The 72089-nt window shown below is 37.4% G+C and overlaps 2 protein-coding genes, 1 long non-coding RNA gene and 4 pseudogenes across 9 annotated transcripts; 2 read left to right on the plus strand and 5 right to left on the minus strand.

Annotated features, from left to right (window-relative positions):
- Positions 1-8214: 8214 nt before the first annotated feature.
- LOC109132891 (transcription factor MYC3 pseudogene) lies at positions 8215-9486 on the minus strand (annotated as a pseudogene).
- A 139-nt stretch (positions 9487-9625) lies between these two features.
- LOC104787366 (uncharacterized) lies at positions 9626-13761 on the minus strand. 2 transcript variants are annotated; one of them, XM_087450762.1, is made up of 5 exons: positions 13044-13761; positions 12717-12834; positions 11753-12105; positions 11170-11268; positions 9626-11067 (listed from the first exon to the last, which is right to left on the minus strand). In XM_087450762.1, exons 1-5 carry the CDS (start codon positions 13703-13705, stop codon positions 9753-9755), a joined length of 2547 nt encoding a protein of 848 aa, XP_087306888.1. In that variant the 5' UTR covers positions 13706-13761; the 3' UTR covers positions 9626-9752. The 2 variants fall into 2 exon arrangements, with proteins under 2 accessions (XP_087306888.1, XP_087306889.1); XM_087450763.1 differs by having other exon boundaries at positions 11753-12097; positions 13044-13705.
- A 1187-nt stretch (positions 13762-14948) lies between these two features.
- Positions 14949-15269, plus strand: LOC147944351 (importin subunit alpha-2 pseudogene; annotated as a pseudogene).
- A 919-nt stretch (positions 15270-16188) lies between these two features.
- Positions 16189-18592, plus strand: LOC104787365 (uncharacterized). Of its 5 annotated transcripts, none has more exons than XR_015557506.1 (6): positions 16189-16576; positions 16816-16904; positions 17066-17197; positions 17315-17440; positions 17773-17820; positions 18192-18592. It is a non-coding gene; the product is annotated as an uncharacterized LOC104787365 (long non-coding RNA). The 5 variants fall into 5 exon arrangements; XR_015557505.1 differs by having other exon boundaries at positions 16312-16576; positions 17315-17654; XR_015557507.1 differs by having other exon boundaries at positions 16428-16576; positions 17383-17654.
- Positions 18593-42278: 23686 nt separating this feature from the next.
- On the minus strand, positions 42279-43745 carry LOC104789467 (putative FBD-associated F-box protein At1g55030 pseudogene; annotated as a pseudogene).
- Positions 43746-57893: 14148 nt separating this feature from the next.
- Positions 57894-59553, minus strand: LOC104789466 (putative FBD-associated F-box protein At1g55030; annotated as a pseudogene). The gene is made up of 2 exons (XR_015557510.1): positions 58371-59553; positions 57894-58302 (listed from the first exon to the last, which is right to left on the minus strand). The product of XR_015557510.1 is annotated as a putative FBD-associated F-box protein At1g55030 (transcript).
- Positions 59554-59911: 358 nt separating this feature from the next.
- LOC104787362 (linoleate 9S-lipoxygenase 1) lies at positions 59912-65449 on the minus strand. Its single transcript, XM_087450764.1, has 8 exons — positions 64454-65449; positions 62731-63020; positions 62046-62619; positions 61876-61961; positions 61692-61799; positions 61316-61617; positions 60965-61231; positions 59912-60862 (listed from the first exon to the last, which is right to left on the minus strand). Exons 1-8 carry the CDS (start codon positions 64653-64655, stop codon positions 60109-60111), a joined length of 2583 nt encoding a protein of 860 aa, XP_087306890.1. The 5' UTR covers positions 64656-65449; the 3' UTR covers positions 59912-60108.
- Between the last annotated feature and the right edge of the window lie 6640 nt (positions 65450-72089).

Consider the following 72089-nt stretch of genomic DNA (forward strand, 5'->3'; position numbering starts at 1 on the left):
TTTTCTGATGATGGCATATCTAGCTGAAAATCTACCAAGAACATACGCAGAAGCTATGTCTACACCTGATGCACCTTATTGGAAGGAAGCAGTCAAAACTGAAATAGACTCTATCATGCAACATCATACTTACGAGATGGCAGATCTACCACAAGGATTTAAGCCTTTGGGATGTAAATGGATTTTTACGATAAAACGAAAACCAAATGGCGATATTGAACGGTACAAGGCTAGGCTTGTAGTGCAAGGATTTCGGCAGAAAGAAGGCTTAGATTTCTTTGATACCTATTCACCGGTAACAAGACTATCTTCGATCAGGATGCTCATAGGTATTGCAGCCTTGAGAAAACTTGAAATCCATCAAATGGATGTAAAAACTGCTTTTCTTCATGGAGATTTAGAAGAGGAAATCTACATGAAACAACCTGAGAGATTTGTTATTCCAGGACAAGAACACAAAGTGTGTAAACTTGTGAAGTCATTATATGGACTCAAACAGGCTCCTAAGCAGTGGCATGAGAAGTTTGACAGTATGATGATGTCTAATGGTTTTCGCATTAATGAATGTGACAAATGCATATACTACAAAACTACTCCATCAGGGTACATTTTGTTATGCTTATATGTAGATGATATGCTTATTATTGGCAGCAACAAAGACATCATAACTCAAACGAAAAACATGCTCAAAAGAAATTTTGACATGAAGGACTTGGGTTTAGTAGATGTAATTTTGGGGATAAAAATCATCAGAATTGATGAGGGCCTTATCTTGTCTCAAACCCACTATGCTGAAAAAGTGCTTGATCGATTCAAGCATTACTCAAATGGGACTGCAAAAACTCCAGAGGATCCTCAAATTCACTTGACCAAAAATTTCTGGTGAACCTGTGCAACAGGTGGAGTATGCAAGAGTAATTGGCAGTCTAATGTCCTTGACAAACTGTACAAGACCAGATTTAGCGCACTCTGTAAATGTACTTAGTCGCTACACAAGTAATCTAGGACATAAGCATTGGATGGCTATAGCTAGAGTTTTGGATTATCTATGTTATACCAAAGATCGTGGCTTGCACTATGGTAGAGAACCCGGAGTTTTGGAAGGTTACAGTGATGCCAACTGGATCGCAGACTCGAGAAACTCAAAATCGACAAGTGGATATGTTTTTACACTTGGAGGTGCAGTAGTGTCCTGGAAGTCTTCCAAACAAACTCTGGCAGCTAAATCAACTATGGAATCTGAATTCATAGCTTTGGAGATAGCTATGTCAGAAGCTGAATCACTTCGTAATTTCTTGGAAGACATCCCAATGTGGGGGAATCCTGTGCCTGCAATACGTGTACACTGTGATAGCGAATCGGCTTTGGGCAGGGCAAGGAATACCCATTACAATGGCAAATCTCGTCACATCAGACGGAGACATAAAACTGTTAGACAACTTATCTCAACTGGTGTAGTTACGATTGATTACATAAATACGAAAAAAACATAGCGGATCCATTTACAAAAGGTTTGGCGCGAGATCAAGTTATAAAATCATCAAGAGGAATGGGTTTAAAGCCTATGACTTAAGAGGATGTTTGATGGTAACCCCACCTACTCAGATTGGAGACCCCATGACCTAGGTTCAAAGGGACAACTAAATCAAGCTGAATCTGCTACAAGCACTAGAAGACTTTTGTCTTTTCCCAGTTCCTAGAGTGATGTAAAGTGCTTCCTGTATGTTAGAGGTTAAGCATATGCTTTTAATGATTTGAAATGTAGCTTTGTAAATTATTTGAAATAATTACAGGATATTTCTTTAAATACAAGCAGCTTATATAAATCACCTTGTGAGTGTGAAATGGGGCCGTTTCTAGGAGATTATATGAGGCTATACTCTCCAAGTTCACTCATGAGTAACCAGGCATGTTCAAGGCCACAATGAACACAATAGAGAACCTCGTTCTACGAGAAAACGAAGCTGTGTTATGCCTGCTGTCTAAGTTTACATACAAATCCGGATGGTTCAAGACATCATGTTCACCAACTGGCCGAGTAAACTCGACAGGTAGAACAATGAGTCGGTTCAAGGTTGAAAAATGCCACCAACTCAAATACAGTTAGTTTCGCATATACTCTCGAAGGTCTGTCTAGTCTAGCTAGTAGTGTCAGTCTATAGGGTTAGTTATGTCGTCATATGTGTAGACTTATTTCTATTCATGTGGGGGATTGTTGGAACTGAATTTTCAGAAACAAGTTTCAGAAAATTGCAGGTTTTGGAACAATGACTTTCCGGTGACTTTCCGGCCAAATTCCGGCCAAATGGCTGATCGGAATTGTCTGGTCGATAGTGCAATGGAAAGCTGGTAACGAGTACTACAAGATGGTATACTCATACGTCCAAAATGGAGTTGATTTGAATGAGAAATAAGAGTGTGAAGTGAGCTACTTGGGATGGTTTGGGAAATATCCCACATCGGAAATATGATTGATTTTTCACTCATATATATATATAGTTTCACACTCTTCTAGTTTCAAAAGTATGTAGAAGGAAGAGGGAAGGTTCCCACACGCGAACCGAAACGAACCGGGCCGAGCACGGATGCGGGACGGGCCGGGCTGGTCTCGGATGCGGGCTGTGGTCTCTTGGGCTTTTGGGTTTTTGGGCTTTTTGGCTCTTGAGACTGCTGTAGGTTCATTTAATTTTTTGGAAAGACTTGGTGTGAACTCCAAGCAAACTTGGGCAGCACTCCGAGAATATTCACTGAATATTTTCTTGAGAGCTCCCTCCTTCCACTATATATAGAGGCATAACCTCTCATTATTTTTCACACAAAAAAAAAAAAAAAACATAAACACTCCTTCCTCTGAAGATCTCTCTCTCCCTCTCCCTTGCTTAGTCCAAGTAAGTTCTTAGTTTAGTAGTCTCGAGAGTATAACGTAGATCTGTTCGCTTGAGTTCTATTACTGGTGTGCTACGGTAATAGTTCGTGATCGGTTGTATCCTGGGATTCATAAATCGTGATTTTCCGAAAGCACTTACGGCCGATGTATTGAATTAAGGAATGAGATATCATATCTCGCCTCCGTGATTTATTTACTGCTTTATATTATGCTGTTGTAATTCGTTTCTGATTTCGTTAATTTAAATATAATTCGCATATTTTCTCAATTCGATTTTTGTGCTCTTAACAGTTTATGACGAGGAACTGGAATGCTGCAGGTGGACTTGGTGAGGAGGCATTGTTTCCCTGTGTACTTAGTGGCCATTGGTTCTTGAATACTTTATCGTGTTTAGTTGCTTTAATGACATTGCAATGACTCTTCAAGGCAACAAGAGAGCAAAACAAGTCAGAGGCATGGTTCTAAACCTATGAATCTATGATCAATGCTTTTGGTGATAGCTCAATGTCTATCCAAATCTTTTATCCAATTCTTGTATTCTATACAACATCAAACACTTTCACCAAATCTTCAACATAAAAGTTGGATCATAACATTTAAACAAGTTAAGTTCTAATATTTTTATTTTGAAAATAAAATCTTTTGATCAATAAGAACCCACTTACACTTTTACCTTTGGAGGAGGATAATTTTAATTAACTTTATAAAGACTAGGTATTGAGCCCCCGCAATATCGCGGGGAACTCATTTAATAAAATATTTATTACAAAACTTCTATAACTATATATATTATTAAATTATTTAATAATGAGTTTTTTAAAAATAACATTCTTTATTTATTAGTTGAGAAATATTTTGTAAAAATAACCTTACCTTCACATGTAACTAATGGAAATTTCATGTTGACGTGTCATTCTCAAAAAGTTTTTCAGTCCATTAAATTAATAGGGTACTCTTTGACTGTAATATTTAGAGATCTTTTTATTGATGTAACTTACATATATTTCACTCAATTATTTTCAACAAAATTACAATTAAAATATAAATTTGAGGGATACAAATCTTTACAATTAAAAAAATGATTAATTAATACTATAAACATATAGGTAGTTACATTTTTAAAATAATATTTAATGTGCTTAAATCCCCATATTTTATTTAGTTCTCTTTTCTATTTCAATATTATATTAATATTATTTGCATGCATTTATAAATTTGAACATATGTGCATTCTTATGTTTATTCCCCCATAATTATATAGTTGAACATATTTGAATATGTAAATGCTTATATGCTGACATATGACAGCATCCTATAAAGTGTTTTTAATTTGAAACAAATGTAAAATTCTTTTTTTGATAAGTTTGAACTCTACATTTCGGTTTTAGATTTATTGGACTTATCAGTTTAATTTTCTTTCTTTTTTGTTTTAAATGCTAAAAATATGAATATATTATATATGAAACTATAAATTTTCAAAATAATCTTATAAAAAGATATTAAAAATATTAATTGAGGACGACACGTAAATTGACATAGTGTTAAATCGTTTGAATCTAACCACTCTTAGGTGGGCCAGTGGTAGGATGGATTTCGGGTTGAGGGTGAGATTCCCAATACTTCCGGGTTCGAATCCCCACGGCTGCGAACACCTTAAGTGGCCACCGCAGAAAAATTTAACATTGGGCTATGCGGCTTTCAGGAACCACTCTTGCTGCCTTCCGGACGCACGCCAAGCCTTCGGACTAGTGGGCTAGTCAGGGCCTACTGGACTTTGGATACCTGGATTATCAAAAAAAAAAAAATCGTTTGAATCTAATATATGTATTCATTTAAATTAATTATTTGAGTTTTTTTTTACAGTAGTTATTTAGTTCATTGCTGATCTGTTGCATGATGCCTTGAGAACGAAGAAAACTTGTGTTGCCTTGGAGAAAAGCAGAGAGTACAATCCATAACCAAACACATCGCCTCTCGTGTCTGATCCATTCCGACACATAATAACATCGCTTATCAATAGTACATCAACAAGAGAATAGAAGAAGAAGAAAGTACAATAATCCTTATGCTATGCTTTAATTCTGCACATCATCAGTGTAAGCATGTAAAATACTCAATCCTTGGTGAGTTCTTCTGTTGCAACTGCAAAATTTGCTTCATTGGTGTACCCATTCGTTTGCATTGGCAAGAGAAATAAGCAGAGTAAGACACAAGCAAGAGAAAGAGATCAGAGAAGAAAGAATGAAAGAGAGCCATTTTAGAGAATGTAGATAGGAGGATTGCCATAGCTCTGCTTCATATACTCAGGGACACTTTCTATAGCCCATGCAGCAACAACATATTTGCCAAACAAAAACAAAACTACTAAGAAAGATGGACTGAGAACATGTTTCAAGACTTAAATGTATAAGGATTAGTAGAAGTTTTGCATCTGCATTTGGATTCTTTCAAATTATTACCTCAAAAGCCGAAAAATTCCCAAGGTCTGTCTCTCCCAAGCAGTAAAATAAAGAAGAGATGGTTACCAAAAAAAATTATTAAGAAAAAAGAAAGAGGCAGAGACAATGTTTTGTTATTCAAAAGATAGAATTTGATTCCTACATGTCACAGATACGCCCATCGCTGGGTAGAAATCCGGGTTTCCCGAAAGAGAAGGTTTGAGTTCGATGCTTTTTGTGACGGAATCCGCAAGGTAGTGAATGATTCCTGTGAATTTAGATAAGTGATAAGTTTGGAGCCTTTGAAACAGCAAAACTCACAATCAACAACAAACCAATACGATTCAATTCACCAAACGATCCATAACCGATCAATCAATCCAATGTTCATAAAAACACAGAATCAATAATGCAAGAATCTGAAATTTGTAAAGAAACTTCTCAAATTAGGTAACTAACTCAGAGCATGAACGTATCAATGTGCCCTAAGCTTGTTCTGATTATTCCTTTGAGAAAACTCTTTAGTCTAGATCCAACAGTTTTTTTCATTTCTTCAGGATAGTCTCCGAATATAAGAGTAGAGTGTTTTGTTTTCAGCGTATAACCTTAGATATGTTTTGCAATTCGAAAATTCTTTTAGAAACGGTTTTTTACCTAACTCACCTACCGATTTAGAAATCTTTGGCTCTTTGAATTGCAGTGTCATCATCCGTGGAGCTTGTATGTGTAAAACCTAGCGAAAAAAGCTAAAGTCTACAGAACCACCTTGCTACACAATTTGTTGCTCATACTCACAAGTCACACATTCAAGAGATGATTTTGTAAAGTATATTATACGCAGCTTCTTTAGATGATAAAACCTAGAATTTGTTAAAATCGAATCTTGACGAACTTGATAAGCAGAAGAGGCGACTCCGAAGGCAAAACCCTCAGGGAAATTGTTCCTGCCGCAACATGTGCCTTTCCCAGGCAATGCAAGAAGCAGAAAAAATGGTTATGTGATACAAAACCAATTCCATTGCTCTGTTTCTCTCTCTGTTTGTTCAATGCTTTTGTGGAAATAAGATGTAACATCGAGACACCGTTGTCTCTATATTATAGACAACCATAAATATCAAATTTACCAAAAGTTGCAATGGTTCATAAAATAAACCAAAAATGTCAATGGTTTATCAAATAACTAAATTTATCGTATTTAATTAAAAGGTTGCAACTACCCATTTAAATATAAATTAGTAGTTTAAAATTACCTGAGTGATGTGATCTTAGTTCAATTAAACGGTTAAAATAATTTTTTAAAATTTATTTTGATAAATACAATTTAACAATTTATTAAACATTATACTCAGAGACCGAATGTAATTAAATATACAATTCAGGAAATAAATCAAAATTGCAATATATTTTACATTGCAATGTTAAAATTATGTATGATGATAAATAATTTAGTGAGCAGAAAATTACGTTGAAAATTGAATTTCTAACTATTTTGATTCATCAATATTATGAAAAAATCTGTGTTGAAAAGAAAGTTTGAAAATTTCCCAAAATAACAAATATATAAATTTCTAAAAATCTGTACATTTGAATAGACACAACTATTTGTAAGAGATACAACTCTACATTGAACAGACGCAATTTTTTAAAGAGATGCAACCCTAGAAATTTTATGTCAAAAATAAAAATAAATTATTTTTTTTGGAAAAGTATAATGAGAAGACGCAACTGTTCTTCGTATTTATTCGGATTGCTATTATTATATAGATTCTTTTTGTTTAAAATACACAATTTATTGTTAAAAAATTATAAGAGGCTAAAAATAACAACCTTCCAATGGACTTGCTCTAAGATGTTAAAACATTAAAATTTGGGGATTCGACCAAAAAACATAATTGTTGGATCAAAACATTGCAACTTTTGAGATTACTAACAAATCTAAACTTTGTCAAAAAAAAATAACAAATCTAAACTATTAGATAAGGTAACAAAAACAATCTCATCCATTGAATTTAAATTGACTCGTAAAAGTGGATTTGCTATTATACGTAGAAATGAGTTTTACATCGCTACAATAAGTAACTCCCGAAGTCGAACAAACCAAGTGTTTAACAAAACTACAAGCAAGAGAAAAAAAAAAAAAAAAAACCCTATATATATGTGAAGATTAGTAAGAAACATTATATGAACATTTATTTAATCTAAGATTGTATTTTTTTTATAATCTTAAAGTCATCTACAAATCTACGATATTTAAAAACACTTATACTACGAATCTATGATATTTAAATTTAAAATTAATTTTGAAGAAGGCCGGAACAACAAAATGTTCATGGTCAAGTTGTGGTTCCCTACCAAATCAAAGTTGTGTAGAATTTTGACACGACCCGAGGAAACAGATGGTGAAGAGAATGCGATGAGGCTAAGAATTTATCCGCGCTATACGACTCGACCCGAACACATGTCTCTCCTCTATTGATTAATTTTTTTTATATATTTGTCAATATTTTTTTAATATATAATAAAATAAATTACTGAAAATTCTTTTAAGTAACAACTTTTTAAGAAAATGATTGACCATGAACATTTGTGATTCCGGCCTTGTTCAAACTCGAAACTGACTTCTCGTCTTCTCGGCCCTAGACAGCTTGGCCGAGCCATTTGAGTTCACGAATCCATTTACATTTATATACACCTCCAAACCTGATTTTTGTGTTCATAATGAGAACCACCTTTTGTAAAACTCGCCCAAAACTCTCGTGTGCGAGTTATTATAACTGAAAATGACGACTGTTATTATAACTGAACTGATGCCCCCATAGCCAAGTGACTATGATTTCTCTAATAGAGATTTGAAATAATGTCTGAAAATGTCAGTTTACATTTGGGAAAAATGCCAAAAAAAACCCGAACTTATTTTTATTTGGACGTTTAATACCCAATGGTTTTGGATTGGAATAAAAATACACCAAATAATAAAAACGTGTCATTTAAAACCTAAAATAATAAGTGTTGTTGTTTTCATACCCACGATTTTTCAACAAAATCAAAATTCCAATTTTACCCCGGTTATCTAATTAATTATTAATTCATAATATAAAAAATCTTGGTTTTATATTATGTTACCCCGATTTTCCAATTTTACCCCGGTTTTCTGTTAACCATGTCAAACCAGGAATTAACCTTGGTTATCTCTCTTCTTCCTCCTCTCTCTCTAATCGTCGTTGCTCTGGAACTCGAAAAATAAAATGCTCGCTCTCCAGTACGCTTATGATTCTCAACAGAGCTTATATCATTCTTCTCAAGCTTCGAAAACTGACTTAGAATTAGAATTCGAATGATTATCATTATTAACCCTCACCGGAGATCCGATTCCGGTGTTCGTCGCTGTTCACTAATCCATAGCGCTGGATCGTTCTCACCTCGATCTAGACTGAGATTAAAACTCCAAGAACAAGCTTCACCACCATTATTACCACCGTTGTTGGAATTAAACAAACTATTAACTTTATCCATCATATCTGAGCTTTGGTTTAAAGCTTCCGAGGAACCAAGCTCAACGACGCCGTTTTGAACAGCGATACACACCATCGTCTCCAACCCGTAAATTTGACCTTGACTAGCGGTTAAAGCACCCGACCCAGAGGTCAACGAATTAAGCTCGCGAATCACTCATTTCCGATGCTCTTGCTCCGCCGTGTTCGTGTTGTTCTTCGTCTTCGCTTTGTCTTCTTCTCCTTTGTAGTAACCATCACCCCAACCGAGGATCACAGTGTTGTCTCCCGTTGGCGTTGATGAATCGAAGTCGTGCGAGATCTGCCAGAAGATAGCGTAAGTCTAGTTCTCTCTGGCGGATTCGATCAAAGCTTGGAGACATTATTGGAGAGTGTCTTCGTTGAACTGAGGAGGAAGAAGAGATTGTGGTTGTGGTTGTGAAAGAAACATAGAAGAGTGCTGATTTGTTTCGATGAAAGCTTCCATCGCCGTCGCCGATGCGTCATCGTCGGTTGTTAAGAAATTGAATGATGATGTGTGCCGCCGTTCATGTGAGAGCGAGCATTTTATTTTTCGAGTTCCAGAGCAACGACGATTAGAGAGAGAGGAGGAAGAAGAGAGATATTTTTTTTTTTTTTGATCAAAGAGGAAGAAGAGAGATAACCGGGGTTAATTCCTGGTTTGACATGGTTAACAGAAAACTTAGATTTTTTATATTATGAATTAATAATTAATTAGATAACCGGGGTAAAATTGGAATTTTGATTTTGTTAAAAAATCGTAGGTATGAAAACAACAACACTTATTATTTTAGATTTTAAATGACACGTTTTTATTATTTGTTGTATTTTTATTCCAATCCAAAACCATTGGGTATTAAACGTCCAAATAAAAATAATTTCGGGTTTTTTTTGGCATTTTTCCTGTTTACATTTCTATCTCTCGATAACCCTTCGACTGTTTCTGAAATCTCCGATGTCTGTGTCTTTAACATCACTATGCCCATGCCGGTTTCCTCCTCCTCCTCCTCCTCCTCTTCCTCCTCTGTTAGACCCCCTGAAACTACCTGAACCGCGTCCCCGGCTGCTCTTTCTATCAAACTCATCATCAAAACCTCCCCTTCTGCTTCCCATTCTTCCCCCAAACCCGCCACTATCTTCTCTGTTCCCTCTTGATCTACTAGCCTGGGAACTTGACCCTCTGTAATCTTCATCGTCACTACCAAAGCTACTCCTTCTGCTTCCTGTTCTTCCCCCTCTCCCTCTTGATCTGTTAGCTGACGAGCCATTAGATCCCCTGTAGCTATCAGAGGCAAAATTATCATTGAAACCACCACGTCCACCTCTCATTCTTCCTCTGCTTCCTCTCGATCTATTACCAGAGAAGCTTGACCCTCTGAACTCTTGATCATCCATGTCATCATCAGATTCTGAAGCTGAATAGGAGCTTCGTTTTCCCTTGAACCCTCCTTTGCCACCGTTGTTTCTTTTTCCACGCCTTAGCCTGGAACTGGGACCATCGTCCTCCAGATCAGAATCGAGCCCAAATTCTTCGTCTGACCCAAATGTAAGTTTTCTCAAAGGTGGACCTCTCTGGGTTGAAGCAACATGGCTTGATTTCCACCTGGGATTGGCGGATACCTCATCATCTGAACTGAAACCGAGCTCATCATCCCTAGAGAAACCTCCCTTACCGTTTCCTTGCTTCTTTCTACTGTTGTGAAGGTTTGAACTTCCTCCTCTGTGTGCATTAAAACCAGCCTTTGATTCAGGAAACTGTTCATCCTCTGAGAACTCGTCAGAAGCAAAAGAAGATCGAGCTCCTTCAACTGGGACCTCTCTCTCTCCAGATTCGTCTATTTCATAGCTATCAATGTCATCTTCATCGTCAAAATCATCAAACCCAACCCCAGGTCTTCTGCTTCTGCTAAAATCAGAACTTTCTCGAGCTCCCGGAGGAAGATTACCAAATTCTTCTTCAGGATCTCTCATACCCTCCCGGAGAAGGCTTTCATTCTTTTTGCTGGAATCCGCATATTCAAACGCAGCAACTTCTGCTCCGTCTGATTCATCGTCATCAAAATCAAAGTTCCATGCATTTGAAACATCATCCCGCTTCACAACCCTGTCAGTTTGTGCTTCTGTGAAGCGATGTGTATCTTGTGTTTTGTTTTCTAAGATAGCATCCGCTGGACGCTTGCAATCACAATGGAAACATGCCATGTTTCTCCTATAGTTTAAGAAGTTACACCTGCCATAACAGCATGCATTATGATCAGTTCCGTGACATAAAAAATTTCAAACCGTATCCTAATTCTCAGATTCACAATTCCCCAAAAGCATAGAAACTTACTCAGGGCATTCCCATTCTCCTGGAAGGAGCTGGCGCTTTGGCCTCTTTGCATCACACTGTAAGCAAATCGTGTTCTTTGCAAAATTCATAAAATCGCACCTGAGACAAAAATGAAGTGGTATTAACATCTCAGGACAAATGTCAAACTTAAAATATACAACAAAAGATTTATGAATTATTAGCCCAAAATTTTATAATCTAATTTAAAAATGCTGATAGGGTATATCTTCAACCAAAAATGATGATTTATATGAAATTCATTAGACCTCACCTACAAGTAATAGCTAATAGGTTTGGATGGGTTGAGATCAAATGTAGAAGAATTTTATAGATCTCACCTAACTTCATCTACAACTAATGTGCATTGTTGTGTAGAAACCAGGATACATTCTATGTTCGATACCTTGGAATCAGAAGACTCTTTCTTAATGTAACAAGTAGAACAGGGACGAACGGTTCGAGAACCCTAAGCTTCTGTTAGTCTGTACAAAGCATAAGCTATGCATCTAATTTTATAGTCCTTATGGTAGGACCGTGATATAGCCTTAAAAAGAGGTCATTAGAAGAGAAAGGTGGGACTTACTTTGGGCACAGCCAATCTCCTTTCTTCATCTCAACGTCATCACGGCCAACACGTCGTTTAGGAGTTGGCGGTGGCTGCTTGACTTTAGGCGGGGCTCTCTTGATGACTGGTGGAGTAAGATTAGGATCTATTGGTACAGTGCTTAACTTGACAATCTCGTGCAGCAGTTTCCGCACCACAGTCTTAACAGACTTTTTCTTCAGGAGATTTTTGTTGGCTACTGTTCCGTTCAATGGGTCAAAACCATAGGTGAACAAAATGCGCATGAGATCAATGGTTCGAGCCTCATCCTCTTTGTTTGTTAACAAAAACGCCTTTTCGCATGAGTTCCTCAAACTGCAGGAACTGCAGACCTAATATATGAATGAATGTTATCATCTGAAGAACCCATTGATAGTAAACTAGTTAGGAAATTAACCGGAAATCTCGCGAGGAAGACAACAGTAAGATTAACAAAGGAGACTTCATGAAACCTAAGAAAATAGCCACAACCCAATACTATAACCAAACTAAAAATATATATATATATATATATATATATATTAAAATTAGAAGCTAATTTCTGAAGAACAGTAATGAAACCCTCATCTTCTATTAATCTATTATCCTTGAATCAACGATTTAAAGGTAGAAACAGTGACCAAATCCTACGAAAGAACCAATGATCCCAACGTTCTAAGCTCCCACACAACCAATGAGCCAAAGACTTGTAATCTATTCTTCATTCCACCTATTTGTACCATCCCTTATTATTCATCCATGTATCAAACATGTCACATTATATCAAAACCAAAGAATAATAGATGAATCGTAAGCAAAAATCAATGAGATGGCAATGGTACTGATAGCTAGGCATCTAGATGAATGATAGAACAAGTAGCAATAATCAATTTTGAAATTACTAAACCACGCAAGTTCATAAAAGCACAATTCTTGTATGTATAGCTTATTCAAAACTGCTTACATCTCCTTCATCGAGATGGACACGCTTCCTTAGTAGTTTTCCTGAGAAAACCACCTTTCTATCAGTCGCTGGACATCCGTGGCCAACAAGGATTTGAATGTCATTTCTCGACAATGACCTGAGGAAATATACTCACATAAGCACATATAAGTAGACTTTACCCTCCTCAGTATCTTTAATCTTAACAACTAAACTGCTCAAACGCCACTAGCGAGTACAGAAACAATAGCAAAGTCATTGAAAGTAGCTAAACTTAATCACTCTCGATCAAACTTATATAGGACCAATAAAAATGTTTAACTTGTTCGATTCAGAATATGCACAAACCTTAGAATATCGAACCGGTCTTTTCCAAAATTGATACAAGCGTTTTGAACAGCTCTAAACTCCTGAAACAACGCAACTCCAACCTTCTCTTCTTCACCTAACTTCGCATTGGAAACATCCATCCCCAAACAACTAACCATCTCATCTTCATCTCTTTCTCTCCTATGATCAAAGTAATTCTGCTTTAAAAGCCTCTCCATCAACTCCATCCACTCCGGCCATGGATGCACAAGCTCCACCACACCCTTCTCTTCAATCAACTCGCCAGAATTGATCTGACTCGGCTCAGCCACGGAACAAGAGACCAATTTCTCATTAGGCACAAAGGTATCAACTTCTTTAGGATCCGGATCTTGTGGAGCAGAAGATGGTGTTTTTGGCTGCTGGGTCTGTTTAGATTGACGCCAAGCACGAATACGCTCAAGAGTTTCGTCTTGCTCAGAGTGACGTTTCTCAATAGCATCTATTTGATCGAAGACGAAGCTAAGACGAGAAGAGAGAGAAGAGGATTTGTGATTAGGTTCAAGGGTTGAGTCAGGCTTGCTCTGTGGAGAAGTAGAGAATGATTTCGCGAGAAATGGTTGGAAAAGTCGGCGGCTTTTAGGGTTTATGTGGAAGAGAGAGACGCGTCTGATGAGAAGAAGAGAGATTGAAGGAGCCATGGGAAAGGGTTTATGTCATTTCTCTTTGTTAAACCCATTAAGACCTGATGTTGCACAGACCGGTTTCGGTTAAGACTTTGTTTAAATACGGTTTTGGAGTTTTGGTTTACTCATGTTCCATTTTTGGATTATTTTAGTAGTATATCTTAAGTAAAAACAGAGCCATAAAACATAAATTTTGTGTTGCCCAAAAAAAAAACATAAATTATGTTATTAATACTGTAGTGAAAAAGGCACATTTATATATATTTTTTGTTGACTATTTTTTGTATCATTTTTTATTTTACTAAAACTTTCCAAAAGCAGTGCCAAATAAATTTTGAATTTATGTTCAAGTTTGTTCGAAAAAAATTATAATTGTATGTAGCACAATTTTAGTTAGAAATTTAATTTAATTATAATTATGTAATATGTTTTTAACACCAAAATATTTTATAGTATTAGATTATTTGAGTAAGTTGATTATAAAATTGCAAATATTAGTTACTATTGAGTTATGTCGAATGTTATTAGTCAATTACAACATGTGGAGAAAATGATCCCATAAAGTTTTATAATCAAATTTTCAAACATGAGGTGTCAAACCTTATTTAAACCATCTCACTATATAACCTTAACATTTACATTTAAGCTGCGGTCTGTTATAAAGATCATAATTCATTTCATCATATAACTCATTATATTTAATCCGTGCTAAAATATTTTACATATATATATTTTTAAGAAAAATTAGAGTGTGTACAATATTTTTTGATGTGTGAAATATTTCTGATATTCTTTAAAAATATCAACTTAAATATTTTTTAATGTTTCAAATTAAAATATTTTCAGTTTATTTTACTACATAAAATGATGCATTTTAACAAAAGAAATGTATGAAATTGGATATCAATATTAAAATTCCGACCCGTTATTTAATCAAAAACTTTGACCCGTTACAATTTTTCTTCATAATATAATTTATAATTGTTTAAAAAATTCAAATCATGGCATATGCGTTTTATTATTACTATATGGATGATATGATGGTTTATTTTTCTCTCAAAAAGAAACGATATATACTAGCCAACCATTTTTCAGTAGTGTTGTTCTGCCCTTTCTTGCCAACCTTCTAACTCAAAACTATAAGCAACGTATAAAGCAGGAAGTTTGTTGGACGATTTTAAACATCACTGTGAAACGAGAACAGATCCAGGTTTAATAGAGGCTAATTTGATTGCCCCCTTGGTCAAGCTGCTTCAATATGCTGAATTTTGACATTAAGAAAGAAGCTGCATGGGCAATCACAAATGCAGCTTCTGAAGGTTCTTATGAACCGATCAAATACCTTGTAGAGCAAGGATACATAAAACCATTACGCAATCTCCTCGGATGTCTAGATCCAAAAATCATAATTCTCTGCCTTACCGCATTGGAGAACATTTTAAAGGTGGGAGAGGAAGAGAAGAACTTGGGTAACACAGTGGACAGGAACCATTACGCTCAGCTGATTGACAAGATAGAAGACCTTAAGAGCATCTCTAATGGTCCTCTATTTTTGCCTTTATATTCTATTATAGAGTAATTTTTGCTCTAATTCATCTCTATTTTCGCCTCTATAATAGAGATTGCTATTTTTTCCCTATATATAGAGGAACTCTATTTTTTCCTCTATAAATAGAGTTGAACTATTTTATTTGCAAAGTAGTTCTCTTAATCTTTAACTTCTTTTATTTATGACCAAAATAAATAAAATAAGTATTTTTAAGAACAAATAATATAAATTTAAGTATAAATATTTCTTCTAAAATATTGAGAGTACCATTTGCAAAAGACAATTTTATGAAAGTGTTACAAAATTTAAAGTAAAATGGGTTAGTTTGCAATTTTTATAAATAAAAGGTGTTAATTGTTAAATAAATATAGTCACTATTTAGAATATTCTTTTATAAAGGAATAAATAAGGAAAACTATTGGAGTAAAACTCATCTCTATTATAGAGATCAGAGCCGGCCAAGAGTACAAGCAAAGCAAGCTTGTGCTTGCGGCCGTAAATTATTTATACAATATTTTGGCTGATATTTTCAAAGTAATGTCGTTAGTCTAGCGGTAAAGTTGTTATGCATGTGGTCTTTAAAAACTAGCCCTTAAATTTTTTAACCAGCCTTTTAAATTCAGTCTTAACTTTTTTGAGGCATGTGGCCTTTAAAAACTCATCACCGGCTCTGTCTATATTATAGAGGAAAAAATAGGGAAAACCATAGGAGATGGTCTAAGAACTATGACAACGGTTAGATATATGTCTTGTAAAAATTATGGAGAAATATTGGCTTGAAGGAAGATGAGGAGACGCAGACTGTAGCTTTAGAGTAGTGACATTTAAAGTCAGTTTCAAAGAAAAAATAAATGAAAACTTTAGTTAACCAAATTGGATCGTTCTTGACTAGATTGTGATCTCTCCGCCATATCTCTATATTAGTAAAAGAGAAGTACAATTTCTTTTTGGACGAAAATGCCTCCAACATCAATGACCAGAAAACAATATCATTAAAGTTAAATGAGACATTAAAGGTAATCGAATCGGGTTTTATTTCTTAAATAACCCGAAATTCTTAAATTACAGACCCGACTCTATGAAATTGGATCCTCTTTGTTGGATCATTCGCCGGATCAAGAAGACCCGCGTGTTTTTAATCGGATCCTACATCAAACATTGAAACCCTTTTTGGATATAACCCTAGATATAAACATTGAGACTCGATTATTAAACATTGAGACGCCGCATCGTTGAAGAAGAGAGATTGTTGGAGGCATGGTTGAGACGAGACGTCACAGCGATTTTGCGCTTCTTCTCAGGAAACAATATAATCACAACTTACCAACAAGACAAAGGTAAGATCTCATCACAGCGTACAACAAGACAAAGTTAAGATCTGAGACCAAGTGACCAACACTACTTCCTCGATCTTATATTTGCATATAAATATTTTTCTTGGAGAATAAAAGGGTTTAATATCGTTCTTTGGATTTAAAATCACCTTCTCAATTTTTTTTGTTTATAGAGTATAAGATTGTGAGTTTTTCCTTCGATCCTTTCTGTAAACTTTGCTTTGTGAATGTTATATGAGTAGGAGTTTACTCCAGCTGTTGGGATTATACAGAGTCAGATTTGAAGCATATGGCCTAAAAAAGGTTTTGGCGTACATGTAGAGCATACCAGGTAATCTGAGCAACAGTTCAAATCTAAGATTTAATCATAGACTGGATTTTCCCAAATAATTCTAGATCAAATACTTTACTCTCCTGCACAACTATCTCACCTTTGATGTTTCTAGAAACTACAAACTAGAAAAGCGATAAATGCTGGTTGTTAATTTGAAGGTAGAAGAAGAAAGTGAAGAACAGATGTATAATGAAGAGACCGAGGAAACCGTGGGAAGCATCTCGAGATGATGAGAGCTGAAATTGATGCTAATCAGAAGAGATATGAGTTTGAAACTAAAGGAGATAATGGTGATTACGAATGACACACCCTTTTTATTATATTTCATTTCTTCATGCTTGAGGTTTTATATAATCTTTTCTCTAGACGGAGACGGTATTGACTTTGGCACTATGGTTGTTTTGCAGTCCAGAATTATTAGTGTGTGATTCTCAAAAGAAAGTGTGAAGCTAATCATACATTATTATTTGTTCAGTAATCCTATTTTTGCAGAACAGAGGTCATTATGAGCTCTATTCATCGGTATGAAATAGGTAATTTTCGATCTATCTTTTTTTTTTTTTCTCAAATGGTTTTGATTTTTAAATGAGCAAAATATCAATTTTAATAATGCCAACGATCCCTAATTTGAGATCCTTCATTGTTTTCTTTTTACTTATCTAACACATATTTGCAAATATGATACATATAAATCACATTGTTGCTCTAAAGGTTCTTTTTATGAGCTCAAAATAGAAGTTAAGTAAGGTAAATGTTTTTCTTTTTTATTGACTAATAAAATTATCCAAACTTTTGGCCATGTAACCAGCTTGCATATAACACACTTCTTTTGTTGCAGAACATAAACTAACCTCTTTTGTTGCAGAACATAAACTAAGATATGCAAATATACTAGAGACGATGACATGCAACAGTGAGTTCTTCTTTCTACTGTTTGACCTCTTATATTAGTTTGTTGTATAAAAACTAAATTAATTGTGCATGTATGTTGTATCATTAGCAAGGGCTGTCATCTATTTCCTTGGCAAGCGTGTGAATGTGTGATTATATATAAAACCAGAAAAAATTGTTAATTGGTGCTCACAATACTATTCATGGATTTTTGTGTATGTTATTCCATAGTGTTCAATAAAATGATAAGTTTAACTGTTTGAATAATTTGTAGAACAATCTGATCTTTATGATTTTTCGTTTTTGTCTGTAAATTGGTGTTAGTAAATTAACTAACAATTCTTAAATTTAAATGCGAGAATAAAGTAGTATATTTTGATTCTCTTCTTGCAGGTACAGTTGTACTAACATTATATTATGGGTTTGGTGGTTCTGATCCACAAAAGTGCATCATCTATTGAACTGCAACATATGGAGAAGGAATAAACATGAGAAGAATTGAGAAAGTTTGAATAGAACAATACAGTAGAAGAGAAGCAGATAAGTAGAAATAGTGAAGGTGATCAGACAGCCATGTAAAAGCTCCACTTCTTTTGTGAGCATTTGTTTTCTCATGATGTATGCAAGTAACACTTGCCAAGTATATTAGCTGCATGTGTGTTTCTTTTAGATGAATTTGGTAATACAAATCCCACATGCTTTACTTAAACTTAATAATATGTACTTATAACACATTCTTTGCAAATTCCCTGCAAAGATATTTATGTAATTTTAGTGAAAAAATTCCGATAAAACCATTACAAACATATATAATAATATTGTATATACCCACGGCAATTAAACAGTGTAAGAATTGAAAATTATATTTCTTCAGTTACATACTTTCATTTTGGCAAAGACAGTGTAAGAATCTAAAGTGAAATAGTGTAAGAAAGAAAGAAAAAGACATCTAATATACAAGTGAAATAGACAAAGACAGTGTAAGAATCTAAAGTGAAATAGTGTAAGTGGCTGTTCTCTATATTTGCAAGACAGACAAAGAGAGGAAAGAGAGATCCGACAAACATTTCCTCACAATTATGAAAGTGATCTTGTAGGGGTGGAACAGAGTGTTAGAGAATTGGTTAGTCATCTGGTGGAGAATGATAACACTCAAGTGGTAACCTGTCAAACCAAGGAAACTTCTGATCTTTGTGGCATTCTGCAGTCTAGGCCAATCCTTGATAGCCTGAATCTTCTCTGGATCTACAGAAACAATGTGACCCAAAAAACTCATCTCACGCTACCAGAAACTACACTTGCTCAACTTGGCAAACAACTTCTGCTCCCACAACATCTCCAAGACTGCCCTCAAATGCACTGCATGCTCTTCAGGACTCTTAGAATAAACCAGGATGTCGTCGATGAAAATGATGAAAGACACGTCTAGAAACTCCTGAAACACGTTGTTCATCAATCTCATAAACGCTGCTGGCGCGTTAGTCAACCCAAAAGGCATCACCACAAACTCATAATGCCCATACCTCGTCCTGAATGCAGTCTTCCTCACATCTGCCTCATCTATCGAAATCTGATGATAACCCGACGCCGGATCTAACTTGGAGAACCAAGTAGCACCTCTCAACTGATCCAACAACTCATCGATCCTGGGAAGAGGGTACTTGTTCTTCAGAGTGACCCGGTTCAAACCCTGGTAATCAATATACAACCGGAAACTCCCATTCTTCTTCTTAACAAATAATACTGGCGCTCCCCACGGTGATACACTAGGGCGGATGAATCCCTTACTCAACAAATCCTCTAACTGCTTCTTCAACTTTGCCATCTCTGCTGGAGTCATTCTGTAAGGAGCCTTTGGATAACGGCGTCGTCCCCGGTTCCAGTTCAATCGTTAAAGGATCATACCGAGATGGTGGTAATCCCTGCAACGACTGGAACACATCCTCAAATTCCTCCACAACCTGAATACCGCTAACCGTAGACTGCCCCACTGACTTTGGCATTGATATAGTAACCAAATAAGCCTCACGACCCTTCTCGATCATCTTCCCAGCCTGCATGGCCAAGATCACGAGACTCCCCGACGTCGGTCTATTTCCCTGAAAAACCAACTTCCCTCCTGGACTCTCAAACTCCACTCTACCCCGATGGCAATCAAGATGTACCATATGCCCATGCAACCAATCCATCCCAAGAATAACATCATACAACTCCACCGGACTTATAAGCAAATCTGTTGGCCACGACTCTCCTACGATCTGAATATCAACTCCCTTAGCTCGTCGAATGACCCTCAGAAACTCGCCTCCCGCAACTCTGACAACTCCTATACGCTCTCCGGGATCTCCTCGGATATCAACACTCTCTGCACACTCCGGAGTAATGAAGCTATGAGAAGCTCCAGAATCAAACATAACATGGGACTTAAACCCGCCCACCAAAAAGGTCGCTACATAAACTTCATGTGTTGAGAACCTAACACTTTATCACTGGAAAAACATAACATCTGAACCTACTGAAATTCACAAAGTTTAAGTACCATAAATTATACTTGTGATCGCCTCGGCACTGGTTCCACCAGGCTTGACTGTCGTGTACACCCGTGGCGCCTCCTTAATATGTGCTACCTGCTGCACTCCAGGCTGCACCACATGCTGCACCACTGCCACTTCCATCTGCTGCAACTTGGGACACTTGGGCTTGATGTGCCCAGGCTCCCTGCAATGATAGCATACACGAACCGCTGCCGTCGAAACACTCCTCTGGGGACAGCTAGCTACCTTGTGATCCATGCTCCCACAACCAAAGCACCCTGCACCACTCGGTCTCTGCGTAGCCTCCCACTTCCTCTTTGTTCCCTGCATGGGCTTGTCGCCTTTGCTAGAACCTCCATGATGATGAGCCTTCCTAGGCTGCACCGCTGGACTAACCGTCACTTCCTATGCCCGGATATCCTCCTCAATCTCTGCTGCAGTCACAACCAGCTCTGCACGCGTAGCATAACTCCGTCCTCTTTAGTGGACCCTCAAGTCATCACGAAGAGCCTTCATAAACCTCCTGATCTGAGCCTCCTCAGACTCCATAGCCCGACCTCCATAAGATAGAAGTGGACTGAACTCCAAGTCCAGCTCCGGCACTGACCGTGTCTCCTGAGATAACTGAAGGAACTGTGCCTCCAACCGGCCCAATGCCTCTCTTGGAAAGTACTTGCGGTTGAACTCCTCCACAAAATCAGCCCAAGTCATCTCCCTCTGCACTCTCCTAGCAGCCACTGATCTCCACCACACATGAGCATCACCAATCAAATTGTGGACCCCTATGTCCACCCAAAACTCCTCAGGACATCTCAGAGTCTAGAAGTTACGTTCCACACTCGTCCTCCACGCATCTGCAGCAGTAGGATCTGTACCACCCAAAAACCGCACTGTATCAATGCCACACATCTCCCTCAGCATAGAAAAATAACGTCCATGAACTCCCACATCCGCAGCCACTTGCTGCCGCTCCTCCGCCACCACTGGTGGCACTACCTGAGCCTGAGCCGGTACCACTGCTGGTAACCGCTCCAACACCTGTGCTAGCAATGCCGCAACATCAACTCCAGGGACTCCACCCGCTGGAACTCCCACACCCGGGACCCTAGCATCTCCGACCACTCGAGCACCAATACCACCCCCTCCGGCCATACTCATGGAATCCTCCTGGACACCTTGCGACTCGCCAACACCCTCAACTGTCACACTCTGGTCCACAATATCACTAACCATTGGGCCTCTGCCCCTACCACGACCACGTCCGCGTCCACGACCATGACCTGCAACAACATCCTCACTGACCATCTGCACTACCATGAAAAGAAGGCTAAGCAAACAATTTATTTAGAACACAATAAACAACACAACTCACTGTGGAATAACACAGTAGGCTCGAAGAGGATGTTCTAGGACTCCATGCCACACACAATTGACTAACTCACATAATCAATCAAGACATCCAAATCCCAAACATCTACAACACAAAGCCTAGCGAACCCAAACCTAGAACCGTAAGGGCTTTAATACCAAACTGAAACGACCCGACCCATTTAAAAAAAAAAAATAAATAATAAATATAATAATAATAATAATAGTCTAAGCTAGTGGTCTCATACCCACTAGCCACCTAACCACAGACAACCAACAACGAAAATAAAACATACCAATAAATAACAAATGATCCAATATTATATAACATTATTAGTTCCAAAACCATAAACTAATATTCCAAACAACATGAATCATAGAACCAGCAACCTAAACCACATTCTAATGACTCAACTTTAGAAACCTAGCAAGCCAGACAACAACCAAGCGAGCCACTAGAACATCCTCCTCTTCATTGCCTTGATTCCACGATCACACTTTGCCTTTACCTGCACCACAAACAAAAATTGAGATGCATGAGTATTTTATGAACACTCAGTGAGGCAATCCTCCCATCTATTAGGCTATACACACAAGCAATTGAGATACTCTAACCATTAAACAACAATCAACAAACAAACTAGGCACTGCATCGACCGACGCCAACTTGCATCGACCGACACCATCAGGGGATTGCGTCGACCGACGCATGATCTGCATCGACCGATGTTAACTTGCATCTACCGACACCATCAGGGGATTGCATCGACCGACACATGATTTGCATCGACCGATACTCACGTTGCATCGACCGATGCATGCTTGACATTACACAAAAACCGTAGTTGCATTGACCGACGCCTCCACATGGCATCAACCGATGTTCCTAGGTCAAATCGCACCGTCCTTGCATTGCATCGACCGATGCACAAAGTGCATCGACCGATGCACATGCCGAGCATCGTTTTCCCCGAAGCTTCTCGCCGGATCTTTGTTCCTACAAACGTCAAACTCAATCCCAAGCCACAAGAAAGCTTCACAAAGCCTCTAATAACGTTCTAACAAGCCAAACAACACAAAAACAAGAAGATCAGAGAAATCTCAAGCTTAGATAAGCCATGGTCATGCACTCACCTTTCCTAACCTAAAATGCAGCATTTAACTTAAAACTCATCCGAGAAAACCAACCTTGCATCGACCGATGCACATAGTGCATGCAATCCCTAAACCGGGATTTCGGTTTGTGGATGTTACAGTTGCGTACATTCATATGCCGACTGACTTATATTCGATTTGATGGCTGAGTTATAACACTTCACGGAAGACGAAAGGTTGTGTGGATTTATATGATGGATTTATATTGCTTCACGGCTGAGATATAATACTACATGGAAGAAAAAGGTTGCGTAAATTCATATGACGGCTGATTTATATTGCTTCGCGGCTGAGTTATAGTACTTCACAGAAGATGAAATGTCACATAGATTCATATGACAACTGATTTATATTTCTTTGCGGCTGAGTTATAATATTTCACGGAAGACGAAAGGTTGCGTATATTCATATGACAGCTGATTTATATTGCTTCACGGCTGAGTTATAGGACTTCACAGAAGACGAAAGGTCGCGTAGATTCATATGACGACTGATTTATATTGCTTTGCGGCTGAGTTATATTACTTCTCGGAAGACGAAAAGTTGCGTAGATTCATATGATGGCTGATTTATATTGCTTCGCGGCTGAGTTATAATACTTTACGTAAGACGAAAGGTTGCATAGATTCACATGATGACTTATTTATATTGCTTTGCAGCTAAGTTATAATACTTCACAAAAGATGAAATGTTGCATATATTCATATAACGGCTGATTTATATTGCTTGGGCTGAAGAAACAGAAAGTAAACAAATGTATTACAACAATACTACATCGAACAAGTTTTCGCATCTATCTGCACAACTCTACACCCTCTATCGTTGGTGTTAAATACATATTTGTGTTTTTTACCCAATTACCGGAAACAACAATTAATGGAACCAGATCCATCATATATCAGAGCAGGATAAACGGAAATAGAGAATAATGAGGAAGACGATGACAAATTGGATGTTCAAAAATTTAGTTTTGGATATCTCTGTTGATGTGAATAACAAGGTGAAGAACATGTAAATCCTTTTTGAACAAGGTGAAGAACAAGACGAGTACAAAAGACGTTTCATATTTCATTTGATGATGATGACATGGAAGGATGCATCCGACGTCATTTTTTAATTGATGTAGTGGTAATGTAACATCCGCGAACCAATTTTTGTAATTTTGGTGTGGGTGTCGATCGACACCCTTGGGGGCATCGATCGACACCATGTGTTCCGGTTTGGTCGGGTACGTTTTAATTGCCGATTGGTTCGGTTTGGTTCAATTAAAATCCCTAAATCGTGTGTAAAAGGGGAAAAACGACCCTAGGTCGTGTTATTTTGTCTGTAGTCGCCGCTTTTGAGAGAAAAAGAAAGAGAGAAAAGAGAGAGAACGTTTCTGTGACTTTCTGGGTTTGTTCTTGGAGTTTTTGGAGAGATCTGAGGCTGTAGGAGGGTTAGCTGTTGCTGGAAACGAAGGGGGAGCTTCTGGAGGTGTTGTTTTCCACGTTTCTCAATCCAATCTTCCTGTTCTTGAGGTGAGTGCTTGACCATGGTTGATCTAAGCATGAGATCTCTCTTGTTTGGGTGTTTTCTTTGTTGTTTGTGTTGTTTTTTTGCTTGGGTTTGTTGCTTTTGTGATTCCTAGTGATTTCCGAGGTCATTGGGTGAGTTTGAGACGGATTCGAGATGATTGGGAAGGAGAGTTCGATGTTCAGATTCGCGCAGATCGTGTCTGCAGAAGAGGCATCGATCGACACCAGGAAGCATCGGTCGACACCATTTGGAAGGGCATCGGTTGACACCGTTTAGCATCGGTCGACACCATTGTTTGTAGCATCGATCGACACCGTGAGGCATCGGTCGACACTGGTCTCAGCCGAGACTTGTTTTTCCTGGTTTGATGAATTGTTGTGTGTTGTTTGTTTTGCTTAAACTTGAGGGTCTCATATGCTTGTTTGTATAACCTAGTGGATGGGAGGACGGCCTCACTAAGTATTTATGATAATACTTACGCATCTCAATTGTTGTTTGTGGTGTGCAGGTAAAGGAAAAGTGTGATCGTGGAATCAAAGGCAATGAGGAGGAGGGTGTTCTAGAGGCTTGATTGATTGTGGTCTAGCTGATGTTAGGTTGCTAGATTAAGTCATTGGAACATTGTAGGATGTTAGCTTTTGGTTATTTCTTTGTTTGGATTATGATGTTATTGGATTATTTATGTTGGATTATTATTGGAATTGTTTTATTTGGTTATCCGCGGTTATTGATTGTTGTTAGGATGTTAGTGGGTATGGGACCACTAGTAAATAAGGTATAAAAACAAAAAAAAACGGGAAGGGTTGTTTCATTTTGGTATCAGAGCCCTTACGGTTCTAGGTCTAGGGTTCATTGTGCTTTTGCTGATGATGTTTAGGATTCTATGCTATGATTGATTGTGTGAGTTGGTCAATTGTGTGTGGCATGAAGTCCTAGAACATCCTCTTCGAGCCTGTGTTGTGATTCCACGGTAAGTTGTGTTTTTTGTGTATTAGAATTATTGTTTGCTTAGCCTTCTGTTCTTGAGATGGTTAGGGGTGAGGATGCTGTTGGTCGCGGTCGTGGTCGTGGGCGTGGTCGTGGTCGGGGTCGGGGACGAGGTCAGGTTCCTGAGGCCAGTGTGAGTGTGACCCAGAGCATGGCCAGTGAGGAGGTGGCGGAGTCACAGGTTCATCCTAGTGTGTCTGGAGACCAGGCTGGTTTGGGTGACGGCAGGGCGGATGGGCCCGGTGTCGGTCACGGTGTTGCCCAGGGTGTGGGGGTTGCAGCGGGAGGTGCTCCAGGCAGGGAGGATGTCTTGATGGACTTGCTAGCTCAGGTTTTGCAGCGACTTCCAGCAGTTGTGCCGCCAGTGGTTGGTGGGCAGGATCCAGTAGTGCCGCCAGTGGTTGGTGGGCAGGATCCGGTAGTGCCGCTAGTGGGTGGTGGGCAGGTTCCAGCGGTGCAGCCTGTGGCGGGTTTGCAGACAGGTGTGCAGCCGGGGGCCGAGGTAGTGGATGCTCAGTATGTGCGGATGATGGAGCAGCTGCGGCATGTGGGAGCAGGGTATTTCTCAGGAGGTACGGATCCGAGTGTAGCGGATGAGTGGAGAGAGCGGATGGAGGATATTTTCCTTTCGCTTAGGTGTCCCGACCGGTACAGGGTGGATCTGGCAGTGTTTTACTTGTCAGGAGATGCTCGTGTGTGGTGGAGTTCGGTGACAGCACGGAGGGTGCAGAGGGGTATGTCTTGGGGAGATTTTGTGGGGGAGTTTAACTCCAAGTACTTTCCTCAGGAGGCTCTTGATCGTATGGAGGCACGGTTCTTGGGTTTGACTCAGGGGGACCGTACAGTGCGGGAGCTGGATGCAGAGTTCAGTCGGCTTGTGGGGTATGCAGGCAGGGCATGGGAGCCAGAGGCGGCTCAGGTGCGGAGGTTTTTGTTGGCTCTGCGGGATGATTTGAGGACTCGGTGCATAGTGAGGAGCTATGCTACGAGAGCAGAGTTGGTCGAGGTTGCAGCTGGGATAGAGGATGACTTGAGGTCACAGGTGGTTGTGGTCAGTTCTTCGGTGCAGCCACAGCAGTCTCAGCCGCTTTCTGTTCCTAGCAAGGGCGGCAAGCCTGCGCAGGGGCAGAAGAGGAAGTTTGATCTTATGCAGAGATCGAGGCACGGGGGTGCGAAATGCTTTGGGTGTGGTAGTAGGGATCACAAGGTGACTAGCTGTCCACAGAGAGGTGAGCAGCGGGCTGTGACAGAGCAGCGGGCGGTGACGGAGCCGCGGACAGATACTCGGGTGTGTTACTACTGCAGAGAGACGGGGCATATCAAGCCTCATTGTCCCATGTTGCAGCAGAGGGCAGTAGCAGTGTTGCAGGCTGGAGCTCAGCCAGGGGTGCAGCAGGGTGTGCAGCTGGTGGGTTGGATTGAGCCGACGACTCAGGTGTACTCGACTCAGTAGCCCGGTGGCACTAGTGCAGGAGCGATCACAGGTATAACTTCTGAGATTCGAACTTAGTCAATTCAATAGTTCAGATTATATTTGTTTTTGTTTGTGGTCAAGTGTTAGGTTCTCAACACATGAGGTTTGTGTAGGGACTTTGTTGGTGGGCGGGTTTAAGTCCCATGTTATGTTTGATTCTGGAGCTTCTCATAGCTTCATTACTCCGGAGTGTGCCGTGAGTGCGGGGATCAGAGGGGATTCTGGAGAGCGTTCAGGAGTTGTCAGAGTTGCTGGAGGCAAGTTCCTGAGGGTTATTGGACGAGCTGGAGGAGTTGATATTCAGATCGCAGGAGAGTCGTGGCCAGCGTATTTGCTTATCAGCCCAGTGGAGTTGTATGTCGTTATTCTTGGTATGGATTGGTTGCATCGGCATAAGGTGCATTTGGATTGCTATCGAGGTAGAGTGGAGTTTGAGCGTCCAGGAGGGAAGTTGGTTTTTCAGGGTATTAGACCGACTTCAGGGAGTCTCGTGATCTCAGCCGTTCAGGCAGGGAAGATGATCGAGAAGGGCCGTGAGGCCTATCTGGTTACTATATGTATGCCAGAGTCAGTGGGGAAGTCTACGGTTAGCGGTATTCCGGTTGTGGAGGACTTTGAGGATGTGTTCCAGTCATTGCAGGGATTACCACCATCTCGGTCGGATCCTTTTACCATTGAGCTGGAACCGGGGACGATGCCGTTAGCCAAGGCTCCTTACAGGATGGCTCCAGCAGAGATGGCAGAGCTGAAGAAGCAGCTGGAGGATTTGTTGGGCAAGGGTTTTATCCGTCCTAGTTGTTCACCGTGGGGAGCTCCGGTGTTGTTTGTTAAGAAGAAGGATGGGAGTTTTCGATTGTGTATTGACTACCGGGGTTTGAACCGAGTTACTGTGAAGAACAAGTACCCTCTCCCGAGGATTGATGAGTTGTTGGATCAGTTGAGGGGTGCTACTTGGTTCTCCAAGATCGACTTGGCTTCAGGTTATCATCAAATTCCTATTCATGAGGCAGATGTGAGGAAGACAGCCTTCAGGACGAGATATGGGCACTATGAGTTTGTGGTGATGCCGTTTGGGTTGACAAACGCGCCAGCTACGTTTATGAGATTGATGAACAACTTGTTCCAAGAGTTTCTGGACGTGTCAGTCATCATTTTCATCGACGACATCCTGGTATATTCTAAGAGTCCTGAGGAGCATGCAGTACATTTGAGAGCAGTTTTGGAGAAGCTGCGGGAGCAGAAGTTGTTTGCTAAGCTGAGTAAGTGCAGTTCTGGCAGCATGAGATGGGGTTCTTGGGTCATATTGTTTCAGCTGAGGGAGTTTCAGTGGATCCAGAGAAGATTCAGTCCATCAGAGAGTGGCCGAGGCCGCAGAGTGCCACTGAGATTCGGAGTTTCCTGGGGTTAGCAGGTTACTACAGGAGGTTTGTTCGGGGTTTTGCGAGTATGGCTCAGCCGATGACTAAGCTTACAGGGAAGGATGTCCGTTTGTGTGGTCACCAGAGTGTGAGGCAAGTTTTGCAAGTCTCAAGCAGATGTTGACTACCACGCCGGTGTTAGCATTGCCTGAGTAGGACGAGCCTTATGTTGTGTATACAGACGCTTCTAGGGTGGGGTTGGGTTGTGTACTTATGCAGCAGGGGAAGGTTATAGCCTATGCTTCGCGGCAGTTGCGGAAGCATGAAGCTAATTATCCTACTCATGATTTGGAGATGGCAGCAGTGATCTTTGCTCTTAAGATTTGGAGATCCTATCTGTATGGTGGGAAGGTACAGGTATTTACAGATCAGAAGAGTCTGAAGTACATTTTTACTCAGCCTGAGCTGAATTTGAGGCAGAGGCGTTGGATGGAGTTAGTAGCGGATTATGATTTGGACATAGCTTACCATCCTGGTAAAGCTAATCTGGTTGCAGATGCCTTGAGTCGGAAGCGGGTGGCTTCGGCTCAGGAGCAGGATATGGAGGCGTTGGTAGGTGAGATTAGTGCATTGAGTTTGTGTGCTATCTCACAGGAACCTCTGGGTTTGGAGGCAGCTGATAGAGCGGATTTGTTGAGTAGAGTGAGGTTAGCTCAGGAGAGCGATGAGGGGCTGGTGAATGCCTCTAAGGCTGCGGGTGCAGAGTATCAGGTTTCTGCTAATGGTACTATCCTTGTGCATGGTCGGATCTGTGTGCCCAAGGGTGAGGATTTGAGGCAGGAGATACTGAGAGAGGCTCATTCGAGCAAGTTCTCTATTCATCCAGGAGCGACCAAGATGTACCGTGACCTCAAGCGGTACTATCACTGGGTCGGGATGAAGAAGGACGTAGCTGACTGGGTGGCGAAGTGTGATACTTGCCAGCTGGTGAAGGCGGAGCATCAGGTTCCTGGTGGTTTGTTACAGAGTTTACCCATTCCAGAGTGGAAGTGGGATTTGATCACGATGGACTTCGTGGTAGGTTTGCCTGTGTCGAGGACGTTTGATGCTATTTGGATCATTGTGGACCGTTTGACTAAGTCCGCGCATTTTCTGGCCATCAAGAAAACTGATGGAGCAGCGGTTCTGGCCAAGAAGTACGTGAGGGAGATAGTCAGATTGCACGGTGTGCCTGCTAGTATTGTGTCTGATAGAGATTCCAAGTTCACTTCAGTGTTCTGGAAGGCATTTCAGGCGGAGATGGGCACGAAGGTGCATATGAGTACAGCCTATCATCCTCAGACGGACGGTCAGTCAGAGAGGACGATCCAGATTTTGGAGGATTTATTGAGGATGTGTGTGCTGGATTGGGGTGGTCATTGGGCAGATCACTTGAGTTTGGTGGAGTTTGCTTATAACAACAGCTACCAGGCTAGTATTGGGATGGCTCCTTATAAGGCCTTGTATGGGAGGCCGTGTTGTACACCATTATGTTGGACTCAGGTGGGGGAGAGGAGCATATTTGGTGCAGATTTTGTTCGGGAGACCTCGGAGAAGATTCGGGTTTTGAGGCTGAACATGAAGGAGGCTCAGGATCGGCAGAAGAGCTATGCTGATAAGAGGAGAAAGGATCTTGAGTTTCAGGTTGGTGATAGAGTGTACCTCAAGATGGCCATGTTGCGGGGTCCGAACAGGTCATTAACAGAGACTAAGTTGAGTCCGAGGTACATGGGTCCGTTCAGAGTGGTTGAGCGGGTGGGACCAGTGGCATACCGGTTGGAGTTGCCTGAGGTTATGCGTGCGTTCCACAAGATATTTCAGTCGATGCTGAGGAAGTGTCTTCACGAGGGTGATCAGCTAATGGCTAAGATTCCTGAGGATCTTCACCTTAACATGACTTTAGAGGCGAGACCAGTGAAGGTGCTCGAGAGGAGAGTCAAGGAACTTCGGAAGAAGAAGATTCCTTTGATGAGAGTCCTGTGGGACTGTGACGGAGTAGAGGAGCAGACTTGGGAGCCCGAGGCGAGGATGAAGGCAAGGTTTAAGAAGTGGTTTGAGAAGCAGACCGCGACTTGAGCTTGTCTAGCCGGGTCCGAGTTGTAGTCCGTGGCTGGAGCGGGTACGGAGTATTCCAGCCCATCTCTCTTGATATTTGGTCGCTTAGGGGTGGTTGGTTGTGCGACTAAGTATCAAGATGAGGTGGTGCTCGGGATGCGGGTTGTTGGCTCCGGTTGTTGTATTTTTGGCTTTTTCTGATGTAATTTCGTTGAGATTGTAACGATTATGACATTTTTGAGATTAATAAGATGAGTATTTTTCTTTATGTTTGACTGTTGTTGTCATGGGAAAAGAGAAATAGCTCGGGTGTCTATTTTGGAAAGTTTCCATAAATAGAAAGTTTCCACAAAAGGAAGGTTTCCATAAATAGAAAGTTTCTAAAAAGGGAAAGTTTTGTGGAAATGTTGAGGTAGATCTAGCCGGGAGATACTCGTGGGCATCAGTGTTTGTTTTTGCTCAAGGCCGTGCGGGCCCAACTCACGTGATACCGATAGCTCGATGGACTTTGTGGCCAGAGAGTGGGAGTGGTATGTTGCTTTGGATGACGATCCGAGAGCGCGCTTGAGGGTGACGACCCAAGAGCGGGATGTGTGAGACTCCCTGGATACCGTAGCTGCAGGCTGTGGCCTGGCAGTGAGCCGGTATGACTCGAAGGTTGCGACCTGAGAGCGGGGGGAGTGTGTGTGTGAGTGACTTCCTGGATGCCGTAGCTTAAGGCGGTTGGCCTGATAGCGAGCCGACATGATTCGTTGGTTGCGACCACGGACGGGGGAAGCACTGAGTTATGAGCAAATAGTGTTTATGATGCGAGTATATTGGCTAGAGGGAGACCTCGAGGGTCAGTCGGAGGTGTGCGGGCTGTTGCGACAGTGGCACGGGAAACCTTGGCTGACGGTGTTTAGTCCGGTCTGGGGACGTGCGGGCCGTGCTGACGGTGGCACGGAGGTCCCTGGCAGATGGACGGTATTGCGGGATTCGGGGACGAATCCATATTGGTGGGGGAGAATTGTAACATCCGCGAACCAATTTTTGTAATTTTGGTGTGGGTGTCGATCGACACCCTTGGGGGCATCGATCGACACCCTTGGGGGCATCGATCGACACCATGTGTTCCGGTTTGGTCGGGTTCGTTTTAATTGCCGATTGGTTCGGTTTGGTTCAATTAAAATCCCTAAATCGTGTGTAAAAGGGGAAAAACGACCCTAGGTCGTGTTATTTTGTCTGTAGTCGCCGCTTTTGAGAGAAAAAGAAAGAGAGAAAAGAGAGAAAACGTTTCTGTGACTTTCTGGGTTTGTTCTTGGAGTTTTTGGAGAGATCTGAGGCTGTAGGAGGGTTAGCTGTTGCTGGAAACGAAGGGGGAGCTTCTGGAGGTGTTGTTTTCCACGTTTCTCAATCCAATCTTCCTGTTCTTGAGGTGAGTGCTTGACCATGGTTGATCTAAGCATGAGATCTCTCTTGTTTGGGTGTTTTCTTTGTTGTTTGTGTTCTTTTGTTGCTTGGGTTCGTTGCTTTTGTGATTCCTAGTGATTTCCGAGGTCATTGGGTGAGTTTGAGACAGATTCGAGATGATTGGGAAGGAGAGTTCGATGTTCGGATTCGCGCAGATCGTGTCTGCAGAAGAGGCATCGATCGACACCAGGAAGCATCGGTCGACACCATTTGGAAGGGCATCGGTCGACACCGTTTAGCATCGGTCGACACCATTGTTTGTAGCATCGATCGACACCGTGAGGCATCGGTCGACACTGGTCTCAGCCGAGACTTGTTTTTCCTGGTTTGATGTATTGTTGTGTGTTGTTTGTTTTGCTTAAACTTGAGGATCTCATATGCTTGTGTGTATAACCTAGTGGATGGGAGGACGGCCTCACTTACGCATCTCAATTGTTGTTTGTGGTGTGCAGGTAAAGGAAAAGTGTGATCGTGGAATCAAAGGCAATGAGGAGGAGGGTGTTCTAGAGGCTTGATTGATTGTAGTCTAGCTGATTTTAGGTTGCTAGATTAAGTCATTGGAATATTGTAGGATGTTAGCTTTTGGTTATTTCTTTGTTTGGATTATGATGTTATTGGATTATTTATGTTGGATTATTATTGGAATTGTTTTATTTGGTTATCCGCGGTTATTGATTGTTGTTAGGATGTTAGTGGGTATGGGACCACTAGTAAATAAGGTATAAAAAAAAAAACGGGAAGGGTTGTTTCAGGTAAGTAAGCCACCAAACAAACATGTATATCAACCTAATTAAACTAGCCATAAGACAAAATTATAAGTGAGTCGCAACATGAATACTAATACAATAAATAAAAACCAAAAAACAATTGCCAAATTTAGCCATTTAATTTCATAACTCAATTGAAAATCTTTAACTCAACCTTATCATTTAATAAACCGGCCGTAATTGCATGCTATTATGGTAATTAATCTCTCGCTACTAAGTAAGTGGTAAAATGGCCAAGTTTTTTGTTAATCCAGCTCATTATGGCTGATTTATGACACTTAAACAAAAATCAGCCGTCATGACATCCTATAAGTAAGCCGTTGTTAATAACTCAGCCAGCCGGAGAAAGTTAATCGAGTTGTGTCGAAGTACTAACTCAGCCAAATTTTTGAAAAATCAACCATCGGATAAAAACTCAGGATTATGCTCGAAACTCAGCCATATTCTTATAAATCAGACAGATTTCATTAAGTCAGCCGTAACTCCAGACTTGATTATGCTCGTAAGTCCACCGTTTGCTTATAACTCAGCCATTTTCATAGATCAGCCGCAACATACCGTATCTCAGTCGTCATTGCCGCTGTAGCGCTTTACAGCTTAGTTATTTAATACACGTCATTGATTTTCGACGTGGCAACGCGTTTTTCTGATGTGGAATTAAAAAGTAATGGTATTTTTTATAATTACGTTTTTTCTATAATTTGTATAAAAAAAATACTGAAATATGGTAGTAATTAAAAAAAAGAATTGTATGCTATTGGTAATATCAGCTAATTTGTATGATATTTGAGTAAATCTCTCAATCTTATTATATAAAGTTGGGTTTTGAAAGTTAGCCATTAACAAGATTTTGACATGTGTCAAGTTATTAATCTCAGATTTTGACATGTGTCAAATTATCAATCTCAGATTTTGACATGTGTAAAAGTTAATATTTAATAGGAGGAATTTGATTACAACAAAAATAAATATTTTGTTTTAAAAAATATTAATAATGTAAAAAGATAATTATCATATATTACAGAATTTATAAAAAAGATACAAAGTTTTTTAAATAATTATAAGGAGATTATATATATATATATTTCATAAAATTCAAAATTATAATATTATTTGCTTATTTTTAATTTTAAGTTATTAATTCTACAAAATATAGAAAAAGGGATTAAGTAAAATATACAGTTACTTATTAATTTTAAATTTTGTAAATACTCATATTTAAATAGTTTATTCAAAAACACTGCTTTCAACTTTGTCTAATTGGGAAATTTTTTAAATGGAAAAGTAAATTTTTCTTATTTTTTTAACCAAAATTTTCTTCTACTTTCTCCTTTTTCAGTTGGAAATAGGTAAGATTTATGTTGACCCAAAAAAAAATTAATATATGCGTCTTCTTTTCCTACTACTGTATTTTAAAATTTATTGTAGTATTTTTAGATTGTTTTATTTGATTTATATTTTCATATTTGAATTATTTGGGATTCATATATTACCGTGCTTATAATTTTCTATTGTTTCTTTAATTATGCCAAATTATTTTGTTTCTAATTTCTCAACCTTGATTGGTTGGTCATAAACCATTCTTTTTTTTTGCAAACATAATTGTTACCATTATTCATTCAATCCCAAAGGGAGATAACGAGTAGAAGCTCATCAATCTAATGGATGGATAAAATAGGCTAATCAAACACAAGCTTACAACAAACATAGATAGATAGATTGGAAAACCTAAATCGTTGTTGATAGATATATAGGAGCTCAAAGACTGTGACACTCTGGTTTGCGGAAAGGTTTAAAAGAATTGATTTGACCACTATGTCACCACAATGCACTTATTTTTCAGTCAAGGGTCCTGAGAGAACTTCATGATGGGTGACCTTCCTGGAAGTGACTGTCGGAACTATGCGAGTGAGGAAAAAACATAGGAAAATATCATTTCTTGATTTGTAGGGTCGATAAACAAGTTTTTAAAGCCTCCCAGACGTAACAAACCGGCCATCGAATATGAGTGGGTCCACGGGCCAGGAATAGATGTAGGGCCCACTTAGGAAGGTGGTGCCATGGACTGAGAGTGGACATGGGCTCACTAAGCAAGGTGGCGGTTGAGGCGTTACAGAGACAGAGGCTGCATCATGGTGTGTCAAAGACAATTCCACGAATACATTGAGAAATTTAACATTAGTTACTATCAAAAGATTTTGTGACGTTAGAAAAAAGTTTTTACTTTCATTGGTTGTCGAAGCAAGCCATTTTGAGATAGCAAAAAGACCTGAACATTTTCTTTCGACACAGGAGGAGGGCAGAGCCGAGGTTCTCTCTATGGTGGAGAATGTTAGACACAAGGTTATCTACCCAAAGGAGAAAGGTGGAGGAGGTTGGACACAAAGTTATCTCTCCAAGGGAGGAAGGTGGAGTCAAGGTTCTCTCCATGGTGGAGGAGGTTGGACGCAAGGTTCTCTCCATAAGAGATGAGGGCGGAGCCAGGGTTTTCTCCATGGTGGTCATACATTATTGTTATGATACAACATTGATTAGTATATTATGTTATATATTAACACATTAAGCCAACTATTTGACTTTCACTTCTGCATAGTTACTATCACGAATACATTGGGAAATTTAACATTAGTTACTATCAAAAGATTTTGTGACGTTAGAAAAAGGTTTTTACTTTCATTGGTTGTCGGAACAAGCCATTTTGAGAGAGTAAAAAGACGTGAACATGTTCTAACCACACAGGAGGAGGGCAGAGCCGAGGTTCTCTCTATGGTGGAGAAAGTTGGACACAAGGTTATCTCTACAAAAGAGGAAGGTGGAGGAGGTTAGACGCAAGTTTATTTCCCCAAGGGAGGAAGGCGGAGCCAAGGTTCTTTCTATGGTGGAGGAGGTTGGACGCAAGGTTCTCTCCATAAGGGATGATGGTGGAGCCGAGGTTTTCTCCATGGTGGTCATATATTATTGTGATGATACATCATTGATTTGTATATTAAGTAATATTTTTTTATTCATAATATTTTTTGAGCTAATAATTTTAGTAATTAGAAAACTACGCAGAATTGAAAGTAAAATAGTTGGCTTAATGTGTTCATAGACATTTTCTAGGTGGTGATAAATAATATATTTGTAACATAGAGTATAGGTGTAAAAAAATATACTTTTAACAGTAACATAAATAAACGATTTGTTAATGGGTATAAATCAATGTATTATAACAAAAATAAAAATTATAAATAATATACCACAAATTTTCAGATATTTTTGTTAAATTTAATTTAATTTATAAAATTTTAAACCTGCACATCAAGTGAGTCCTCATCTAGTAATATATAATATTTTATTTTAGAGGTACTACTATTCTTGGAGATTTAAGTGTAAATAAACAGTTACTTTATTAACTAAAGCAACTGTTCGGGTTATGGTTATATTATAACGTACGAACACAGCTTTTTGAAACCTATAAAACCTTGTTCCTCTACAGAACAGAAGACGTAGAAAAATAGAGAGGAAAGAAGAGATTCACAACATCAAAGACAAAATCTTTGGTGTAAACACATATATGAACACTAGAAACTTTATCCGTGTCTTTTGGATCTTAGCCTAGACCAACAAAGTTATTTGATTGTCATATCGTACAAGGGATTTTGTGTAATCCTAGGCTTAAGAGAAAGGTCGAAATACTCTTTAATGAAAGTGCTCTTGTGCACATTTTAATCATTATCCAAGTTCACCTTACACCGTTTTTACAACAACTACAATATAAGCTCTATAAATTATTATACTTTGGACTCAATTTAAATAGTTAATAACTTTGTAAATTAATAAAATTTTATAGTCCCAACGTTGTTAATTTAATTTATTTAGGTTTTACTCTATTTTAAAAGGTGTTATGTTGTGATAAAATGCAGAATTGAAGGTTGATGAAGAATTTGAAGCCATGGGAAAGGAAATGGTCATGTATTGTGGAGGACTACCATTAGCCATTAAAGTATTGGGAGGGTTGTTAGCTAAGAAACATACATTTCGTGAGTGGAAAAGAGTATCTGACACTATTGGACAGCATATAGTAGGAGGATCTGGAAGATTTGATAACGATGATTTGAATTCATTTCCCGAGTATTGTCTTTAAGCTATGAAGATTTGCCAAGGCATCTAAAGCATTGTTTCCTCTTCCTAGCCCATTATCCTGAAAATTTCCATATAGCCGTGAATAAATTGTCCTATTATTGGGCTGCAGAAGGAATTATAACGTCATTTTACGACGGAGATACCATTCTTGAGAGTGGTGAAGGCTGCCTTGAAGAGTTAGTGAGGAGAAATATGGTCATTGTGGAAAAGCAATATTTTTCTTCGGTCAAATGCATGACATGATGAGAGAAGTATGTTTGTCGAAAGCCAAAGAAGTGTGTTACCTAATGAAGGCTGAGCATTAGGTTCCTGGCGGGTTACTGAAGAGTCCACCGATTCCTGAGTGGAAGTGGGATATGATCACGATGGACTTTGTGGCAGGATTGCCAGTGTCTAGGACTTTTGATGCTATTTAGGTCATTGTGGACCGATTAACTAACTCAGCACATTTTCTGGCCATTAAGAAGACGGATGGAGCAGCGGTCTTGGCTAAGAAGTATGTGAAGGAGATAGTCAAGTTGCATGGGGTAGCAGTGAGTATTGTGTCTGATAGGGACTCTAAGTTTACTTCGGTGTTCTGGAAGGCATTTCAGGCAGAGATGGGCACTAAGGTGCATATGAGTACAACTTATCATCCCCAGACCGATGGACAGTCAGAGAGGACGATCTAGACGCTGGAGGATTTGCTGAGGATGTGTATGTTGGATTGGGGTGGCCATTGGGCAGATCACCTGAACCTGGTAGAGTTTGCTTACAACAACAGTTATCAGGCGAGTATTAAGATGGCTCCTTATGAGGCTTTGTATGGGAGGCCATGTCGTACACCGTTATGCTGGAATCAGGTGGGGGAGAGGAGCATGTTCGGGGCAGATTTTGTTCAGGAGACCTCAGAGAAGATTCGGGTGCTCAAGCTGAACATGAATGAAACTCAGGATCGGCAGAGGAGTTATGCTGATAGGAGGAGAAGAGATCTTGAGTTTCAGGTAGGAGACAGAGTGTACCTCAAGATGGCCATGTTGCGGGGTCCGAATAGGTCATTGACAAAGACTAAATTGAGTCCGAGGTTTATGGGTCCGTTCAGAGTGATTGAGCGGGTGGGACCGGTAGCATATAGGCTGGAGTTGCCTGAGGTTATGCGTGCATTCCACAAGGTTTTCCATATTTCTATGTAGCGGAAGTGTCTCCGTGAGGATGATCATAATGCCCATACCTCGTCCTGAAAGCTGTCTTCCCCACATCTGCCTCATCTATCAGTATATGATGATAACCCGACGTCAGATCTACCTTGGAGAACCAAGTAGAACCCCTCAACTGATCCAACAACTCATCGGTACTTGTTCTTCATAGTGACCCGGTTTAAACCTCGGTAATCAATGCACAACCGGAAACTCCCATCCTTCTTCTTGACAAATAACACCGGCGCTCCCCACGGTGATACACTAGGACGGATGAATTCGTTACTCAACAAATCCTCTAGCTGCTTCTTCAGCTCTGCCATCTCTGCTGGAGCCATTCTGTAAGGAGCCTTGAATAACGGCTTTGTCCCCGGTTCCAGTTCAATCGTAAAAGGATCAGACCGAGATGGTGGTAATCCCTGCAATGACTGAAGCACATCCTCAAATTCCTCAACAACCTGAATACTGCTAACCGTAGACTTGCCCACTGACTCTGGCATTGATATAGTAACCAAATAAGCCTCACGGTCCTTCTCGATCATCTTCCCAGCCTGAATGGCCGAGATCATGAGACTCCCCGAAGTCGGTCTAATACCCTGAAAAACCAACTTCCCTCCTTGACGCTCAAACTCCACTCTACCCCGATGGCAATCCAAATGCACCATATGCCGATGCACCAATCCATCCCAAGAAGAACTTCATACAACTCCACTAGACTGATAAGCAAATCCGCTGCCCATGACTCTCCTGCGATCTGAATATCAACTCCTCTAGCTCATCCAATAACTCTCAGGAACTTGCCTCCCGCAACTCTGACAACTCCTGTACGCTCCCCGGGATCCCCACTGATTCTCGCGCTCTATGCACACTCCAGAGTAATGAAGCTATGAGAAGCTCCTACACAAACCTCATGTGTGAGAACCTAACACTTTATCACAGAAAAAATATAAAATCTGAACCTACTCAAATTCACAAAGTTTAAGTACCAGAAATTATACATGTGATCGCCCTGGCACTGGTTCCACCAGTCTCTGCAGTCGTGTACACCTGTGGCGCCTGCTCAATCTGTGCCACCTGCTGCCCTCCCGGCTGCACCTGCTGCAACGCTGCCACTGCCACCGGCTGCAACTTGAAACATAAGGGCCTGATGTGCCCTGGCTCCCTGCAATGATAGCATACACGAGCCGCTGCCGTCGGGGCACTCCTCTTGGGACATCTAGCAACCTTGTGATCCTTTCTCCCACACCCGAAGCAACTCGCACCACTTGGCCTCTGTATAGCCTCCCACCTCCTCTTGGTTCCCTACGTAGGCTTGCCGCCCCTGCTAGAACCTCCATGATGTTGAGCCTTACTAGGCTGAACTGCTGGACTAACAACCACTGTCTGTGCCCGGATATCCTCCTCGATCTCTGCCGCAGTTTCAACCAGCTCTGTACGCTAAGCATAGCTGCGCCCTCTACAGTGAACCCTCAAATTTTCACGTAGGACCCTCAAAAACCTCCTGATCTGAGCCTCCTTAGACTCCATACCCGACCCCCATAAGATAGAAGTCGACTGACCTCCAAGTCCAGCTCCCGCACTAATCCCGTCTCCTGAGATAACTGAAGAAACTGCACCTCCAACCGGTCCAATGCCTCTCTCGGAAAGTACTTGCGGTTGAACTTTCCCACGAAGTCAGCCCAAGTCATCTCGCTCTGCACTCTCCTAGCAGCCACTGATCCCCACCACACCTGAGCATCACTAATCAAGTGGTGGACCCCTATGTCCACCCAAAACTCCTTAGGACATCTTAGAGTCTGGAAGTTACGTTCCACACTCGTCCTCCACGCATCTACAGCAGTAGGATCTGTATCAACCGAAACCCGTGCAGTCTCGATACCCTTCATCTCCTTGAGCATGGACAAATAACATCCATTTGCACCTGCATCCGTAGCCACTGGCTGCCGCTCCTCCGCCACCACTGGTGGCACTACCTGAGCCTGAGCTGGTACCACCTCTGGCAACCGCTCCAATAACTGTGCTAGCAAAGCCGCAAAATTAGATCCAGGGACTCCACCTACTGGAACTCCCACTCCCAGGACCTTAGCATCACCGGCCTCTCGAGCATCAATACCGCCCCCTCCTGCCACACTCATGGAATCCTCCTGGACACCCTACGACTCTAGAACACCCTCAACTGTCACACTCTGGTCTACAGTATCACTCACTGCTGGGCCTCTGCCCCTACCACGACCACGTCCGCGTCCACGACCAGCAACAACACCATTTCTAACCATCTGTACTACCATTAACAGAAGACTAAGCAAACAGTTTATATTATACCACAGAAACATAAACTCACCGTGGTATCACACAGTAGGCTCGAAGAGGATGTTCTAGGACTCCATGCCACACACAATTGACTAACTCACATAATCAATCAAAGCATGAAAATCCCAAATATCTACAGCACAAAGCCTAGTGAACCCAAACCTAGAACCGTAAGGGCTCTGATACCAAACCTGAACGACCCGACCCTTTTTTTTTAATAAAATAATAAATAATAAATAAACTATAACTAGTGGTCCCATACCCACTAGCCACCTAACCACAATCACAATCAACAGTGGAAATAACCAATACCAATATTCAGTAAATATCCAATAATAATCCAATAATTATAATATAACAATATCCAAAATTCAACCAACAGGAATCATAGAACCAGCAACCTAGCAATGCTTATAATGACCTAACTCTAGCAACCTAGCAATGCCAGACAACAACCAATCGAGTCCCTAGAACATCCTCCTCTTCATTGCCTTGATTCCACGATCACGCTTTGCCTTTACCTGCACCACAAACACAAATTGAGATGCATGAGTATTTTAAAAACACTCAGTGAGGCAATCCTCTCATCTACTGGTCTATACACACAAGCAAATGTAATTCCAATGTTCTAAACAATCAACAAACAAAGCATACAAACTAGGAAAACAAACATCATCTCGCTGGAAGGGAGGTGTTGACCGACAACAGCCAAGTGTCGACCGACACTAGCTCTTGGTGTCGACCGACACTACCCCACAGTGTCGATCGATGCCGCTTCACCGGTGTCGATCGACACTACCTCTACAACTACGATCCGCACGAAGCCGAGAGTCGAATCTTGCTCCCAAACTCCACCAAATCGCCCAATACTCAAAACTCAAGCCATATACGTCCGTAGGAACCTGTAGCAATCAATCCCAGCAAGAAAAACACACAGAAACATCAACAAACAAGCAAGAACAAGGAATCACAGGCTTAGATCAGCCATGGTCATGCACTCACCTCTCTACAGGAAGATTCTGACAAACAGTGACGAATCCCACACTCCCAGCAAGCTTCTCACACGCTCCTGGTCTTGGATCCTCACTCCCACAGAAAGATCTCACCCAGAAAGCCTTGAAATCTCACAAAAACTCAAGAACAAACTTTTCTCTTCTTTTCTTTTTGTTTCAGCGGCGAGACAACAATAAAACACGACCTAGGTCGTTTTTCTCACTTATAGTCCGGTCCTATGGGTTTCCCTAAACAAAACCGACCAAAAACAACAATTAAAACAATCGGGTTCGACCAGACAAATAATGGTGTCGATCGACACCCACCCCCAAAACGCCGAGTTTTGGTCGTGGACGTTACATGTAGTGTATAATTTCCATTGTCTACATATAGTGGTTTATTATATACAAGTTAGGATATCCTTATTATTCATTAAATTCAATTTAGTCAATAAATATATTTTTTTTTGTGATTTTTCTTTTTCATTTACAATGTAGAGCTAATAGTATTACATAATTATTCTATTTTTATAATTATATAAGTATACTATAATTTGACTTTGTAATTTTGATTGTTTTCTCTCTATATCATTTGACACTTTCGTATTTATAGTTGTGCAAGTCGATTAAAATGGTGGAGTGTTTTTTTTTTTTTGTAAAGTTTGATTTATATCAATTGTTTCCTATTAGTATGGATCAAAAATCTATATATTAATATATTAGCTACTGAAAAACACTTCAGTGAAGAAGTAAATTTTTTTTTAACAATTTGTGTAAGTTCGGGCCCCAATTTTTTTAAAAAATTAAAGTTATTAGCAACAATATAATCACTTGGCTTTCAAACACATAAAAATAAGTTATTATCAAAAAAAATTTAGAAAATAGATTAATTAAATATAAAATATTTAATACTAATGGATGTTGGTCCGATACTTTTAAAAATTTGAATTGGAGAAAATCTTATTAAGTTAGACTCCTAATTTGATATTATTTAGAATGAAAAAATAATTATAAAATTAATGTTAATGACATGATTGTAAATAAGTTTCAACTCCAGCATTTATTTCATAAATGTCCAATAATGTATATATAGATTATAAATCCCAAGAAACCGGCTGAAATAAAAGCATTGTAAACGATACATATAAACAGACGTTCCTAGTAATTATACGTTTCATATGAATTCAAACTTGCATGAATTTGTAGCCCTGACAACACTTTTCAAATCATTGACCACCTCAAGCCTATCTCGATAACTGATGCGTTTTGAGGAGAAAGTAACTCTCTTCAAATGATTCGTATTCTTTAGAATGTATTTCGCCACTTCTATCTCCTCTTTTCGATTCCATTTGTAGCCTTTCCACATGAATGTCTCAAGATGAGAAAACAAACATTCAGGAACATTCTGTGGTTGATTCCATTTTCCAACCCCAACATTGTCCATGCAACATATTTTCTGAGATAAACAGTAAACTTTCAGAAAAACACAATGTATATGTTATTACTATATCACTATCAGCATAGCTTACATGTAATGCTTACATCGATGAGCTTGAGGACTTGCAATTTAGGAGAACTATGGAGCATGAATGAAAGTAGATCCCACCATGCTTTTTTATATGTAAATAGCTCCAAATATTCCAATTGTTCAAAGATGCAATCGACAGGAAACTCAAACTTCAAGGGTGATAAGGCCAAGGAAAGGCGTTTAACTGATGAAGTAAGAACTGTCAGAAGCTTCTCGTCGGTTATCTCCAAGACATTAGTAATATTTACCTCCGTCAGCTCCGGTACGTTCATCAGAGAAGACTCAAAATCCTCAGACCCTTCAATGTTCAAGTATTTCAAAGAAGGAGTATTTATCATATAGCTCCAGTCATGTTCTCCACCATCGCCATTATGAATTGTTAATCTTTGTAAAGATGGCACTACAATTTTGAAAGTATTCACACTACAACTTGAATCTCTACGCACTACCAAATCTTGAAGGTTAGGACAGCCAGATAAAAGGTTAACAACAGACCTTTCGTGTCCGAAGTCCACATATTGAAGGTTCAGAGTAGTAAGGGATCTCAGAGAAACCGATGAAGGGACAGTCATAATAACATTAAGCTTGAGTTTCAAAGTCTCTAGTGTTTCACATTCATACAGGATTCTTGGAAACTTGAACAAGTCTCTGGTGGAGTGAACTTTGAGTACTAACTCACGCACATTGCGGGTTAATGCAATTCCAATCAAGATTCCAAAATCAATTACATTAGTACGTCCATCTAAACCAACTTTGAGATGAAATTTCTGTAGAACAGGAGCCTTATGTGAAAGCAAAGACTTGCAGAGATTTTCGAGTTCAAGTCTGCGATTTAAACCATCTAACTTGATTTTAGGCGTCTTTTTCCAATGAGACTGCCATTTTTTCGACAAAACACTCGTGGTTATGGCAACTTTTGTAGGAAGTAAGCATAATATCCGCTGAATCAAAGGTTCAGGCAACTCGCTAATCCTGTCTAGAGTATTCTTACTTTTACTACCCTTTTTGCTGTCAAAAGCCAAAATCAAACAACAAGATGAGTTGGTTTTTGAGTTTTGGAGCTTATTAGTTACGAAAGCCTAAAACATACAAAGAAACTGACCTTCGTTTCATTGGAGAATCATGTGTGTTGCTGTTAAAACCTTATTGTTACGACCTTCAAACTAAGACGGCGGACGTTAGGGTTTTGGAGGATGTTAAATTCGATTCGGTTTAGTCGGTATTTTTGTTGTACTCAGTTCATTCTATAAAAAAAAAGTCTCGTTGAACAAAAGAAAATAAATAAATAATGGTATCAGAACTAAAACAAGAAGTAGAATTGATGATTTAATTTTGTACGGGTTCGATTTTTTTTATAAGATGTTCTTAATTTGTAGAAAAAAATTAAGATATACAGTAAAACCTCTATAAATTAATAAGGTCAAGACCTTAAACTTTTGTTAAATTATAGAGGTTTTAATTTATAAAGAGATTTTTTTTATTTTCACAAGATTTGAATTTTCTATTAAAAAGACTAGGAAAGCGACCCGTGCGTTGCCGCACGGGGAGGTGAAATCCTAAATTGAAATTTAACACTTGTAATTCATCTTAAATTCTTTCTTTTCTCAATCAATTTGATCATTTCACTTCTTGCTATTGCTTTCTGCTGATTAAAAAGCCAAAGGTTAATTTCAATGTTATTATATTTTATGTTGTCACACACAAAAGTGAGCCTTTTTTAAAGTTTGATTTACTATGAACATTACTTTTAACCATATATAAAATTTTACTTATGTTTGTCTCCGACCATATGGTGCTATATATTGGTATCCTTTCTTAATTTGCTATTAGAAATTGTCTTTGTTGTTGATCATTATCAATCAAAATACATATGAGGCTGCTTCTCTCTTGGTTTATTTACTATATCGAGAAAATACTAAATGCCACTTGTCGAAGGAAGGTCGAAGATTGAGATCAGAGTAGATGGCTGGATTGAGTTTCGTTTCCCCTTCACTTTGATACGCGATTTCTCTTTCCATAGATTACTGATTCACAAATCACAATCAATATTCCGATGTTGTAAGCAAGTGGAGTTTGTATACAAATGATTTACTATGAACATTACTTTTAACCATATATAAAATTTCACTTATGCTTGTGGATGTTTTTTTCTCTCACTTTTAGATATGTACAAAACCGAGTTTTATATGACGGACCAATCAAACCTAATTGGTTAGTATAGAGTAACTCACATTCTTCAGCTACAACTTTTAGAGATATATATTTGGCTATAATGCTTTCCACAGTTACATGCATATTGGTCTCATGTTTTCCCTCAAAAGACCCCCTTCTTTCCTCCCTTTTAATGGGTTAATCTTGATTGCCTTATTTCCTATTAACACATTTGATACATGGATTTGTAATATTTGCTTCAAATCACATATTCCTCTTTGGAAAAGAAAAAAAATCCAAGACGTAACAGACTAAGAATGCATATAGACAAAAACTTGTACACTCATCAGCTATTCAATCAAAGTAATTCAATTAAACTAAAAAAGTCAGAAAATTAATAAAATATAGAACATAGGATTTTATGTTGGTCTCTCCCAATCCATCTCATTCCACCGTGTCGACTGCTCTCCATCCAGGCTGCATCCCCCTCTATTTGATTTCCCACTTATGTCTATGAATCGGTACCATCATGTTCTTCAATAAACGACAGCGAAAACAAAGCCGATGTGGTGAAACAGGTGATAATAATATCTCACCTTTTGATGTTCTCTTCTTTAGGCTAAACACTAATTTTATAAATTTCTTGCATTTTCTTTTTTTTGGCAGATTCCAGATCACTCTAAAAGTGACTGTTATACATTATGTTTTTAAAAAGTTGTATATACAGATTAGAAAGTCATCAAAGATTAAATAAGTTACCTTTAGTAGATCTTTTCTTTCTAACTTGACTTGTCATTTGGTCGTGCTTACGCTTTATAGAATTTGATTTTGTGTTGTCACAAGCTCTCTATTTCCATGCTCATTTGTAATATTTCAATATATTATCAAAATGTTTGATACCCAGAAAGTATAAGAAATTATAATTCAACTAAAATTTTTAAAAACTTTATTTACAAAAAATGCAAAGTAACCTGGATCATGAACATCTAATGGAAAAAAAAGGTGTAAAAAAATAATGGATGTGATTTAAAAGGTGTAAAAAAATAATGGATGTGATTTTTGAAACCAAGAGGTACAACAAAGAGATGCAAAGACTAAGAGGTGTGACTTTTGAAAGATTGGGGTGCGACGAAAAGACACGATTAATAATTTTAAACCGTTGGATTAAAACTGTAACTAATCTCATCCGTTGGATTAAAAGTTGACACAAAAAGTGGGTTTGCTATTATATATAATTTGGCTTATCCGTAGCTCCAGCATCACTGCATATCATCATGCCTCTCGTATCTTGGTATTGGTTTTTCCAAAAAGTCAAAAAATAAAATCTGCACATTGAGAATCAAAAACATTAGCCATGCAAAAAATATGGCACACGTACTTAATAACATTAGCCATGCAAAAACATAAAAACCGGAAAGGCTAAAAATTTTGAAGAGACTAAAAGTTAACAAAAATAAGATTAATGTATGAACTTAATAGTGTCGACTAACAGTAATAATAATCTAACCGAGAAACACTACAGGTCATTCGCAGCAAAAATATTAAATTACCTTGAATTAGAGATTGATGCTTGAAAGTTAAAAAATACTTCAATAATACAATTCTTTAGTACTCAGAATTTTTTTTTTTCGAAACTTGTTTATGTAGTCAAGAAAAGTTTATATATAATAAACAAAGAGGTGTAAGACATAGAGGTGTGAAATGTAAAGGTGTAAAAATTAATAGATGTGAAACATGGAGGTACAACAAAGAGGTGTAACACATAGAGGTGTGAAATTAAAAGGTGTAAAAATTAATGGATGTGATTTTTGAAACCCAGAGGTACAACAAAGAGATGCAAAGACTAAGGATGTGTGATTTAAAAGGTGCAAAATTTAATGGATTTGATTTTTGAAACCAGGAGGTATAACAAAGAGATGCAAAGACTAAAAGGTGTGATTTAAAAGGTGTAAAAATTAATGGATGTGATTTTTGAGACCAGGAGGTACAACAAAGAGATGCAAAGACTAAGATGTGTGATTTAAAAGGTGTAAAATTAATGGATGTGATTTTTGAAACCAGGAGGTACAGCAAAGAGATGCAAAGACTAAGAGGTGTGATTTAAAAGATGTAAAAATTAATGGATGTGATTTTTGAAACCAGGAGGTACAACAAAGAGATGCAAAGACTAAGAGGTGTGATTTAAAAGGTGTAAAAATTAATGGATGTGATTTTTGAAACCAGGAGGTACAACAAAGAGATGCAAAGACTAAGAGGTGTGATTTAAAAGGTGTAAAAAATAATGGATGTGATTTTTGAAACCAAGAGGTACAACAAAGAGATGCAAAGACTAAGAGGTGTGACTTTTGAAAGATGGGGGTGCGACGAAAAGACACGATAAATAATTTTAAACCGTTGGATTAAAACTGTAACTAATCTCATCCGTTGGATTAAAAGTTGACACAAAAAAGTGGGTTTACTATTATATATAGATAATAATACTATAATTCACATTATATAGAATTTTCTTTATTTATAGCTGGTTATCGTAATAGGATGAATGCCAATAGTTTACTAGATTATCGAGATGAAAATGATAAATGTTCAGAAGTTCAGAGTTTAGAAAAAATTATTGTTACTATTCTTCATGGTGATGATGAAATCGAATAAGATATTAAGGTACCTTTAGAACTAATTATACGTAAAGAAACAATTATCACATCTATGACTCTTTATAATTTTTGGATGAGATTTGAGAAGACAACACCAAATTTTTTTGATGCAATGAGAAAGATTAGAGATGTGCATTAGAATGTAAATTCAAAAATGAGTAAACAACAATAGAATCATATTTCACTAAATTTTCTTATATACATATATATATATATATATTTAGTTTATATCATTATTAATTTATGATATTGCTGAGACCATATTTTTACATATGATTTCCAAAAAAATCATTATCTTATTATTTTATCAAAATGTGTCATTTTTTATAATGGTCCAACTCAGGACCTGAATAATTTATTAATATATAGCGAGTATTAATTTAAAGAGTATTAACTTATAGAGGTTCTACTGTATTTTAGTCTTAATAGGTTGCTTAGGGACACACAGAAACTATATATACATTTTTAGAGACATTTAGCAAATAAATCCTGAAGTTGCAACCTATTTACAAACATGCCATTAGCATTAATTATTAATTTGTTTTTATTTAATTAATTAATATTAAGTTTTGATTTTTGGAAACAAGATTTCTTATCCTAATAAAATTTCCAAAACAATCAGAACCACTCCCTTTAACATTAAATATTAAGTTTATAATTAATTTAATTAATATTAAGTTTCCAATTTTACAAAACAATATTTTCTCCATACAGACATTTCCTAAACAATCAGCCTAATCAATAAACAACAAATGTTTTTAAAACCGGATCGGAAGGTGAACCGGAAGTCTTTTGGGTTGCTGAGTCAATTAGTCAGACCGGTTGAACCACTGGTTAATTAGTTTATTGGTTTGTTTATATTTTATGAATATAACATCCACTTTTCTATAAATATCTGAACAAAACATACATAGTTAAGTATTAGTGGTCGATATAACATTCATACTTTTTGTATACGTAGGAATTCTATACTACTAACAAAATACTTTCTAATTTTTATACTAACTAATATGTCTATATTTGTAAGATTTTACATTTTTAAAAAAAATACAAATTAAACATTAGTTATATATATAGTTAATCTATAAATAAATTACATTTTTAAAGAAAACAAAAAAATAGCTACGCGATGTACCGCAGGTGAATAGCTAGTTCCTATTAAATTGGAATTTTCAATTTTGTCTTCCCCTCAGCAAACCAGTCATATTGTACAAAATTCCAATTGAATTACTTTGGTTTGTACAAACAAAACAAAAAATTCGTCGGTTTGTCTCATACTCACTAGCATTAGTTGTCTTGAAGCATCTATACTATAAATTGGAGAGTACACTTACCGCTTTTAAAAAAAAAAATAATATATATCCATGTTGCCAAACAGAACCACTTGCCTACATTAAAAAAAAAAATTAAACTTCCCTAAAATGATGGTAACAACTATTAAAGAAATAAATGATTAACTTTTTTATAATTGGTTATAGATTTTGTATATATATTTTGATACGGATATAAAGCATAAATAATTAATTTTCAATATATTAAGTTTTCCAAATATTTTTCTAATTAAATTTAATTAGAACATACTGTCACTATAAAAGAAAATTAAAGCCAACAATATAACAAAATGAAATTTTAAATTATTATAATAAAACGAAATTATTTCTGTTAATAATTCCTTGAATTTATATAGTTATTAAAATTTTATAAAATAATAAGAGATTTTCCAAAATTAATAACATACCAAAAATGTAACTTATTATTTAACAAGATTTCCATAACAAATGAATCTAATTAATTTTGAATAGTATTTATGAAAATAAATTAAATTAAATTTAAAGAGATGATTTATTTCAAGAAATATTGAAGTAAAAACAGTAATTATTTACCAAATTTCTAAAATTTAGGGATTATTTCTAAAACTAACCTTATATATTTACTCTCATTGGTTTAATAGGAAAATCTAGACAATTAATTCAAAATCTAAATCTAATTATCCATATAGATTCAAACATATTGCTTATGCATTAACTGAAAACTAAATAAGTTATTAAGATATTTAATATAGATTTTTTAGTTTTAAACGTAAAGGTAAAAATGTTTACTCTTTCGAGCTTATAAATAGAGTAATCGACCTAGCATTCACATATCATATACACCACTCTAGCACTATTTTTGTTTGTATCTCTCTTTTTTTCTGCAAAAAAAAAAGTGTCTTTGTATTAAGTTTGCATAATATACCTTGCTAACATCTACTATATTCTTTTTTTAGTTCACCAATACTATGTTCTATGTCCAGTTTATGATTTTTGATTATTATGATTTGTTAAATTTATAATTTTCTGTTGTGTATATAAGCATATACAAATCAATATCTTTTTCGAAAGCATACATTTTTCTACCTAGAGATTGTATATAAAGGAGGATTGTAGTATGAACGGGTGTTCATCCAATTGACATAGCATCTGCAAAATAAAAAAATTACATTTGGTTGCTTAAAAGAAGTCCACATTTTCTATATGAACCCGGTAAGTCACAAAATTCTATATTAGTGTTTGTTTTCTTCAGTTTTTTATATATATTTATTTAAGAAACCTCTGTAGGAAATTCTTATTAGAGTATGTAGTTGAACTTTGCATTAACATTAATTAACTTTTGAAACCAGCAAATACAACAATGGGTACGTATACATAAACTATATAAGTACAATTAATCTTCCATGACAATATTGTAATCAGCTGTATGTATTAAATTATATTATTTTCTTATTTTTCCAAATATATAATGTTAACAGTCTTTATTAAAATAGCACTATAACTTGGGATGTATGTGGAAAAGAAAACAAAAAACACACATGGCAGTTAAATTTTATAACATGAGCACCTTAAAAGTTTTTTATAGTCTTTTAAGTCATGGTCACCTTGAATTTCTAACGAATGTTTCAAGGTAACGATCAATCATAGTATAATTCATAGTATAAAACTTTCTAATCCAAGTCTTAAAGTACTGATTAACAGTTTAACACTCAAACACCCAAGTATTCATAAACCAAAATGACAAAATTTTGGGTTAATGACGTTATACTATATAAATATGTTTACACATACTAAATACATAATTCTAATTCTTGACATGTTCTACTAAAGATTTAAATACATTTAATTTTTTCAAATAAATCATACTATTTTCAATTGAACTAGCATAAGTTCAAAATAAAATAAAAATAAAAATACATAAAATTTGTTCAATAACAGTTAAAACTATTAGAAAAACATAATCTAATATAGGTGAAACATATATAAAATAGTAAGAATAAAGAAGTCAATTAATTTTGTAATATTTTTATTAAAACATATGATATATAGATATACTATGAATTATATTTATGTTTATTTCATAAGGGAGTTCGAGAATTTATGTTTTCGTCTGGTCCCCTCGCCGTGCTGTATTGAGACAGGAAGACTCGTTTTGCAGAAGGTGTTCCTGTTGCATCTGTCATAAGTATGATGATAACAACGATCCTAGTCTCTGGTTAACATGTAGCCAATCGAAAATTTGTCTCATATCCGGAATGTCCCATATTGGGAATGCTTTCTGCTATGCAACAAAAATTTGAGAACAAGTGTAGGACATAATGGAACATGACAAAACGAAAAGAGAGTTACGGTCATCCCTAAATATTTGTATTTGTTTCAAACGGGTTTTCATCACTATTAGCGGTTATATATCCAATTTGATAGTTCACAAATTTAATAGAATCTAACCAATCATTTATTTGATTTAGTTTGGTACCAGTCTAACCGTTATGTTGTTCCAAATTTTAAGATACTGGTGAAATCATTATTATTTTAAATTTTCAAACATTAATAAACCAAACCACATATCAAACTAAAATCTCAATTAGTATAAGTTTAATTATATATACAAAATAAATTTTGTTTATAAACATAACCCCGCACGTATGTGCGGGTCCGAACCTAGTAAAACTTTAATTGGCACAACTTATATTAGTGTGGTTTAAATAATTGATAAGCACAATTTCAATAGTTTAGACTGATTTATTCTGATATTTATAGGCCACACTAATTAATAAACAAGAATCAAGGGTTAACGTGTAGTACAAGTAAACAATGGTATAACACAACCGGGGTTGGAGAGAGGTCCATGATGAGACCTGTTTTTATATGGAGACACTGTTTGGAATTCCTCTGCCAGTAACCCCACCTTCACCGGTCGGAAACAGTTAAGTGTATGGCATCTTAACCAGACCAGTCATGTTCTTGAGATTCTCATCGTCGTTCCTCTCATCAATGTTCTTCTCTATCTCTCTTAATTTGAAGGTGGGAGAGGCAGAGGTGAGAGGACATTAACAATTACCCTCAGATAGTCAGATGATTGATGATGCGGAAGGGCTCGCAAACATGGAGAATCTTCAAAGCCATAACAACAGTGACATCTATGAAGCAAAGTTGAGGAGACATAACAACCTCTAGGTGTATATGGTTCTCAGGAGACACAACAACCTCAGTTCCAATTCGGAGGGAACCAAGCTTCGGTCACTTCTTGAACCTTCCTTCTCTAACTGGTTATGTCTTTTTTGATTATTATTCTAATATGATCGTGGCAAGCAAGGAGCCAGAGGCTGCAGAGCAACCGTAGGTGGTGGGAAGGATCACTCGTTCAAGAACTAAGGAGATGGCCAAGGAAGCTCATTCACTCATAGTTGACGGGTCATTCAACCTACCAAGGATCCAAGTCTTCAACATATCCACCTTGAAGACTTCACCCGGTAATGACGACTATGTAACTTAGGTGTGAAGTTTGTACTCTTTTTCCCATAGCTGAGTTTTGTCCCAATGGGTTTTCTCAACATGGTTTTTAATGAGGGAAATGGATCACTACGTCGAGTTATCTACAAATCATTACCAATGGGGAATAATGTACTTCTGTACTAGTACAAGTGACTTCTGTACTACTACAGGTCACCTACTTCTGTACTAGTACAAGTGACTTCTGTACTACTACAGGTCACCTAGACGTTTTGCTGTCTTCTTATTTCCTTAAAACGTCTTGTTGTTTTATTTTGAACTACCTATTGTTTGGAGTGTTGAGACTAGGGTTGATTATAAAACCCAATAGCACGCCTCCTTGTCTCTTCAGCGAAGAATGATGTTGTAACACGAATTGTTGATCTTTCTTCCTCAATTTGATTTTTTGAATGCGTTCTTGAATTCTGGGTTTCTAAACACTTTGTGAGATAGAAGCCCTTCACTTGTTTCGTTCCATACATCCACCTAAACATCTATCTCCATCAAACCATTGTTTTCCTCCTGCGAGCTTCGCACATCATCACCCAAAACCACCCAGTCATCATCACCTTCCATCCACATCACCTATCACTCGGTTATCAGCCTTCATTAGAGTACAATCCTAGGGGAAATCCTATCATGTGGTATCAGAGCCAACAATGTGCCAAAGGCTGAGCGAATTCTGAACCCTAATCTCTTGTGTTTTTGCTTAATTTCGTTTGTTTAGTTTTAGGGTTTAGTTTTTTGTGGTTCGTTTGAGTCTAGGTCGAGTGTTGTGAGTTTAGGATTTAGCTTGGTGTTGTTCGAAATTAGATTGCACTTAGGGTTTGGTATTGTTCGATTTTCTTATAGTCTTGCTCGACATTAGGTCTGCAAGTCGTGTTTTCTTGTTTAAGATTCAGAGTCTTAGAGTTTATTTTTGTTTCTCATTCAAAGAACAAGTTACTGCGAGTTTCTTCTTTGATTTGCAGGTACAATGGAGCTATCTCCAGAAGCTATGGAAGCTTTGAATCAAGCCATGTCTAAGCAAATAGCAGAAGCAAACAAGTTAATGTCTACTCAGTTTCAGCAACAGATGGAGCAGCTCAGTAACAAGTTTGAGAAACAGTTCAAGGACATAGCTCACGCATCTAGTGCTTCAGAACATAGTTCTACAGAACCGCCTAGTCCTAATGAGGCCCTTCGTTTAGCTAAAGGAAAGGCTCACGCGGGAACCTCTTCCAAGCATACACGGGTCAGAACAGCTAAGTCACCTACTGGGGGAAGAGAGACTTGTTTCAATCAGAGGAGAAGCACTCAGGGTACAGAAAGAGAACAACGCAGAGCCGGCAGAGATCATATACGCCCACAACGAGCTGAACAAGTAGCTGGGCATCGAATATACATTGAGTCAGATAGAGAGTATTCTGAAGAAGAAGAAGCTTCAGATCATAGTCAAGAAACAATGAGGAGAAACAGAAACAGAGATCATGGCAAGGATTATGATCCTTTGAGGCAGCAGCTGAAGCACCTTAAAATTCAGTATCCTTCTTTCCATGGAACCAATGATCCAGAAACTTATCTAGACTGGGAAAGGAAGATGGAGTCCAACTTTCAGGTTCAAGGTACTTTTGAGTTGAACAAGGTGAAGATAGCCATATCCGAATTCAATGGCTATGCTTTGTTGTGGTGGGAGCAGTTGGGGCTTACTAGACATCGACAGAGAGAGCCTGCTATCACTACGTGGGAACAGTTAGTCACGCAGATGAGAAAGAAGTTTGTGCCTACACATTATCAGAGGGAGATTCTTAACAAGCTTAGGCATCTCATTCAAGGCACTAAGTCTGTTAGAGACTACTATCAGGAGCTGGAAACACTTATGATCAGGGCTGATCTAAGGGAAAGTGAAGACATGGTTATGTCGAGGTTTCTTGGGGGTTTAAACAGAGAGATTCAAGACAAGGTAGAGTTGCAGGACTATGAGGATGTGCAAGAAATGGTACATAAGGCAGAGCTGATTGAATCGCAGATCAAGAGAAAGGGAGTAAGGTCTACATTCACGCCTAACATGTCCAAGCCGAGGGAGTTCAGCAAACCCGCCTTCACCAAGGACAGCAAACCCGTGACAGCCACAGCCAAAGAGGAGGTTAAAATCGACTTCAAGCCCAAGAGTAGTACCTCTACAAGTCATATTAGGTTTTTCAAATGCCAAGGAATGGGGCATTATTCCAGAGACTGTCCAAACAAGAAGATGTTTCTTCTTCAAGAAGGAGGAGAGATTGTGCCAGTAGACAGTTCAGAGAGTGAATCAGAGTCTGAACTTTGTGAAGAAGGTGAACCAGCAGTCATGGGAGAGATGTTGGTAGCACGCAGAGCTTTAAGTATTCAGGTTCATCCAGATGATAGAGGACAGCGTGAGAACCTATTTCACACACGGTGTATGGTTCAAGACAAGGTCTGCACCTTGATCATTGATGGTGGAAGCTGTACTAATGCAGCTAGTGAAGAGATGGTACATAAGCTTAATCTCAAGACTACTTCACATCCAAGACCTTATCAGCTACAGTGGTTGAACAACAAGGGTGCTTTGACAGTTTCGCAGCAAGTGATGGTGAAACTAGCGATTGGGAAGTATGAGGATGAGCTGCTTTGTGATGTTATTTCAATGAAGTCAAGTCATATCCTTTTGGGAAGACCATGGCAGTTCGACAGAAGAGTGTTCCATGATGGTTACACCAACAAACAAACGTTTGAGTTCAAAGGACGCAAGGTCACTCTTCTACCGCTTATACCCAATGAAATCTACAAGGACCAGCTTCACATGAACCGCAAGGATACAGAGAAAGTGTCTCACAGCCTGTACATCAATCACAGCGAGTTCAACAAGCTATTTGATCCAGAGATGACCACATTCATGTTTGTGTCCAAGGAAACACTCACCAGTACTAAGTCAGCAGGAGAGCTTCCACGCGAGATGATAGAGATTATAGAGGAGTACAAAGATGTGTTTCCAGAAGAGATACCTCCAGGCTTGCCTCCAATACGTGGGATAGAGCATCAGATTGATTTGGTACCAGGTTCAGCTCTACCGAACAGACCAGCTTACAGAACTAATCCAGTAGAAACTAAAGAGCTTCAGAAACAAGTAGAAGAGCTGATGAGTAAGGGACATATCCGAGAGAGTCTCAGTCCATGTGCAATACCAGTATTGCTTGTACCAAAGAAAGATGGATCATGGAGGATGTGTGTTGACTGCAGAGCTATTAACAACATCACAGTGAAGTACAGACATCCAATTTCGAGACTAGATGACATGTTGGATGAGTTATGTGGTTCAACAGTCTTCTCAAAGATAGATTTGAAGAGCGGGTATCATCAGATCAGAATGAAGGAAAGAGATGAATGGAAAACAGCTTTCAAGACCAAGCAAGGGCTCTACGAATCGCTAGTCATGCCATTTGGTCTCACCAATGCTCCTAGCACCTTCATGCGTTTAATGAATCATGCTCTCAAACCTTTCATAGGCATTTTCGTGGTTGTGTACTTCGACGACATACTCATCTACAGTAAAGGTTTAGAAGAACACTTAGAACACATCCACCAAGTTCTAAATGTTCTTCGTTCTCAATCCCTCTTTGCTAATTTTTCTAAATGTTCATTCTGTACTACTGAGGTTGTTTTTCTAGGCTTTGTTGTCAGTGCAGAAGGAGTTAGAGTGGACGATGAGAAGGTTAAAGCTATCAAGGAGTGGCCAACACCCAAAAACGTGGCAGAAGTCAGGAGCTTTCATGGACTAGCAGGGTTCTACAGGCGATTTGTGCAAGACTTCAGTACTATTGCAGCGCCACTTACAAAAGTTGTCAAGAAGGATGTAGGATTCAGATGGGAGGAAGCACAAGAGAAGGCATTTTCAACCTTAAAACAGAAGTTTATCTCTGCCCCTATTCTCTTACTTCCTGATTTTATGAAAACTTTTAAGATTGAATGTGATGCTTCCGGAGTGGGTATAGGTGTTGTTTTGATGCAGGATAGGAAGCCAGTAACTTACTTCAGTGAAAAGCTAGGAGGATCGACATTGAACTATCCTACATATGACAAGGAGCTGTACGCCTTAGTTCGGGCTCTTCAAACGTGGCAGCATTACCTGTGGCCCAAGGAGTTCGTTATTCACACTGATCACGAGTCCCTAAAGCATCTCAAAGGACAAACCGAAGTGGTGAACAGGACGCTATCTACACTCCTCAGGACCTTAGTGAGAAGCAATCTCAAATCATGGGAAGAATGTCTCCCACATGTGGAGTTCGCATACAATCACGCTAAGCATTCTGCTACCCTATTTTCTCCTTTTGAAATTGTCTATGGTTTTAATCCACAATCACCTCTAGACTTGATTCCTTTACCTTTAAGTGTGAAGTGTAGCTTTGATGGCAAAGAAAAGGCTGAACAGGTGAGGAGGATACATGCTAAAGCTAAGGAGAACATAGAGAAAAGGACCAAGCAATATGAGAAGCATGCGAACAAGGGTAGAAAGGAGCTCATCTTCGAAGAAGGAGACTTAGTGTGGATTCACTTATGCAAGGAAAGGTTCCCAGAAGAGAGGAAGAGCAAGTTTCTACCACGAGCTGATGGTCCATTTGAAGTCATCAGGAGGATCAATGACAATGCATATCAGATTGATCTTCAAGGTAAGTATACCATATCATCTACATTCAATGTTTCTGACTTGCTCCCTTACTATGCAGATTCCGATTTGAGGATAAATCCTTTTGAAGAGGGGGAGGATGATATGATCGTGGCAAGCAAGGAGCCAGAGGCTGCAGAGCAACCGGAGATGGTGGGAAGGATCACTCGTTCAAGAGCTAAGGAGATGGCCAAGGAAGCTCATTCACTCATAGTTGACGGGTCATTCAACCTACCAAGGATCCAAGTCTTCAACATATCCACCTTGAAGACTTCACCCGGTAATGAGGACTATGTAACTTAGGTGTGAAGTTTGTACTCTTTTCCCCATAGCTGAGTTTTGTCCCAATGGGTTTTCTCAGCATGGTTTTTAATGAGGCAAATGGATCACTACGTCGAGTTATCTACAAATCATTACCAATGGGGAATAATGTACTTCTGTACTAGTACAAGTGACTTCTGTACTACTACAGGTCACCTACTTCTGTACTAGTACAAGTGACTTCTGTACTACTACAGGTCACCTAGACGTTTTGCTGTCTTCTTATTTCCTTAAAACGTCTTGTTGTTTTATTTTGAACTACCTGTTGTTTGGAGTGTCGAGACTAGGGTTGATTATAAAACCCAATAGCACGCCTCCTTGTCTCTTCAGCGAAGAATGATGTTGTAACACGAATTGTTGATCTTTCTTCCTCAATTTGATTTCTTGAATTCTGGGTTTCTAAACACTTTGTGACATAGAAGCCCTTCACTTGTTTCGCTCCATACATCCACCTAAACATCTATCTCCATCAAACCATTGTTTTCCTCCTGCGAGCTTCGCACATCATCACCCAAAACCACCCAGTCATCATCACCTTCCATCCACATCACCTATCACTCGGTTATCAGCCTTCATCAGAGTTCAATCCTAGGGGAAATCCTATCATATTCTTTTACAATTTCAAAGAGTCTCAGATTTCAAATTCTTAACTTTAACCCTATAAAAGATCATATCATTATAACAAAAGATCAAATGTTAACATCTAAAACAAATAGAAATCCCAAGAAACCGGCTGAAATAAAAGAAGACTAAACGTTATATATATAGAAAAAGACATTCAAATCTTATATGTTTCATATGATGAATTGAACCTGGCATGAATTTCTATCCCTGACAATACTTTTCAAATCATTGAGAACCTCAAGCCTATCTCGATAACTGCAGATGAGGTTTAAGGAGAAAGAAGCTCTCTTCAAGCGATTCGTGTTCTTTAGAATGTATTTCGCCACTTCTAGCTCCTCTTTTCGTTTCCGTTTGTAGCCTTTCCACATAAACGTCTCAAGGTGAGACAACAAACATTTAGGAACATTCTCTGGTGGATTCCATACTCCACTAGCCTCAACACGGTCCACCCAACCGATGTCCTGAGAAAAACAACAAACATTTAGAAAAACGCAATGCATTTATGTTATTATAGATCAGCTTTGCTTACATCGATGAACTTGAGGACTTGCAATTTTGGAGAACTATGGAGCATGAAGGAAAGTAGATCCAACCATGCTTTTTTATTTGTACCTAGCTCCAAAAAAACCAACTGGTCGAAGATGCTACCGATAGGAAACTTAAACTTCAAGGGTGATATGGCCAAGGAAAGTCGTTTGACTGAAGTAAGAACTATCAAAAGCTTCTCCTCGGTTATCTCAGAGACATCAGTAATATTTACCTCCACCAGCTCCGGTACGTTCACTATCAGAGAAGACTCAAAAGCCATAAACCCTTTAATCTTCAAGTATTTCAAAGAAGGAGTATTTATAAACCCTTTAATCTTCATCAGTAATGCCAATGTTTTGGGTCACAGTGGCCATTATGAATTGTTAGTCTTTGTAAAGATGGCACTACGATTTTGCAATTTTTCATACGGCTACGTATATATCCACGCAATACCAAATCTTGAAGATTAGGACAGCCAGATAAAAAATTAACAATAGATTCCTCGCCTTTGAAGTCCACACAAAGAAGGTTCAGAGTTCTAAGGGATCTAAGAGAAACCGAAGAAGGGACATCCATAACAGCATTAAGCATGAGTTCCAAAGTCTCTAGTGTTTCACAGTTATACAAGCTTCTAGGAAACCTGAACGACCTTCTGTGGGAGTAAACTTCGAGTACCAACTCACGCACATTGCGGGTTAATGCAATGCCAATCAAGATTCCAAAATCAAGTACATTATCACGTCCATCTAAACGAACCTTGAGATGTAATCTCTGTAGAACAGGAGCCTTATGTGAAAGCAAAGACTTGCAAAGATTTCCGAGTTCAAGTCTGCGATTTAAACCATCAAACTTGAGTTTAGGCACCACTTTCCAATAAGACTGCCATTGTTTGGACAAAACACTCGTGCTTGCGGCAACTTCTGTAGGAAGTAAGCACAATATCTTCTCAATCAAAACTTCAGGCAACTCGCTAATCCTGTCCGGATTATTCCTACTTTTACTACCCTTTTTGCTGTCAAAAGCCAAAATTAAACAATAACAAAACATATAAGTTGGTTTTTGAGTTTTGGATAGCTTATCAGTTACGAAATCCTAAAACAGACAAAGAAACTAACCTTCGTTTCATTGGAGAATCCTGTGTGTTACTTTTAAAACCTTATGTTTACTCAAACTCAGGCGGTGAATGTTGGATATATTTGAAGGCGAAGAGGGCAGAGTTAGAAGGTTAGGGTTTTGGATTGAGTATTTCGGTTAATAATAATCATCCAATTTGAATATGACTAGGTTGCTTAGGGACACACAAAAATCCAATTGAATTACCCCGGTTTGTACAACCGGACAAAAATTGGAACTGGAATTTGATTACTTCGTTTGTAAAAATTAAAATTTTATCTTTCCCTCAGCAAGCAGTCATATATTCTGCAAAGTTCTAATTAAAAGTATTCCTCTGTTTGTCTCTCACCTTCCCTAGCATTAGTTTTTTTTTTTTTTTAGTTAAGCATAAAACTTAAAGGTTTTAATTACCACAATGGCACAACTTCATTTCTAAAATGTATTTGGTTTGGATAAACTGATAAGCACAATTATAATAGTATAGACTGTTTTATTCTGATATTTATAGGCCACACCGATTAATAATAACAAGAATCAACGGTTAACGTGTAGAAGAAGTAAACAATGGTATAGCAGAACCTGACTATGACTCTGTGAGATAGTCCATGATCTGATGAGACCTTTTTTCATATGGAGACACTGTTTGGAATTCCTCTGCCAGTAACTCCACCTTCACTGGTCGGAAACAATAAAGTGTACGGCATCTTAACCAGACCAGTCCTGTTCTTGAGATTCACATCGTCGTTCCTCTCATCCATGTTCTTCTCAATCTCTTTTACCTTCTCACCAAACTTCTCAAACGCATCCAACGCCTCTTTCTCAGCAGCCCATTCTTTAGAATCTCTCTGTCCCAAATACACTTCATCGCTCGAATGAGTAGAAAGAATCTCAATCAAAGATATACCAAGAAGTGTCTGAAGCTGAGCTGTGATCGTCTTAAAAAACACTTTGTCAGGGTTCTTCTCAAGTTGTGCAAACTCTGGAGTGTTTTCCTTTGGCATGAACTGACGGCTTATGGTCGGTCGGTTTGGGAGGTATCCAGCAATCGGGTACTGTCCGAAGTTAACCGCCGCATGAAGAGCAGAAGCCACCCATATAATGATGGTGCAAGACTCCACAAGCTCTTCTCGGTTTTGCATTTTAGGCCACCATGGTTCTGACTTTTTGTCTCCATGACCTTCCTCGCGCACCTCCTTCCACCAGGCTTGGAGCTCAGAGTCCCTTTGGATATCCTCATCTGTCTTATAGAACAAGGATATGTAGTCTCTGACCCATGATTCTATAGCATACCAAACCTCAAGCCCATCAACTGCGTAAGGATAGTCTTTTATCCTCAGACGTAACCCATGTGGTGCTTCTGGGTCATCAACGGCCATCCCTCTGCAATTGAAAAGCCAAAACAACAACAGTTTCGGTGATCAGAGAAAGTTACATTCCGTTGACTAAATGCATTAGGCCTAGAGCTAAGAGTATATTCATTACCTCTTTTTAAGTTCTGTAGGCAACGCTTGATCAGGAAAGGTCCAGTGGTTCTTGTAGATGAAAGATGACATCTCCATGGCATATTTAGAAGGGAAGACTGTGATCTCAAAGATACCACCACCATTGATCAAGATTTGCCTAGCAAGCGCATTGATGTTCATTGTATCACGGAAGTGAGGTTCAAGGAGCTTAAAAACCGGGTGAAGAACACTCAGCTGTCTGTTCGTGGCAATCACAAAAGGTTCAATCGATGCGTGTGTTTGCGTCCTGCAAAAACCAAAAAATTCACCTCAAAATCATGTAGATAAAACAGTGTTTTTCCCGCAACTTTAACCATTTCGTATTCATTACCAGTGGCTAATAAGCTGATGATTTCCAGAATCATTTACGCCCACAAAAGCCTTTGCCAACTGCCACAGCGAGTCATAGACCCCTTCGCCAGGGGTATATACTTCACTCAATGCTCCTAATTTGTCTCCATCAGGATGAGGCAAGCTCAGCTCTATCACCAATGGCTTCAAAGTCCCATCATCTTTCAGAAACAGAAGTGTCCTAGATGCATAAGTCTTGGTCGTGGTAGTGTTTATACGTCTCAAGTATGGCATCAGTGTGTCATGGTGGTCTAATATAAACAACCTTTCCTTCTCTAGAGCCTGAAAATAGCAAAAGACAAGATGTTTAAAATTGACTCTGTATTAGTGCTTTAATATGTGACATTAGTTTTTACCTCGTCAACAGTGAGCCCATCTAAGCTTTTTTCTATGTGGCTTTTGGTGATTGTACTGTTTTGGTTACCGTATAATTCACTGTCAAGCTTGCTTTTAGGAGGAAACTCCTGCAAGTTAACATACCAATAGCCTGTAAGACAGCAGGTTAACCTAAGAGAAACCAATGTTCGTTATGGATTTCACCTGAAGAAGTTGAATAACAACAGGGTTTAGCCCTGCCAACATTTCTCTAGCAAATTCCTCATCAGTTCTCCATGCAGTTTTGTCCTCTAGAAAAGATGATAATCGAAATTAGTTACACCAAAAAAAACCTTATTTAGATATCATCACATGAATAAGAAATGTGGTGATACCTTTGATGACCTGAGGCACTGGATACTTCAGGAACTTCTGGCCATCTGTTCTGAATATTTCTTTTAACATCTCAAGTGGTATATTCTTAACGATACTATCAATCAAAGCCTGGTTTGGTAGATCGATTCCTTCTTCGTATATCTTAAGAACATCTTCAAAAGAATCAAACTCATTAGGAGTCTTGTCGAACACAGCCTCAAGTGCAGGCTGGATAATCTGAGCAATTGCTTTCAGAGCGTAAGCAAGGAAATCAGACATCTTCAAGTGTCCAAATCTCTCATCTCGCGGAACATATATATTTAGGCTTGATGTGATCGGTAACCTGCTCTCGGTTTGAGGATCTTCGTTAGTTGGTTTCCTCCCGGTTCTTCCTCTTCTTGGGTAAGGATACTCTTGTGTCCCTCCGAGTACAGGCCGTGGGTTCTTTGGTGGGACGCCTAAATCGTTGTAGTAAGCATAGTCATAAACTCTGTCCCATTCCTTTAGCTCTCCTTCACCGGTTCCTCTCAGTTCCACTAGCTCTTCTTCTCTGTACTTGAGCAGCGTTGCAGGTGTTTCGTGTGGAAGATAAGTCTGAAACACAAGTAAACATAGACTGATTCATTGATTCCTACCAAAATCATATCAAGAAATCATATTTCTGACTTATTAGTCAAGAAAAGAAACAGAGAAACGTTTAGTTACCTTGTTGGAGAAGAAAACTCGGTCTTTGGTGTAGTGTTTAGCAGGGTAAATCCAAGAATTGCATATGTAATGGACCCTGCCATGGCCTGGAACGTCTTCAAGTGTGAGACTTTTGAGAAAAAATTCGCTGAAGTGGCTGTTTCTAATCAAGAACGCTCCAGGGTAACCAAAATCGCTGTCGTAGTCGAACGTGACCTTAAAGGCTGATTCGCCTGCGGTTAAAGACGTGATTGTTGTGATCCAATCCTCCAGATGAGCAGCCTTCCCTAGTTTCCCTTTAGAACCGTTTGCTGAAAAAAAAAAAAAAGAAGAATTTACAAATAACACAAAAGTTGTAATGACTCAAAGAAGTTGACAAAACCCTATTAATTGCGTATTATAACATATTTTTTAATTTCTAAAATTATTATGGAATCTACTAATACGAAAACTATTAAACGTGATTATGGTTCCAAATCAAATGGAATATATATTTTGTTTAAGATATGGAATAGATTCTCTCTTTTGGGGACACAAGTACCCACACTCTGTTTCCTGCTCTCTAAAAGAGTAAAACAGTCAGAGCATTTTTAAGCTTTCATGACTAGTACTTTACTAGTACTAAGTTTTTGCTTATAACAATATCATCCAGATCCAAAAATAAAACACCATATATGTAGGTGATGATATATATATATATATATATATATATATATTTATATATATTTGACAATGATATATTATTTTTAAAAGAGGTATTTTCACAAAATTATTACATTAATTAGACAAAAAAATGACTGAAAATTCGATATAAAAATAAGATAACATTTAACTATGTAGGAGATTTAAAATCTAACCAAATTCGTTTTTCTTCTGTTTGTGTTTTTAATTTAATTTTAATATTAATAACCAAAGTAAACAGTCTAAACTTTTCTTGAAATAACTAGTATTGGAGAGACAGGAAAGAACGAAAAAAATTCATATATATATATTTCGATACCTGTATTTTAATTAAAATTTAATAAATTTTATATTAATATAAATATATTTTTCTGACTAAATATAAATATTTTTGTATTAAAATTTAAACATAAAATATGAGGGTAAAAGTCAGAATTTTATTTTATAAACTAAATATATATATATTAAAGAAAAAAGGTAACTATCACTTGGTAAGACGAAAATAAATTTATATGATTTATTCGTCTTTCTTTTACACAGAGAATAATTGTTTTTTTGGCCTTTTGAGAGAAAAAAAAAAGAAAGAAAGAAAAAGCCCAAATTATTCCCAAGCTTCTTTTTTTCTTCTTCGTTCCAAGCTTTCTTGTTAAAGAAGTTTCCACACATCAAAACAAACAAATTACGAAAATTGATAATTTTTCAAATAAGACAATTTATTTAGAAATTTAGATTATCAACAAAAGAAAAATGGTCTCACAAGTTTACTTTTAATTAGTTTCCTAGTATCTTCTACATACGTGTTCTCTAGTACTGGTTCCACAATTTAATTCGTAATAAATGTTATTATAAATCATGGGGTAATATTTATGATATGTAGTGGGTAAAACAAAAAACAAAAAGAAAATAACAAAAACATATTGGTAATCGCGAACTTAATCTATAAAATAATTATCTAATTGTTTTTCAATAGAACAAATGAAGAAGACAAAATCAAAAATTCAAAATTCGAAAACTTGAAAGAAAAAAAAAAAAAAAAAAAAAAAGAGTTGAGAGACATATTTACCAGAATCAGTAACATCGGAGCTGATGAGACGAAGAGTGATTTTGTTACCGAGGAACTCATGGAGACGATCGAGGAACGAAGCGTTGAAATCGTTGAAATCGAGGACGTTCTTCTTCATCAGAACCACCGTTCCTTTCACCTTCTTCGTCGTCGTTTCATCACTTCCGCCGCCGGTTAACAGATCCACAAGTTCTCCGATCATCTTTGAGTTGGAGTTAAAAGATTCGCTCTCTTTTTTTTTTTTTGCTCTGATCTGATCTCTCACTGTGTGTTTATGAATGGTGTGATTAGCGTCGGGTTTTGTGGATATTTATAGAGGAAAACTTTATGTCGTTGTAGCCTCTTCTTGTATAGGGCGTTTGTGTTTTCATTTAATTAGATTAAAAAACTAGAGAAGTGGTTTTTTCTTAGTTCATTTGATTAAGAGAAGATTAAATAATTCATTGATCCGAGTTTATTGGTTTTTTTTATAAATGTAACTAAATAATTATTGGTAAAAATGTTTAGTAATCTTGGGAATTACCTAAACCGAAAATACCGAATCAAAACCAAACCAAACCGACCTCAAGTAAAACCAACATAATATCCGAATGTTATAATTCAAAACACCCAAAATATACTATATGTTATATTCTATCCGTTTTAAAATATAAAAGATTTTAACTAACATGCATATTAAGAAGTTTTTACTTAAAGTTTAATAATCACTAAGAAGACTGCATAATGATAATTAGAAAATATTAAAATAATTTATAATTTGCATATAAACTTGAAAACATTTGTTAAAATAAAATAAAAATTAAAACATCTTATACGGTTATGAAATGGATAGAGTATATTATCTACCAAATATATTAGGTATATGTAGGTTTGAAATGTATATATATATATATATATATCATTGTTATGTAATATAATATTAAAAAAAATAAGAGAAGTTATGAAATTTAAACCCGATGTTAAATAAAAGCAAAATAAAAGAGTAAACAATAATGTGAAATGCCATGCATACGCTTTTTCGGGGTATATATAGGTTGTGTGGCAAAGGATTGGCCCTACAAAATAAATGTAGTTTATTGGTTTATAATTTTAAGAAAAAAAAAAAAAAAAATAGCCCAGTTGTCTATGTTCATCTGTGTCTTGTTACATAAATTCAAGAGTATATGCACTACATACCATTAAAATGGAAAGTATTTAACAAACTACCATGGGACCCACAATCTATTTTCTCTCTTTATATACAATTACTTTTATACCATTACATATATTACATGTTATTTGTTTAAATATCATGTTATTTTTGTTTTTTGAACGAAATTATATATTAGTTTGGGTTCACAAATGAAATAGTTAGGGTTTAAAGTTTACAATTAAAACGAAATTATATGTCGGTTTGGGTTCACAAATGAGATTGTTAAGGTTTAGATTTTACAATTAGAACGAAATTATATGTCGGTTTGGGTTCACAAATAAGATGGTTAGGGTTTAGATTTTACAATTAGAACGAAATTATATGTCGGTTTGGGTTCACAAATAAGATAGTTAGAGTTTAAATTTTACAATTAGAACGAAATTATATATCGGTTTGGGTTCACAAATGAGATGGTTAGGGTTTAGATTTTACAATTAGAACGAAATTATATGTCAGTTTGAGTTCATAAATAAGATGTAAAATATAAATATTACATGCTGTTTTAAAAAATTTCACGTAATCTTTCATTTCTACATTACAATAAAATAAGAAAAGGGTGATTTTGTCTTTTTACTCCCAAAAAACATGGGTCCCATGGTATTCTCAAAAATTGTTGTGCTATTCTCTTAGATAACTTTTAGAATTGTGGTATTTATTTAATTAACCCTAAATTCAAAGACTTCTTTCTTTTGTTTTCAAATTTGTTTGAAACTAAAATGAAGAAAGACCATATACATGGTAGAGAAAAGACTGCGTACACATTCATAGGATTGGCCCAAAACCTTACGATATACGTAAATCCGAAAACGACACTTTTAAATGTGTGATTAAACGTTGCCAAAAGGGCAAAAAAAAAAAAGAAAAGAAAAGACCAATTTATAATTGAACCGAGACTGTAAAAATTCAGTAAAATATGGTTGAATACAGTTTGTTATGATCATATTCATACATACACCCAGCTGTAGTTGTTAATAAATGTGATGTGAGTATGTGACCATATGGGATGGTGGCGCAGTGTTACATTTACTGCATTAGCATCAATTTTTTTACAAAAACAAATCATTTTCTTCTTTTTTAAACGAATATATGCATTAGCCAACAAAAAAAAAAAAATTGTTATTCGTGTATCAAACAGGGACGAATAAAACTGTTACCGGTGATGATAGTATATATGAATCTATTACAAATCATTTATTTAAATATTGTTTTTTTCCACAATCATTTATTATGAAACTAAAAAGGTTCTAATTTGTTGTCCAAAAGTTCTAATATTAAAGAAAATGTATGATGATTAGAAACTACCATAGTGCACGGAAAAAAATAAACCTAAAATCCTAATGCTGATTAACAGATTCGGAACGGTCACATAAATATTTTAATTTTCTAATTTATGCACCATATATGGTAACATGGTATACAAATAAGTACCCATATCCAAAACATGACGTTGTAACTCTTTTGCTTATCCTTTCAGCTTTTGAATTTAACAACTAACTTCATCCTTAATGTTCACCCAATAAATCAACAATTAGCGAGATATCGAGGAAATATGCAACGAATCGTATTATCATTTCTCCATATGTTTCAACAAAGATGAGAATTTGCTGTCCGACTTCGATGCCTGATCAAACTGTTTGATTAAATTTGATAGAAAATAAATATAATTATTGTTTTATAGAATTTTGGTTGGAGGTAATTTTTAATTTACGGCAATTGGCTAGCCCAAAAATGACACGTGAGTGGAGTTTTGTCTGTGTGCACTGCATACCTAATCGTGTCATGGAGTTTTATTAGTTTGACTTGGATTGGAGGTATTGGTCTCTGGCCAATTTGACCAGGTCAACTAAATATATCAGAACTAGTATTGCAATTTTTACATATGTGAAACCTTTTTTATTACTCCCCAAACACTCGTACTTAGCTAATGATTATATTTATTATGATTGACTTGAACATGTGAGTAATAGAAAAACAAGTTTTAATTAAGTACTTCATCTTATGGATTACTGATCACTGATGATAGTTCATTAAAAACAAGTGGATTAGCCTAAAGTATGTATGATATATAGTTCTGAGAAGTACTCGAGAGATACTATATAATAAATTAGGTAATATATCTACCGATCTACGTTATATGTTGACATAAAAAATTAATCAAGTGTTTTTATTTTAAAATTTGATTATTTTGGTTTTTCTATTTTAAAAGTTGACTTTTAAATGGTTATCATCAGATTATAATATGACTTATACACGTAACAGTATAATTAAGGGATAGCTAAATTAATAGTTATTCAAATCGTGAAAGTAATAATTCTGGTTAAACGCAGATCTTCTAATATTCTTTAAGAAAAAAAAAAATATATATATATATATATATATATTAATTTACGTAAGGTCTCTGTGATATATATATATATATATATATATATATATATTGTATTTTTGATTTTTTGTTTTGGCATTAGATGTAACTTTGAACAAAATAATGTTATAGTTAGATAGGACTTGTGTGAGTTAACCGAAAGACTGACATGTACGCACATTTGAGAACATTTTCATATAAGTAGATGATGATTACAGGTAGTAAATCATTATGTGATAATAGTGACACTGATTTTGATAAAAAATGTGGTACATTGAATGATGAAAATTGCATATCATAACTCGACCATATTGTGTATCATATAGTATAACATAGAAAAAGAGCCCAATGGAAAAACATATCTTGTTAAAATCTTGACAATTAATGTTGATATTTCTTTATCATATATTAAATAAAGAAATCTATTTTATTAAGTTTTTTTCTTTTTTCTAACTTGTTAAGTTTTGTTAGGTATATTCTAATATTCACAACTGTTGTTGGTGCTCCGGCTAGCTCAAGAGTTCAAATGGAAAAAATAGAGTTTGTACTAAAAGAATACATTTTTCTTATTAAACCTTTTATAAGTAAGCACGTACGTTAAGTAATTCTTTCACCTAGCAATTCTTGAAAGCTTTTTCCAAACACCATATATATATATTCTCCGAACCAGTTAAATCACATAATTAATAATTAATAATTTTATGCCAAATCATAATAATATAAATTTGATATTTATATATAACCTAATGAACATATATATTACGTGTCAATCAAATTAATTAGATAATAACATATATAGTATATTGTAGTGGTAGCTGCTTGAAAGTAGTATTTTTATTGTTTCAATATACTTTACCTGAATTCAATCGTTCGTCATGGTCGTGGCATCATATCCGATCCAGGTAATTAAGTACTTATTAACCTATAAAAAGCAACAAGAGAAACCTTAATTAAACATCATTAAACAAAACAAACAAAATAGGTAGTATTAACTACAGTATCTTAATCGATGCACAAGTTGTGGCATAAAAGAACAGCACACTTTTTTTTCTTCTCAATCAAACATTAAATTAAAAGAGAATTCTAAGGTTGGTCCCCAAACTGGAGGGTAAGAGTTTACAAAAGAAAATTCAGAAACTAAAGATCTTGTTGACCAAAAAAAAAAAAAACAATAAAGATCTTGAAGAACGAGTAAGACAATCTGTTCTCACATTTAACGCCCGCGGAATCTGGATAAGACTGAAACAACACACTTCTTATAATATGCATATTTGAATATTTGTATGGCGATATATCTCATAAGATCTTTTAGTTAATCACAACCAGATTTTGGTTCATTCATTTCTATAAATGGAATTACTTTCATTGATTTCGTTGTATTGTTTTTATTAATTTATATGGTTACATGCATCTATTAAAAACAATTTTTTAATTAAAAACAATTTTTAATTAAAACAATTTTCTTTTTCAAATTGATGATCGTTGATAATATAGAATCGAGACCGCCCATGGTTGCATTATTCTTCAGATACATAGGAGTATCATTTCGACAAATATAACACATCTAAATAATCGGCTTTCTAAGGTTGTCATTATACATTTATTAAAGACTTTAGACCATCATTAACAGGAGCAACGTTTGATGGTTGCTTTAAAAAAAATCTATTATTTTAATTATATTTATATATTTTTTATTTTTTATTAATATCAACCATTAACTAAATGACACCTGTTAGTATTTTGTGAGAAACATTTTTTTCGGAAACAATGTGAGTATCGGTTCTTCTCTTCTCTTCTTCTTTCTTTCCTATATTAATTTTTTATTGATGAGTATTTTGATGAGCACTCCCTAGTGGAGGTGTCCTTATTAACTGTGATAATTGTGGAAGAAACATGTTTTAAGAGAGAGTATTCATCGACCTCACGCAAGCTTAACAAATACGGGGTCCAAATCTTCCAACAACACTGATGAAATGTATAACGAATTCATTAAAAAGCTACCAACAAAATTTGGGTACGTAGGACACACATGGCCGGTGACAGGAAACATTTAATGGAAACCAAAGTCGTATTATTAATGAAAACGACGTTTTATATCAAAGAACACATGATGACATGAATAACGTTAATGGTAGCATTTATACTAATCCAGTAAGAGATATACAGTATTATTTTTGATTGGTAATCCTTAATTACCACAGTGTTACATATTTTATTGCTTTAGTAATTACAGATCACAATAACAATAATTAAGAGTTAGCAGTACCGGAAATGATATTTTCAGTTCTTTTTGCATCAACTCTTTTTTTTTTTTTTTACCGTTTTGTATCACCAATCCAATTTACTACTTTTTAAATTGTGATTTATTAATATAACGGTGAGGTGAAAGTAGAAAAAAAAGACGATACAAAAACCTTTACACCAGCAATACGTAAGTGTAATCAATAAATAAAAGTTATGGGTTAAGATAAGATCCAAAGTGTACATTTATGGTAAGGACCTTCAGACCTTGACAAGTTGCAACAAAACGGAGTATCAAAAGTCATGAATTGGTGTAATATGCACCAAACGTTAATTTATTTTTCCTTACCTGTAAACTTAACCCATAGACTTTTTCAAACTTAATTATGGAAGATGAGATACACACAGCATAACACATGTTGAGATTATTTTGGGGCTGCCGGCTGCTACCAAGTTGATTAATAGAAACAAACGTTCACGTTACACACTTTTACTTTTTTATACATGAGAAATATATATATATTTTTTATATAAAGGTTGTATGCAATAGATTTTCTTCTTAAGACTATCTTTCTGATGTTTCGTGGGCATTTCGTTTAAATAACCATTCTTGATATTATTACTACTTTTATATTGAAACGATTATTATCTCTTATTTTCTTTGACCGTCCAAAACTCTTTTTGCTATGGTTTTGCAGGTTGTTGCTCTCTTTTTCTATTGCCGGACTTGTAATCTCCTTTGTATTTTTCTTTTGGGATATCAATTTAATATTATTTATATACATATTAATTTAATATTATATATATTTAATATTATATATAATCTTTTGTAAATTATTTTAGTAACTAGTAAGTTATCTGTTTTATTTTATATATAATATTTAGTAAACTATTTGTTAAATTTTTTTTTTGTGCACCATTATCCGTTTTAATTATTACTATCTGCATGGTCGTGGTAGATAGAGTCGCTAGGGTTCTCGTTAGAGCAATCCCAGATTGTTCTAAGGAAAGGAGTGAGACAAGGTCAAAGAATCTCTCTTTGAGAAATGTTTTTATTTCATTCAAGTCTAAAGTCTACAAGAAGCTAAGAGAGGGTTTAAATAGCTAGGTTAAGAGAGGCTTAAGGACACGCGGACTCGCAATGGTCCGCACACTTGTCCTTTGACGTGTTCTCTTTGAAATAGAACACGTTGCTCCCTTTGACATTCAAACTTAGCCAAAACACTCTTAACGTTCAAAAGGAAGATTCTAGAGTTCAAATTAAAACACACAGCATAAGGAAAGAAAGAGAAACGTCTTTGGTCTTGGCGCGGGAAACGACTTGGCTTCGGACGTTGTGCATTGAAGCTCCTCGCCTCGTTAAAACCTCCTCCGGTAAACCTCGTGGGAAAAACCCGGAGTGAGGAAAAAGAGCACGATTCCTCGCTTACAATGACTTGGTGTGAAGGCCGTGCGAACTGTTTCTTCACGGTCTTCTTCGATCAGGGCTTGGTCTCGGACGAACGCTTGGACAAAGAGGTTGATCTTCTGTTTGGTGGACTTGGTGGAGCTCCTAGACCTTGTTGTGGCTCCTGGGAGGACTACTGGTGCCTTGACCGCGTTCGAAGCAAACATCTTGGTCGGGTCCGGTGCGTCTTGGTCAGGCGTCTCGGTCGCGTCCGGTGCGTCTCGGTCGGGTTCCTGTCCCGTGCTCACATCACTACCCCTCAAAACTATACCCTAAATATGAAATTAAGAACCCAAACCTAAAAAAACAAATTCTAAAAATTAATTTTAAATATTTTAATGTGTTAAATAGTGCTATTTTGAAAATTTAGGGAATGTGTGCTATAGTTGTCTAT

The sequence above is a fragment of the Camelina sativa genome, chromosome 5 (genome assembly GCF_030686135.1).
Source record: "Camelina sativa cultivar CO46 ecotype springtype chromosome 5, ASM3068613v1".
Taxonomy (NCBI): domain Eukaryota; kingdom Viridiplantae; phylum Streptophyta; class Magnoliopsida; order Brassicales; family Brassicaceae; genus Camelina; species Camelina sativa.

What these genes read in the sequence shown, in the direction of transcription:
- LOC104787366 (XM_087450762.1), bottom strand. Translation starts at nt 13,705, where the DNA reads ATGGCTCCTTCAATCTCTCTTCTTCTCATCAGACGCGTCTCTCTCTTC. An exon ending in GACCGGTTCGATATTCTAAG is followed by an intron (nt 12,835 to 13,043) that starts GTTTGTGCATAT and finishes ATATTTCCTCAG; the next exon opens with GTCATTGTCGAGAAATGACA. An exon ending in GGAGAATGGGAATGCCCTGA is followed by an intron (nt 11,068 to 11,169) that starts GTAAGTTTCTAT and finishes CTGTTATGGCAG; the next exon opens with GTGTAACTTCTTAAACTATA.
- LOC104787362 (XM_087450764.1), bottom strand. Translation starts at nt 64,655, where the DNA reads ATGATCGGAGAACTTGTGGATCTGTTAACCGGCGGCGGAAGTGATGAA. An exon ending in TTGTTATTCAACTTCTTCAG is followed by an intron (nt 61,800 to 61,875) that starts GTGAAATCCATA and finishes GTTAACTTGCAG; the next exon opens with GAGTTTCCTCCTAAAAGCAA. An exon ending in CCTACAGAACTTAAAAAGAG is followed by an intron (nt 60,863 to 60,964) that starts GTAATGAATATA and finishes TTTCAATTGCAG; the next exon opens with AGGGATGGCCGTTGATGACC.